Genomic DNA, 68673 nt, shown 5'->3' with positions numbered 1-68673 from the left:
ACTGACCTCCTTCGGTGCTGCTCTTGAAAGGGATTGGCCGGAGACTGAAACAGTTGATCTTTAATGCTCCAAAAATACATTCCCTTTCAAAGCCTCTCAAGTGGAGGAGCAGCCAGGCTGCCAAACTCCAGCCCCACTCCCATCTCCTCGTGGCTCAGCTCCGGGGTGTTGGTTGAGGTTCACCCAAGGGTGTAGAGGAGGGTAAGGCTGAAAGGTGCTGGGGCCATGGGATGAGGGGGGCAGGAGAGCAGCAAGCTCTGTCTCCAGCCCTCCTCCTGCCTGCTCCATCCCTGTTGTGCTGCCCTGGCTCTGTCCAGTCTCTCTCTTGCTCCCTTCCCTGCCAAACTCCGGTCCCCCACTGGGAGCCTCGAGCCAACCTGGGGCCCCTTTGGTTCCCACCCAGAAGCCAGGGATCATTTCGGTGCTGATTCAAGCTCAAGCACATCACTGCACTGCACAACATCACCCTCCTCCTGCCGTTAGATGACCTCTGCTTCCCTTTGCCTGAGCGTGGGCTCAGCCTGGGGTTGCTTTCTGCTGTGTTTCACGTTGTGGTGCTCTGGTTCTTCACCCCGTTAGCAGGTTTCCTCCACCACTGCACATTTCAGACTGTTCTCTGTATCCAGAGCTCCTTTCGCAGCTCCTGACTTGCATTCACCACTGTGCATCTGGGAAGAACCAGGGCCTGGGCCATGCTCTTTCCTGAGACCCACAGCACAACATTGCATGTTTAGAACAGGGTTTGATCCTTCCTCCTCTGGTATCACCATCCTTCACACCTGCAACTGCCCAGGGGCTCACACCAGCCCTTATGGAAAGCAGCAAACCCGTTTCTCTTTCCAGTACACACAGAGAGGGACAATCCCAAGGTGCCAGCATCCTTCACACTCTGATTTGGCTCTCAGTTAAGCTCAACCCTTTTTGCTACAGCACTTCGGAGAGATGTATCTGACTCCAATCCCTCTGCTTGCAAAGAGTCTGTTTCCTTCAGAACCCAAAGAAGGTGCTGGGCTGCATGTGGGTCCTGTTCCATGCAGCCTGGATGCACAGTGTGCATGGAAAAGGCAGAAGCAACAGTTAAATATATCTAAGAGCTGAAGGCTGGGAAGTGTGGTTTGGGGTTGAGTCAGGCAAGTGCTAGTTTCGAGGCTTAAATACAGTAAGGCAGGGTTTGCCCTCCCTTGTGTGGAGCTGCCACTGCAGAGAGCACGGTCCAGCCCTTTCTGGGTGAGTCAACCCCAGCTCCGTGCCCCTCGGCTGCAGAGGGATAAAAGCTGGGCTTCTGTTTGCTCCTGCTTGGATGCTCCCTTTGGGTTTTACCTCCGGTGTTCTGGATCTGCTCCCACACGCGGCAGTCCCTGGAGCTGAGCTGCAGTGGGGACAGCAGCAGATCCAGCCCTTGCTTCCCATTCCAAAATAACAACAGGGAAAAGGAGGAGGGCCCTGGCAAAACAGTCACAAAACGCTCTGAAGTGAATCAGAGCCGCTTTGCACCGTATTTGTATTTGTATCAAGTTCCTGGTCACAGGGAGGGATGAGGCTGTCCATGGACTGGTTTCTGTTGGGAGCTGTTCAAAGGCAGTTAATAGCATTTAGCACCCCAAGACACCCCGTGAGCAGCAGGGCTGACACCCGCTTCCTGTGGGCCTGGGAGCTGCTGGGAGCACGCATGCGGTGGGCAGCATCTTCCTGCTGCGATGCCCACCTCCAACCTCTCCTCCCACCCTTCCCAATGGGAAAATCATCATAGAATCTTTTGGGTTGGAAAGGACCTGAAGATCATCCAGTTCCACCCCCCCTGCCATGGGCAGGGACACCTCACACTAAACCATGGCACCCAAGGCTCTGTCCAACCTGGTCTTGAACACTGCCAGGGATGGAGCATTCACAACCTCCCTGGGCAACCCATTCCAGTGCCTCAGCACCCTCACAGGAAAGGATTTCCTCCTTAGATCCAACCTAAAATAGCCCATTTAAGAGCAAGACGGTTTAAATGGCACTTGTGTGGTGATGGGTGTCCATCGTGAGCACTTCGTGGTACTCCCCCTGCTCTCCCCTGTGCTTCTCCTGGCTGATGGCACCTGCAGCTGCAACCCTGGTGCTTCCCAGCCCTGGGAAGAGCTCGGCCGCCGTTCCCAGCCCTTGGCTCCCGCAGGATTTCCTCTCTGGGCAGAGCCGGGGTCAGCAGGGAGCGGTCCCGCAGCCCCCAGCCCTCGCCCTGCTGCAGGAAGCGCTCTGGGAGCACGGGCTGGGGTGGGGAAGGGTTGGAGGAGGAAAACGGGGAGTCCCGGGGGGAGCTGCCAGATAAAGCCGGGCTGGGAATGCCGGGCGGATGCAGCTCGGACCTGCGGCTCGCTCACTTCCCTCGGGCCGCCCGGCCGGAGCCGCCAGGGGAGCCCAGGGAGGGAGCTCCAGCACCTGAGCAGGGGCCCTTGGCTCCGGCTGCGCCTGGCAAACAGCGGAAAATCCCACATGGAGCCGGCCGTTGGGAAGAGGTTTCCTCTTCCTCTGGTGAGGCAGAGCAGGGGCAGAGCCCAGCATCACCCCGTGGCCAAGGGCAGCGGGGTACCAGGGGGATATGGGTTCAGGGGGTGCAGTGTGCCCAGGGCACCCGCAGGGATGGATCCAGCCTCCCCTCTGCTCACCTTCATAGAATCATAGAACAGTTCGGGTTGGAAAGGACCTTAAGATCATCCAGTTCCAACCCCTGCCATGGGCAGGGACACCTCACACTAAACCATGGCACCCAAGGCTCTGTCCAACCTGGTCTTGAACACTGCCAGGGATGGAGCATTCACAACCTCCCTGGGCAACCCATTCCAGTGCCTCAGCACCCTCACAGGAAAGAATTTCCTCCTTAGATCCAATCTAAACTTCCCCTGTTTCAGTTTGAACCCGTTACCCCTTGTCCTGTCACTACAGTCCCTAATGAAGAGTCCCTCCCCAGCATCCCTATAGGCCCCCTTCAGATACTGGAAGGCTGCTCTGAGGTCTCCACGCAGCTTCTCTTCTCCAGGCTGAACAGCCCCAACTTCCTCAGCTTGTCTGCATACAGGAGGTGCTCCAGTCCCTGCTCATCCTCGTGGCCTCCTCTGGACTTGTTCCAACAGTTCCATGTCCTTTCTATGTTGAGGACACCAGAACTGCACACAATGCTCCAGGTGAGGTCTCACAAGAGCAGAGCAGAGGGGCAGGATCACCTCCATGACCTGCTGGTCACGCTCCTCTGGATGCAGCCCAGGACACGGTTGCTTTCTGGGCTGCGAGCGCACACTGAAGCCTGCTCATGTTCATTTTCTCATCCACCAACACCCCCAAGTCCTTCATCCCTTGTGTGTGCTGGTGCTGGAGCCCTCTCACCCGGCCATCGTGTGCGACCTGATTTCAGCCATCAGGAAACAGCCACTGCATGAGCCCCGAAGGCCACCCCGGCAGAGCTGTGCCATTTGGGAATGCTCCCAAGCAGAGGCAGAAACGTGGCTTTTCCCAAAGCCTGGAAAACCCCTGTTCTCTGGGGAGTGCCCCGGAGATGCAGGCAAAGAAGACAAATGCCTTCTTTATTTCCTTTCCCCCTGGATTTAGTCATTCCGACCCCCTCCAGAAACGTCCGTGCTGCCTTCCCAGCTCTTTCCTAAACCAAACCCGCTGCTTTCATTATTCCTCTGGGAATTTGTCCCCTGTAACCCGTTATCTGCTCCCTGCAATGCCGCACTGACCCTGAGCTTCAATTCCTGCCCTTGACTGTGGGACCCCGCACTGGTTCGGGCAGCCCCGTGGCACCTCCCTCTGCACTCCTCAACCAGATCCCGCTCCAGCCTTGATATTCCATAAGAAAACAGCACCAGAGCTGCCAGTGTCACCTCCCATGAGCCTTCATCTCCAGCCTCCGAGGGGGTTTTGGGGCGATGGGAATGACGATACCCCAGGAGATGATGCTGCAGGTTACGCAGCCCCATGGATAGGATGGGAGTGCCCTGGCCCTGCATCCCCCTGAGCATCCCATGGGCAGTGCTGGGACCCTTGGGGTACCTCGTGGGGTACAAGCACACCCCGAACCTGCTCCGTTCCCCTGCCCAGGCTGGGGTTAGCGAGCAGGCAGCACAGGGAGGTTTGGGTTTAATCTGCAGGGGGATCTTCACACCTCCCTTTGCTCTTCCCCTCGCTCCGTGGCGGGGGCAGTGCCCATCTGCTGGTGTGATCTTCCTCCCTCCCTCTTCCTCGTCCACCCAGAGCCCCCTCTGCTCCTCCTCTGCCCACCCTCCCCTCTGCATTTACTGCTGGTGCCGCAGGGCTGCGGCTCAGTGGGATGAGGGAGGATGGAGGGATGCTGCGCCGGTGCCAGCGGGGATTTGACTCTCCCAACCTCCAGCAAGGGCAGTGTGAGAGGAGGAGAGCGGCTCACACGCATGAGCAAGCCCTGCTGCTGGGGCTGGAGGTGTCTCTCCTAAGCACAGGGTGAAGGCCGCGGACACGTTGCCTCCTCTCTCGGCGCGGGGTTAGAGGGGGTATGGCCTGCATCCGTGCAGATGCGAGCTTGTTTATTCTTACCAGATAGTTTGATGGCTTTATCTGATCACAGGTTTTCCTGAGGAAGGAAGGGTGAGTCTGACTCACTGCGAAATGGGGGCCCTGCAGCTCTGGGTATGAGCAGAGCCCCGGGGCGAGCCGTGCTCCTGGCGCTGGCTGCTCTCCAGCTTTCACTCCACCACATTGCCACGGTCACTCCTAGCTGTCAGTCGCTGGTAGATTAATAGGTGTAAGCACTGCTGGGGAGGGAGGATGCTGTGGTTGGAGGGGGCAAAAGAAGCACCCAGGACCCAAACCATGTCTTGAGTCCATATTGTGTGAGGAGGGGAGCTGCAGCATCGTGCCCCCGATGCAGAAAACACCGTTACGAGCAAGCTGAAATCCAGCAGTGATTGATAAACCCAAGAGGGACAGGTCCATGCCCTCCTAGAAGCAGACCCACATCATTAAACTCCCTTGTTCTAATGCCTTCCATGAGGGGCTGCAGGAGCCAGGGGGCAGAGGGATGCTCAGGGTACCGGTACCCGGCTCAATGGGAGATGGGAAGAGCTCCGTGAAGGCAGGGAGCTGGGCTGGGGGCTGCTCCTGACCCACCGCACATCCCCATCCTTCCCGGCTGCCTCTGTCTGAGGAAACACATGAATTTCCCATCAGGTGCCCCCAAAGCCCTCGCATTCCCCATCCTGTGAAGCTTTGGAAGCTCTCTGAGCCCAGCCGGGCTGCAGAGAGGGGAGCAGAGCAGGAGACACCGAGCTGCTGAAGGCACACAGAGCCCGGCCCCTGGGGTCTGGATTTAATAGGACAGAGCAGGGGCTGTTCCCTGCGTGTTTTATTTCTGGGAATCAGGGCAGTGAAGTTCCCTCAGCTCACTGAAACAGTCCCATCGCCTCTGCTGCGCTGCACCTTGAGAAATGGGGCAGTGCCCAACGCGGGGGGGACGCTCACCCCATAGGGGACGGCCGGACCCTCATCCCAACGCCCCAAACCCCCAGCCTGGAGGTGACCCAGTGCGTCCCAAGAGCACGGGTGCTGCTGCCGTGGGCAGCCGCTGCCTGCAGCTGCCGGCTCTGCCCGCAGTGGGGAGCGGCCGTGAGAAAGGGCCCACGGGAACCCCATTGAAAATCCCCCGAGCACGGAGCGGGCACCGGGCACCCCCTGCTCCCCCTTCCCAGAACAGCCCCGCCGGGAGCCGGAACCCAGCACCCATGGCGGAGGGGGGGGGTTTGCTTCTCACACCGAACCCAACCCGCAGGCGCCGGCGGGGGACCCCGAAACAGGAAGCAGAAGTGGGGCTCTGCGTGGTTTCTTTGCTGTGTCTTTCTTTAACCTGGATTCCAAAGCCGTTCCCCACTGGCAGGTCCCGGGCAGGGAGGCAGCTCGGATGCTCCCACTCAGCAGCGCTGGCACCGCCGAAGCATCCCCGCGGTGGTACCCAGAGGGGTGGGATGCTGAGGTGAGGATCAGACCGCACAGGAACTGCGTTTGGCATCGCAGGAATGGGGCAGGAGAGGCGCTGGGCTGGGTTATCAGTGCTGCGTTTGGTAGTTACGGGTCGAGGCGGCGGTCCCAGGGCTGCCGGTGGGTGAGTCAGCGATGGAGCTGGTTCCTCTCCCCACCCTCCGGCCCCAACACAGCATCTCCCTCCCCACTTCCTTCCCTTGCCCAGCATTAGCCGGGTTTATCCTCAAGCTTTACTGCTTCCCGATCGTTTCTCCCACGGGCATTCCCCGCTGGGTGCTGGCAGGGAGGTGTCAGAGCCCTGCTCCTGCCGGCTCCCACTGCGGGAAGTGCCCACGGAGCAGGGAACTGGGGAGGCGCTTCCCGAAAATCCCATGGCCGGGAGCATTCCCGGTGCCCTTTGCTGGGGCAGGAAATCCTCCCTGGGGCTCCCAAAGCCCAAGGGTTCCCTGGAGCATCGCAGGGGCTCCAGGCTCTGCCCTGCCCCGGTCCATCAGCGCAGAGCAGGGATGGGGGATGCAGGCTCCGGTTGGGAGCATCACCCGGGAGATGCTGCACATCCACCCCGCCTTTACTTGCTCTGAATCCAGGGCAGCTCCGGGCTCGGGTGGTCCATGGGGATGGTGTGTGGGAATGGGGCTGTATGGAGCCCATCAAGCACCTTCACATGGCTGTCACCAACGAAAGGCTCCGGCCTCCCTTCCTGCAGCTCCGGCTTCCAAACCCACCCTGACCTGACCTCATCCGCTCTGGATCCTTCATGGCTCAGGGTCCTGTGCAGCTCCAGGACACCCAGGGCTTGGCTTGTGGGGTGGTGGGTGCTGGGCAGACAGTGGGGTGCTACAGGGACATGGTGGGCTCCCAGGCGCTGGTGGGCTCTGCTCTTCCCTGTGCTCTTCCACATCCTGGATCCGCACCCGGATTCATCCCACAGAGCCCCTCAGGGTCCTGTCCCACCCAGGAGACACATGGCCATGAGCTTGGCCTTGCCACTTCCCAAAGATCCCTCTCTGCACCCGGCAGCTCAAACCGGTGCCTTTGGTGGGATGAGGATGCTGCCGCCCTGCTCCATCCCCTCTTAGAGCTCAGCCACCTCCATCCCCCAAACCTCTCCAGTGTGGCACATCCAGGGCTGGGCACTGCTGGGTTGGGGACACACAGGGGGATTGTTTCCAGCCCCATCAGTTCCCCACACACACACATTTTGCTGGTGCCAGATTCCATGAAACACAATCCCAAAGTGTAAGGTAAAGGCTGCTGGGGACAGAAAGTGGCTCTCAGGGAGGGGGTGAGCCACAGGGCAGAGCATCCGTGGTCTCAATCCCTGGATCCGCAGGGTGGGATGGGCAGGGCAGGGGCCAGGCGGTGTTTCCACCTCATTCCCTGCAGCTCCCTTTGGGTCCGACTCCATCTCGGTTTCGGTGCAGGTGGAATATCCCCATTTGGCACCATGGAATATCCCCATTTGGATGCCCAGCGTGCGGCACACGGCACCGGGCTGCTTACCCTTTCCTGAGGAAAGGGAGCATCTGAGTCTGAAAAGGCTACGGAGAAATTAATTCCATTAATAAAAGGAGCCCTGATAGAGGATGGAAATGATTTCCAGAAAGGGGGAATTTTCCAAGTGGAATAAACCTGGAGCAGTTTCCTCTCATCTTGCCATGCTGGTGGATGCTGTGAGCAGCCATTCCTTATCTCCACACTGACATTTGTGTTCGTGAGAGCCAGGCAGGGCTCAGGTCCCTCCCCATGGCCCCTGATGTGGGGGTTTTGCCCCATAACAGCTTCTCCATCGCAAGGAGAGCGTTGCTGTCCTGCAGGATGCGTGTTTGCTCCTGGAAGGGTGCAGACCTGGAAGCATTTTGTGCCTACACATAAGGGATTTCTCCTTCTCTGCTCCAAGCCTGGGTTGCATCCATCCCTGCTGCCTCCACAGGGAGTCAAGAGGCTTTACCCAGAGCTCCATGCTCTCCAGCAGCATCTCAGGCGCTGGGCAGTGAAATCAATACCAGAAATGATGCTCAGCTCCTATATGGAGCTTTACATCCTCAAAGCCCTTTACTGAGGCGTTAGCAGCGGGGAATCGGATCCCCATCACACAGGTCTTGTGGATGTGGATCTTGGGGGTGATGGAGTGGAACGCATTGCAATAAGGAATTGCTGCTGCCCGTGGCCCCGCATGCAGGAGGGCCCCGAGGAGCCGGCGGGAGCAGATGGAGGAGGGAGGGATGCGATGGAAACGGTGCCCAGGGCAGGCTGGCAGCATCCTGGCAGCATCCTGGCCACTTCCCTCCTTGCAGCAGCCAGGGCTGGGGAGCTGAACCCCCCATGGGTCACCTTGTCCCCCATATCCCAGGGGTAGGACCCGCATTGCAGCTCCCACCCTGGCCTTGGCCCCATGCCCGTGGCTGGGTGGGGAACCACAGCTCCTATTTGTGGTTGTCTCCCTGGGAGGTGCTCCAGGAGGGAGGACGGGAACACCCTGACCTGGCCCCTGCCGTCCCCGAGGTCCCGTCTCTGGGATGGGTCGAACACACCCGTGCCCAGGGGACGGCGGTGATGGGAATGGGGAGGGATGTCCTGCACCTCTCCCCTTCCCCATCCCTCCTCCCCGTGGTTGGTACCCTCCCTGGCCCTGTCCCTCTGGTGGCGGTGAGGCCCCGGGAGGCTCCTTGGTGTGGGGGGCACGGAGGGATGCAGGGACACAGAGGGATGCGAGGGCAGGAAGGGATGTGGGAGCATAGAGAGATGCGGGGGCATGGAGGGATGCAGGGACACAGAGGGATGCGGAGGCTCATCCAGGGTTACCTTGGCAACAGTGCTTGAGCCACACGTCCCTGTCACCACCGAGGGACCGAGCCATGGCGGGGGCCAAGCGCTGCTCGCGGGGTCGGGGGTGACAGCAGCGGGTTGGGAATCGTGTTCCCCCCATCCCGCTCCATGGCCAGGGCCGGGCAGGGGGGAGCAGGGGGAGCACCCCCGAGCCTCCCGGGCCCGGATCCCTCCCGGCAGGACCCGGTGCTCCCGCAAAGCCGGAGCTTTAAATAAATAAGGAGCTGCCGGCACCTCCCGGCTCCGCTGGCAGCGCCACGCTGGGAGCTCCGGATGCGCTGGGAACGGGGACAGAGGCGGCTGCAGCTCAGCACGGGGTTGGGGGGGGGTCCCTGAGGGGGTCCTTGGCAGGGTCAGCATCTGCCAACCCCCTCCTCAAAGCCTCCTCTCTTGGAGCAGCAGAGCCTCGCCCTGAGAACGTGGTTTTAACGCTGAAGGGTGGCCAGGGGAGAAGCCCTCAGTGCCTGCCCTGAGGCGCTGGGATGGATGTGGAGGTGCAGGCAGGGTGCAGGGATGCAGGCAGGGTGCAGGGATGCAGGCAGGGTGCAGGGATGCAGGCAGGGTGCAGGGACTCAGGTAGGATGTAAGGATGGGGGCAAGATGTAGGGATGCAGGTAGGATTTAGGGATGCAGGCAGGGTGCAGGGACTCAGGTAGGATGTAAGGATGGGGGCAAGATGTAGGGATGCAGGTAGGATTTAGGGGTGCAGGCAGGGTGCAGGGATGCAGGAAGGATGTAAGGATGGGGGCAAGATGTAGGGATGCAGGTAGGATTTAGGGATACAGTCAGGTTGCAGGGTTGCAGACAGTGTGCAGGGATGCAGGTAAGATTTAGGGATGCAGTCAGGGTGCAGGGATGCGGACAGGGTACAGGGATGCAGGTAAGATTTAGGGATGCAGGCGGGGTGCGAGGATGGATGCAGGGGTACAGACAGGGTGTGGGGCTGCAGGCAGAGCTCAGGCAGGGCAGTGGGATGTGACCCATCTTTTTTCCCCTGATGGAAGGTGCTGCATTGACAACTGTTTTACACGGTGCAGTGCTCCAGAAGCTGGGGAAGGGAGGGGGTCAGGCAGGGGCACAGGCAGGGTTCAGGCAGAGGCCAGGCGAGCCATGAACAGCACAGGCAGGGAGGAAAGGGACCAGCGAGCCAAGGAGCCTCAAGGGCAGCCACAGGCCTCAATTAGCCAAGGAGCAATGGCAGGATCCTGCTTTAAATAGAGCCTCCGCAGGGGCAGGCAGGGAACCGTGCCCATGGGCAGCTCGGTCCGGCACCCTTTGACTGCCTGCACCCAGCACCCTGCACCCAATCAGGGTGTCAAGGGGGATGCTGGGGCTGATGTGGCTGGGTTGGGGGGAGCAGGGCAGGACTCAGCTCCAAAAGCAGCTGAGAGGAAGGAAGAAGCAGCTAAAATAAGCAGGTGGGTGGACAGGGAGGAAATAATAGTGCTGCTGATAACAGATGGGCTGGGGATGGGGGGAAAGAACCAAAATGTCCCCAGGAAATAGGAACTGGACCCTGGGAAGCAGAGGGAGGTCGTGGGGGCACAGGGAGGGCATCCAAGGGAGGAGGAATTGGGGGGAACTGGGGTCCCAGGGGTGGATGTGAGGGGAGGGAAGGGCAGGATGGGAAACGCCAGCCGGGAGCAGGATCAGCTCCAGACCCCATCCCGCTTTAGGCAGGGGGACAGCAGGAGATGGGGGGCACCATAAGCATCCTTGAAGGATGAGTGGGAGCCCGTGGTTGAGCCCCCCAGGAGTGAAACGCTGGGGAGAGGTGAGCACAGAGAGCCCGTGATGGGAATGGTCCCACTCGGTCATGGCGGGGGACAGGGACCAAAACCAGCACTCAAAGAGCAGTTTGGGCTGGACCTGAGGGAGACAGGGCAGGGGGTGGTGGGATGCAAAATGCTTTATCATGAGGGCTCTTCCTTCCCTGCCTGCTGCCTGCCAGCACCCCAGGGTCTCCCCCAGCACCCCAGGGTCTCCCACAGCACCCCAGGGTCTCCCACAGCATCCCAGGGTCTCCCGCAGCACCCCAGGGTCTCCCGCAGCATCCCAGGGTCTCCCCCAGCACCCCAGGGTCTCCCCCAGCACCCCAGGGTGTCCCCCAGCATCCCAGGGTCTCCCGCAGCACCCCAGGGTCTCTCTCAGCACCCCAAGGTCTCTCTCAGCACCCCAGGGTCTCCCCCAGCACCCCAGGGTCTCCCCCAGCACCCCAGGGTCTGCCCCAGCACCCCAGGGTCTCCCCCAGCACCCCAAGGTCTCCCCCAGCACCCCAAGGTCTCTCTCAGCACCCCAGGGTCTCTCCCAGCACCCCAAGATCTCCCCCAGCACCCCAAGGTCTCTCTCAGCATCCCTCCCACCTCCCTCTGCATCCCTAAGGTGGGGAGGATGCTGCCCTCTGCACCCATGCGCGGGCAGGCGGTGAGGATGAGCACCAGGGGACGCGGGGCTGTGGCCAGGGCAAACCCCGGTGCGTGTGCAGCGGGCTCGGGGTGGGGGGGTCCCGGCCATGGGGCCGCTGCCGGGGAGTTTCCCCGTTACCCACGCACCGGTTGCGTTCGGCTGTTTCCTGCCCTGGGCGCTCTCCCCCCCCCCCCCTCCCCGTTTCCTCCCGGTCCCCCCCGGGGCTTTCCGGAACGCGAACCTCGGGCAGTGTTGAACGGAGGGGAAAGGTCCGCTCGGGCACCCCCCGGGGGGTGATGGAGGGAGAGGGGAGGATGCTCAGGGACCCCTTCACCCTCTCCCGTGGCCCTTTGCAGCAGCCCGGTTGGTCCCAGCGCCCTTTTACTGGTGTCGCCCATCCCAGGTGATGCGGATGGGGCACCCCATATGCAGGGAGGGGATGGAGGGGGGTGATGGAGGTGTCACCCATCACCCTCCTGGAATGGGGGGGGGGACACCCATGGAGCTGGGGACGCCGGAGGGTCCCCTGGGGTCAGGGCTGCGCCAGTTGCTGTTTTTAACCCCTCTTAAGTGCCTTAGGGAGGCTGCGAGTGGGATCAGCCGCTTAATGCCCGGCGGGGGCAGAGCGGGGCTGGGGAGAGGATGGAGCTGATGGTAACTGGGGTGCACGGAGAGTGACCCCCTCCCTTGAGGCACTGGCACCCAGCAGCCATCCCCATGAGCATCGTTCTGGCTCTAACAGCCTGAGCCCCGGCCTTCCCTGCGGCTCCAGAAGGGGATTTATTCCTCACAAGGCTCTTTCAGCCTGCCCCTGCAGCCCCCAAGCCTCCCCTTGTCCCAAAGGAACACTGCACAAAGCCCAGGGCCAGCGGAAATGCGGGAAGAAAAGCGGGGGGGGGGAAGGAGCCGTTTTCCAAGCGCTGGGTGGGAGGAGAGCAGAAAACAGGAGGTGGAGGTGAAAATGTCAAAGCCGGGGCTGTGCCGAGGACACGGTGCTCAGCGGGGGCATTTGGTCCTTGCTCCCCATCACCAAGACCACCTTTGTCTCCGGTCCCCAACAGGAGGCGATGGCAGCAGCCACATCCCTGCTCGGCACCCACCATGGCACAGCCATCGCCGGGCACTGGGGCTCAGGTTGGATTCCCGTTGTCCCGGGGGTCTCCCAAGCAGGGTAAGGGGGATCCCAGCTCAGTCCCGGGGTCAAACAGCCCCGACCAAGACGAGAGGGATGGGAGTTTATGGGGTACAACACGGGGCACAACCCCCGGGGCTGTCCGGGACGGGGAGGGGGGCCCAGCATCGCCCCAGTTTGGGGTTTCCAGTGCTGGGAGTGGGGCAGCCCCAGTGCATTGCTCCCGGCTGGGCTGACCCGTGCCTGCCGCCAGCCGGGACTGATCCGGCCCGCAGGGGAAACCCCGATGTGCGCCCTGGGACAGCCGGGAGCATCCCTGGGGACATCACAGAACCACAGCGTGGTTTGGGGTGAAGGGACCTTAAAGCTCCTCCAGCTCCAACCCCTGCCACGGGCAGGGACCCCTTCCACTGGGGCAGCTTGCTCCAAGCCCCTGTGTCCAACGTGGCCTTGGACACTGCCAGGGATGCTCCCACCTCTCCAGCCTGTCCAGACCCCTGTGGATCCCATCCCTTCCCTCCCCCGTGTCGGCTCCACTGCACCGCTTGCCCTGTGAAGGAGGATAACGGAGCTTTGGGGTCCATCCCCACCGTGGGGCTGGCTGGGATCACCCGGGATGGGCCTGATCCTGCAGCCAAGGGGCCAGATGGCTCCGAGGAGCCCTGAGCTCCCCTTAATGCCCCTAATTGTCCCATAGAGAGGGAGCGGGCGGCGGGGCCCAGCTGGGGTCCGCTGGCTATTTTTAATCCCAGGAAGCTATTTTGGAGCTATTTTCCCTGCCCGCGGCTAATCCTGCCTTGCTTTTCAACCTTACCCGGCTATTTGGGTGATGGGCAGCTCCCTGCCTGGGGCAGTCTGCGTCCGCAAGGATGCCAGGCACAAGGAATCGGGTGGGATAGGGTGGTCCTGGACGCTGGCACTGGGTAATGGGAATAGAGCCCATGTAGGGACACAAAGCTGATGGTCCCCACCATGGGAGCCAGGAAAGCCATCAAAGGGTGGGGATGACAGAGGTGACGGGGCCACATGTCCCCTGGGTGTTATGGGGTCCGCGGGGTCCTGGGAGCGCTGGTGAACTGGGACTGAACTGGGACTGAACTGGGACTGGATTGAGATTGAATTGGGGCTAACTGGGACTGAACTGGGACTGAATTGGGACTGAACTGGGACTGAACTGGGACTGAATTGGGACTGAATTGAGACTGAATTGAGACTGAATCTAGACTAAATTGGGGCTAACTGGGACTGAACTGCGACTGAATTGGGACTGAACTGGGACTGAATTGAGATTGAATTGGGACTGAACTGGGACTGAATTGAGATTGAATTGGGGCTAACTGGGACTGAACTGGGACTGAATTGGGACTGAACTGGGAATGAATTGGGACTGAATTGGGACTGAACTGGGAATGAATTGGGACTGAACTGGGAATGAATTGGGACTGAATTGAGACTGAATTGAGACTGAATCTAGACTAAATTGGGGCTAACTGGGACTGAACTGCGACTGAATTGGGACTGAACTGGGACTGAATTGGGACTGAACTGGGACTGAATTGGGGCTGAATTGAGACTGAATCGAGACTAAATTGGAGCTAACTGGGACTGAACTGGGCCTGAATTGCGACTGAACTGAGACTGAATTGAGTCTAAATTGGGGCTAATTGGGACTGAACTGGGACTGAACTGAGACTGAACTGAGACTAAATTGGGGCTAATGGGACTGAACTGGGACTGAATTGAGATTGAATTGGGGCTAACTGGGACTGAACTGGAACTGAATTGGGACTGAATTGGGACTGAACTGGACTGAACTGTACTGAACTGAGATTGAATTGGGGCTAAATGGGACTGAACTGGGACTGAATTGGGACTGAACTGGGACTGAATTGGGACTGAATTGGGACTGAACTGGACTGAACTGTACTGAACTGAGATTGAATTGGGGCTAACAGGGACTGAATTGGGACTGAATTGGGACTGAACTGGGACTGAATTGAGATTGAATTGGGGCTAACTGGGACTGAACTGGGACTGAATTGGGACTGAATTGAGATTGAATTGGGGCTAACTGGGACTGAACTGGGACTGAATTGGGACTGAGCTGGGACTGAACTGGGACTGAACTGGACTGAACTGAGATTGAATTGGGGCTAAATGGGACTGAACTGGGACTGAATTGGGACCGAACTGGACTGAATTGGGACTGAACTGGACTGAACTGAGATTGAATTGGGGCTAACTGGGACTGAACTGGGACTGAATTGGGACTGAACTGGGACTGAATTGGGACTGAACTGGACTGAACTGAGATTGAATTGGGGCTGAACTGGGACTGAATTGGGACTGAATCAAGACTAAATTGGGGCTAACTGGGACTGGACTGGGACTGAATTGGGACTGAACTGGGACTGAATTGAGTCTAAATTGGGGCTAACTGGGACTGAACTGGGACTGAACTGAGACTGAACTGAGACTAAATTGGGGCTAATGGGACTGAACTGGGACTGAATTGAGATTGAATTGGGGCTAACTGGGACTGAACTGGAACTGAATTGGGACTGAATTGGGACTGAACTGGACTGAACTGTACTGAACTGAGATTGAATTGGGGCTAAATGGGACTGAACTGGGACTGAATTGGGACTGAACTGGGACTGAATTGGGACTGAACTGGGACTGAATTGAGATTGAATTGGGGCTAACTGGGACTGAACTGGGACTGAATTGGGACTGAACTGGGACTGAATTGTGATTGAATTGGGGCTAACTGGAACTGAATTGGGACTGAATTGGGACTGAAGTGGACTGAACTGAGATTGAATTGGGGCTGAACTGGGACTGAATTGGGACTGAATCAAGACTAAATTGGGGCTAACTGGGACTGGACTGGGACTGAATTGCGGCTGAACTGGGACTGAATTGAGTCTAAATTGGGGCTAACTGGGGCTGAGCTGGGACTGAACTGGGACTGAATTGGGACTGAATCGAGACTAAATTGGGGCTAATTGGGACTGAACTGAGACTGAACTGAGACTAAATTGGGGCTAATGGGACTGAACTGGGACTGAATTGAGATTGAATTGGGGCTAATGGGACTGAACTGGGACTGAATTGGGACTGAACTGGGACTGAATCGAGGCTAAACTGGAGCTAACTGGGCCTGAACTGGGAGCAGGCGCTGGGCACATCCCACCCCGCAGGCCGGGGGCCGCCGGGCTCAGCGCCGGGGGGAGCGGGCGCACATCTGGCCGCAGAGGGGCGGCAGGAAGCGCCGCGCTGGTCCCGGGGGGGGGGCACGCCGCTGCCAGATGTTGTGCAGCTGTGTCCGGCTCTTCCTCCCCCCCCCCCATGCCCCGCATCCTCCGGGAAGCTCCCCCCTGCGCTTCCTCAATGGGGAGAGCGGGGGGAGCCCCCCCCAACCCCCCCAGTTTCCTGAGCCGCCGGGTTCAGCCCTTCCATCGCAGCTCCATCTGCCCCCCCCCGCGGCCCCTCGCTCCCTTTCTTCTGCTGCCAGGTCCCGGCCCCCGGGGTCTGCCCCCTTTTGCTGCCTCCTGATCCCGGGTCACATCCTGCGCTCCTGCCCTGGCTGCCGAGAGGACGGGAGGGAGGAGGAAGCATCGAGCATCATTCGGTGCTTGTCTTCCCTCTTCTCTCCAAGCATTCGGCATCTTCCCGCAGCGCAGGATGGATCCTGCCCAGCGCCCACCCGGTCCCAGCACCACGGGGCAGGGAAAAGCCGGGAATGCCATAGGGAGGGCGGCCCGGGGGAAGATGCTCCTCGCTGGCAGCTGAGTGCAGGACGCAGATAGGATTCAGGGATTAGAGCAGCTTAGGGAGCAGGGTTTTTCCAAGCGGCAGATGGTGCTGGACGGAGCCCAGGGTGAGGTTAGCAGGGTGGGAAGCAGGTCCCCGAGCAGCCCTGGGCAGGGCAAGGGAAAATGAGGCAGGAGCAGGGAGGAGGAGGGTTCCTGCCCCTCCTGTTTCCGGGCAGGAGCACGAGGGAGGGATGGAGGCCGGATCCGTCCCCAGCTCCCAGGCTCGCTGGGTGCCAGCACGGACATCACACGCTGGGGCCCCAGAGGCGGTCACAGCCGCGGGGACAGCAGCAGCTCTTGGGCCCTTTATCCCTTGGGAAGCATCCGTTGTGTCCCAGCCGGGCGGGGAGCTCAGGGCCATGGGATGGGATGCGGCTCCCTCCCAAATCCCACGATGGGATTTGGTCCTTCAGCCCCGCACGTCCCCTGTCCCCAAGCACACACACGTGTCCCCGTGTCATCCTGTGCGTGCAGGGGAACCCCCAGGACCACAGCCTTCCCTTCACATCCCCATGGGATCCCCCTGGGATGGGCCTGGCCATGGGGATGGAGCCCCTGGGAGGCAGGGAGCTGCTGTGGGGCTGGAGTGGGGCTCCCTGGGCTCTGCTGTGGTGAGGAGCAGCTTTGTCCCAGGGGGAATTCCTGGCGCTGAGGGTGGAAACAAGCAGCGTAAGAGGCTCAAGAGGTGATGAGGAGGGGATGGAGGGAAGCCCCATGGCCGGGGAGGCTGGTGGCTGGCACCTATGGTGTGTAAAGGGAACCCCGGGAGCTGCTTCCCAGCTGGGAGCATCCAAATGAGCCGGGATAATGAGGCAGAAAACAAGGGACCCGTTTCCAGGGGAGGGATGCAATGAGGGGCTCTGAAATTGGCCCCAGAGGAAGCAGGAGGAGGCTGGTCGGTCTGGGGAAGAGCCCGCCCTGCCCCTTCCCTGGCTGGGATCAATCCCATGGCTCCCAAAGGGATTTGGAGTGGGAGACGAGTGTGTACGTGGGGAAGCCCAGCTGCTGGCTGGGAGTTCACCAGGGAAAGGCAGGACCGAGGCGGGAAGCCAATGGGGATCCCCAGGATGCAGAACCCCTGCTCCATCCCTGTATCCACACCAAGCCCCCCGCATCCGCAGGGACACAGCAACACGGGGATGTTGGGTTGGTCCAGGCACGGAGCCCGCATCCCACAGAGGATGCTCCAGATCCAGCCCGTGGTGCCACGGGTGACATCTGTGCCCTGCAGCCCCACAGCTGCACCCACGGCCCCTCGGCTCAGCCCCATTGAAGAGTCCCTGGACCGGCTCCAACGGCTCAGAAAGAGGAACCGTGTGTGTGTGTGTGTGTTTGTAACCCCCCGGTGCCCCCAGTGCGGGCTCGGGGCTGGTTTGGGCTGGGGGAAAAGCAGAAGCGAGCGCTGATGTCCTGCAGCACGCAGGGGATGGTGGGGGACGGGAAAGGGGAACAGCAACACTGGGGAAAGAGGATCCATCCCACCTGAAACAGAACGGGGGGCTTGGGGCACACGGGGGGGGGGGCAGGCAGCCTCTGGAGCGATGCTCATGGGGGTCCCCGCAACGATCCCAGCTCCCTGCTGCTGCCTTTGTGTCCTGAGAGCATGGCGTGGGGCGAGCTGCGCAGGCTGCTTAATGCTGCTTCTGGCTCTTCAGTGGGGGATTTGCCACCAGTGCCCAGGGTTGGGATTGATACCAAGTGCAGCCTGGGTCTGCTGGGGAGCCACGGATGGATGGAGGGAGGGAGGGTGGGAAGGATGGAGGGAGGGAGGAAGGGAGAGAGAGAGGGAGAAAGGGATGGATGGAGGGAGGGTGGGAAGGATGGAGGGAGGGATGGAGGGAGAGAGGGAGAAAGGGATGGATGGAGGGAGGAAGGGGAGGATGGAGGGAGGGATGGAGGGAGAGAGGGATGGATGGAGGGAGGGAGGGAGGGATAGAGGAAGTGATGGATGGAGGGAGGGAGGGAGGGAGAGAGGGAGAGAGGGAGAAAGGGATGGATGGAGGGAGGGAGGGAGGGAGGGATAGAGGAAGTGATGGAGGGAGGGAGGGATCGAGGGAGCGTGGGATGGAGGGAGGGAGGGAGGGATGGAGGGAGAGAGAGAGGGAGAAAGGGATGGATGGAGGGAGGGAGGGAGGGAGAGAGAGAGGGAGAAAGGGATGGATGGAGGGAGGGAGGGAGGGAGGGATAGAGGAAGTGATGGATGGAGGGAGGGATGGAGGGAGGGTGGGATGGAGGGAGGGAGGGAGGGATGGAGGGATAGAGGAAGTGATGGATGGAGGGAGGGATGGAGGGAGGGTGGGATGGATGGAGGGAGGGAGGGAGGGAGGGAGGAGGGACGGGAGGAAGATGGAGGAGGGAGGGATGGAGGGAGGGTGGGATGGATGGAGGGAGGGAGGGAGGGATGGAGGGATAGAGGAAGTGATGGATGGAGGGAGGGAGGGAGGGTGGGACGGATGGAGGGAGGGTGGGAGGGATGGAGGGAGGGTGGGATGGAGGGAGGGAGGGAGGAGGGAGGGATAGAGGAAGTGATGGATGGAGGGAGGGATGGAGGGAGGGTGGGATGGATGGAGGGAGGGAGGGAGGGATGGAGGGATAGAGGAAGTGATGGATGGATGGACAGATGGAGGGGGAGGGAGGGATGGACGGAGGGAGAGATGGATGCTTTAGTGGAAGGTGTCCCTACCCGTGGCAGGGGGTTGGAACTGGATGAGCTTTAAGGTCCCTTCAACCCAAACCAATGTGGAACTCTATGGAGCCCACCCAGCCATGCTTCCCCCCACTGCACCCCTGGGCAATGCTGTGCCCCCCATGTCACCCAGGCCACGGGATGGTTCATGCCTGGGGCTCAGCAGTGCTGCTCTGGGCTGAAGCTGCCCAAAGGCCATCGCCACTGCATCTGGGAGCAGAGAGAGCCCCACCGGCCGCTCCTCCCGCTGCTCCATCGGCACCTTGGACCTGGGACTTGCCCTTGGCACAACGTGAGAGGGCTCCATCAGCCTCCATCAGCCACTGGCGTCACTGGCCGGAGCCAGCACGGCTCCGCTGGGCCCTTTCCAGGCGCAGGGAGAGCAGAGCCCAGGCGGCTTCATGGAGCAGGGAATCTAGGTCAGGGCTTGCTGTGAAAGGGGGCACAGAGCCCAGACTGTGTCGGGTTCCAAGCGGAGCCACGGAGCAGCGGCGCCTGCCCGAGCCTGGTGACCGGGAATCATCCCTGTTCATCCGCATCCCGGTGAGGACACCCATGGGTGCTGCTTCCCACCTGCACCGCCGCTCAGGCACCTCCTTGTTTGGGGTTTATGGCTCTGGCTCTGACAGGGCTGGAAAAGAACGGGTTGTGTGGGAACAGGAGCTTTCCAGAGCCACGGAGCGACGCTGGGCACAGGGAGATGCTCTTGCCTCCCAGATGAGACATTCCCCACCTGGCAAAGCTGGACCCTTCCCTCCCCGCTGCTTCCGCAGGGCTTGATCAGGGAATGGAACCAGGATCGGGGCTGGATTAGGAATGGAAACGAACCAAAGCCCCAGTGAAGTGAAAAGCCCAACGGCAGCAAACGGGGAGCCAGGGGAAGCTGTGGCTCTGCAGTGGTGAATTCTGCCCCCAGCTGAGTGCCCAGGAGCAGCCTCGAACAGAAGCAACAACAAAGAGGATTTTCCTTCCCCATCCCCAAACACAGGAATTCTGCTTCCCAGGGCTTGGGATGGGGAACAACGGAGTTTGCAGCACGATGCCTTTAATGCAGAGCCAGCGCTGGAGCGGTGGGTTTGGAGGGTGATGGAGGCCCAGCCCCATCCCTGCCTGCCCGGCCAGGCTGGCCTTGGCAATGGGGCTTCCCACTGCAGCTCCCTGCCTGCCGCAGCATTCCCGGCTCCTTCCTTCCTGCTGCAGGGCCGGGTTTGCGGGAACCGGGCTCTGGTGAGCTTGGAAAAACTCCACTCGGGTTTCCCCTGAGCTCCGCTTCCAAAGGAGCCGTGTGGGGGGCTCCAAACACCGCAATACCCCCAGGAAGGGCATTCCCATGGGTGCTGCCGGGCTGCGCTGTTGGGAAGGGCTCCCGAAAGCTCCTTCCCACTCCCCATGCGCTTCCCCTCTCACACCTCAGCCCCAGGCTCGCTCCTAGGGGAAAGGTGTCCGGACCCGGTGGAACCGGGTGAGCTTTAAGGTCCCTTCCGCACAACCCCGTCCATGATCCCATGGATGGGTGCAGGGGAAAGGCTCGGGAACCGACGGGAGCCGGGAGGAGGCTCCAGCCCCGCCGGGTTTCGGGTGACGGAGCTGGTGCGAGCGGAGCCGCAGCCCCGGACCCGGGCTCTGTCTCCAGCCCCGAGGCAGCAGCAGCGGGCACCGGGCACCGAGCCTGGGCCGCACTCGGCAAGTACCGGGCAATGCTCCGAGTGCTGCCGGGTCTACACGGGAGCCACAAACGGGGCCGCGGCCCAGGCGCCCGCCTCATTACCGGTGTTAGTTAATTACCGGTGTTAATTAACGGGTTAATTACCGGTGTTGTTAATTAACGGGTTAATTACCGTTGTTAATTACCGGTATTGTTAATTAACGGGTTAATTACCGTTGTTAATTACCGGTGTCGTTAATTAACGGGTTAATTACCGGTGTTAATTACCGGTGTCGTTAATTAACGGTTAATTACCGGTGTTGTTAAATAACGGGTTAATTACCGGTGTTAATTACCGATGTCGTTAATTACCGGGTTAATTACCGGTGTCGTTAATTAACGGGTTAATTACCGGTGTTAATTACCGGTGTTGTTAATTAACGGGTTAATTACCGGTGTCGTTAATTAACGGGTTAATTACCGGTGTTACTTACCGGTGTCGTTAATTACCGGGTTAATTACCGGTGTCGTTAACTTACGGGTTAATTACCGGTGTTAATTACCGGTGTCGTTAATTAACGGGTTAATTACCGGTGTTAATTACCGGTGTTGTTAATTAACGGGTTAATTACCGGTGTCGTTAATTAACGGGTTAATTACCGGTGTTACTTACCGGTGTCGTTAATTACCGGGTTAATTACCGGTGTCGTTAACTTACGGGTTAATTACCGGTGTTAATTACCGGTGTCGTTAATTACCGGGTTAATTACCGGTGTCGTTAATTAACGGGTTAATTACCGGTGTTAATTACCGGTGTTGTTAATTACCGGTGTTAATTACCGGTGTCGTTAATTAACGGGTTAATTACCGGTGTTACTTACCGGTGTCGTTAATTACCGGGTTAATTACCGGTGTCGCCTCTTCTTCGTACCGGAGCCTACGGAGGGCGCTGGCGGCTCGTCTGCCCTCCCCGGGCCGGTCGCGGTCCTTCCGCCTTCCCCCGGGCTCGTTTCCCCCCCCCTCCCTGCGCCGGTCCCTCCCCTCCGGGTTTGTCCCGGCGCGCTCTCGCGTGGGCCGTGCGGGTGTTCCGCTGCCCGGTGCGGGGCGGAGGAGCTGTTGTGGTGCGCGGTGCTGCTGCTGGATGCTGGCGGAGGAAACCCCGCCGGAGCTTTCTCTTCCTCTTTTCTTTCCCTCCCTCCCTTCGCCTTCCCCGCCGGGCTGCTCAGGTTTGCATCGCTGCTTGCTGGCTGCTTACTCCGTGTGCCCTCTGCTCCTTGTCTGTGGCAGATATCAACCTTAACTCTCCCAACAAAGGTCTGCTGGCCGATACCATGACGGACGTCCCCGTGGATAGCGGCGCCTCGGCTAGAGCCGCTGCTCCCGAGGGGCTCAGCCTGGCTGAAGAGGAGGAGCTGAGGTCTGAGCTCGCCAAGGTAACTCCTGTTCGGGAGCGGGGGCCGTGGTGCTGCCCTGCTGGGAAGGAGCAAACCCGAGCCCCAGGAGCGCGGTTCCGGGGTTAAACGCTTCAGTGCTGGCACCTCTGCGCCTCTCGGCTGATTGTTAAAGAGCACAAAGCTGGCCGAGACTTCAAAGGGGGCCGTGGCTTGTGTGTGCTGCTTCCCAGGATGGCTGAATTTAGAGCTCTGAGGAAATAAGTGGCTTTGGATGCCGTGAGCTTCACGTAGGCTTTGAGCTCTGTTTGAAGGCAGAAAACCCTTGGGGCAGGTGCTATGCAAAAAAGAAACTTGTTTTTCCTTAGGAAGCCAAAACAGTGGAGCCCTTGCTATGGCCTCTTTTTCTACCTTTTTCTCTTAAATATCTATTACATGCATAGGTAACTCTTTGTGGTGCCTGGGTGCTTTTGAAGAGCTGAGTTTGTAATGTAACAGCCTAAATCTCAGCCGCCTTTGGGGGCTTAAAGGGCGGTTTATGATCTCCATCTGAAGTGTAGCTGCAATTGTTCTGTAGCACCCGAGAAGCTCCTGGTGGGGCTTTGACTTGCAAGTTTTGGCAAGGGGGAACTTGGCAGCTCTGAGGGCTCATACGCACCTGTTAAGGTAGGAATGAAACCTCTCTACCTGGCAGCAGCTCTGGAATACTGTGAAGACAGAAGGGAGATCTCTGAGGAAAAGCTCTTTGCTGCAATGACATGAGAGGCAAAGAGTCATAAACCAGAAACCTTCATTAATAAGGTTTGGCAGCAGGTTTTTATCTGCTGTTGAAATGACAACACCACTAGGAATGAGTTCAGGTAATCTGGGTGCCAGTGCAGGGGCTTCCATGGATGCTTTCCCAGTTGAAGGCTGCGCTGTCAGACCTCCTGCTCCACCACCATTCGTGTTCAGTCGAGTTGTGCTGCGTGTACATGATGTTCCTCCCGGTTCCTTAAACTCGGCTTTGAGGGAGGTAGAAAGTTGGCTCGGGTTTGAGAGTTTTATTAAGCTGTGCTTTAAAACCAACCTCTCCTTTTCCTGAAGGTTGAAGAAGAGATCGGCACTCTGAGGCAGGTTCTGGCTGCTAAGGAGAGGCACTGTGGAGAGCTAAAGAGGAAGCTGGGTTTGACTCCCCTGGATGGGCTCAAGCAAAACCTGTCTAAAAGCTGGCACGATGTCCAAGTCTCCAATGCGTAAGTGTTGCTGTGATGCTTGTGTGTTTAAAAGTGACTCTCTCCTAATGATTTCCCAGCAGCACATTTCCAGGGCTCTCCCGAGCAACTGGAGGCTTTTGTTCTGGAGCAAAAGGCACTTAAGAGCAATAAGTCTTTAAAGAAAGTGTCTTTATGTCAGTGTGAACAGAACTCTCCTATCTGTGGTTGGGTTAAACTGCTGCTGGATGCCCTTTCCCATGATGTTAGAGATCCAGCTCACCACTGGACAGTCCTGTTTGCCCATTTTCTGCCCGTTGTTTGAGGTGTCTTCAGCTGCTCCCCTGTTCTGAACCCAGGCTCAAAGAGAAGCACAAGGAGTTTCAAAGCTCCAGTGCTCAGCTCTTTCCTGAGTCATACAGCTTGAATTCAAAAGCCTGCACTTCCTAGGGAAAAAAAACCCTGTAATATCAGTGTGTTACACAGTCATCTCTGCCTAAAGAAGATGTGAAATGAGACTGACCCCAAGCAGGCAGTAAGGGCACAATTACTGCAGTGCTTGACAGTGCTGAAAGAACCCTGCTGTGACCCTGCTGTTGTGCCTGAGTGTCAGGGACTCACAGTGCCCATGGAGATGCTGTTCAGTCTGAAAGGCCTTGTGTAACTTAACTGGAATGGGAGTTACTGACAGTGTGGAACTTGTAGCTACTGACAGTGCTGCTGCCCAGCAGATCACTGAGCTGTTCCTCTCGCTGTTTATTCTCTCCCTTTCCCTCATTTTCCCTCCTACATCCCTACGTTTCTGTTGGTCCTTTGTAACTGAGATCTGTGTCTTTGTCTTAAAGAAATGAATATTCAAGTCATATTCATTAACACTTTCTGTTTCTAGTTATGTGAAAACATCTGAGAAACTTGGAGAGTGGAATGACAAAGTGACACAGTCTGACTTGTGAGTGCCTCGGGCTCCTCAGCAACTCCCCCCTCGCTGCTGCCACTTGTCACAGGCCTCAGGGGTTCAGTGGGAGCTGGGGGCTTGTGAGGCAGGGCTGTTCCTAGCAGCATGCCTGGCTTCTGGCTGTAAGCATCCCTCCCTTGCAGAGGAGATGAGTCAATGTTACTGCTGTCATCCCTCTCATGGGCTTGCTATTGCAGAAGAAAAATTCCAATCAGTTACCAGACCACATCATATAAAAACAAAAGGAGGGGATAGAAATCAACCCCAGTTTCCCTTTAGGTGGTTACTGACTGCTGCTATGTGTCTTACTAGTGAACCTCATCTTTAGCGTGAAATGATTTCTCATCATTCTGGTAGGAATCGGTGTGGTTATTGCCTTTCTGTACAGTCACCTGGGGGAGATGGTGCCTGAAGGCATTTACCTGTAGCTGGAATTAGGGGCTGTGCAAATGCAAATCCATCTGTTCACTTTGGAAAGCCACCACGCAATGGCTCTTCTGTACTGATGCAGGTGGACCTCTGCTGATGTCAACACCAGAAAGCCATGAGTTTTAGTCTGTGTATGTACAAGCAGGTGAAGAACATCTGGCTACTTCTGTTTAAATATGTCAGACCTCTGTTCATGTTAGACATGAATCATTCTGATTCCTCCTGCAAGGGAGCCCTTGGATGCTTTCTGCATTCTTTCCCTTCTATGTCTTGTGCCGAAGGAGATGAAGGAACACATGGATCGGGAGTATCCCATCATTAGGCAAGATGGCAGTGATCTAACTGGGGAGAGTTACACTTGTGGGTGATGTGAGCTGCCTGTGATAAGTCACTCTGAGCTCTTCTGAGTGTTGCCTGAGCTGGTAGCAGGCACTTTCTGTAGTACTCGAGTTAGTTCTGTACCTCCAGTGATAATTCTGGCACATACTGGTTTGGATGTGGGGAAACATGATGTCTAAAGATTATGAAACGAAGTTTAGCTGTTTGTCCGGGTCACTCTGTATCAGTAAACTGCAGCTTTGGGTGCAGCAGACAGATTTCTTTGGCCTTGTGCTCCGTTTGCTGCTCTGTGCTTGTAATACATAACTGCCCACAGCATGCAGGGAGGGAGCAGGGGACTGGAGCACCTCCCGTATGGAGCCAGGCTGAGGAAGTTGGGGCTGTTCAGCCTGGAGAAGAGAAGCTGCGTGGAGACCTCAGAGCAGCTTCCAGTACCTGAAGGGGGGCTATAGGGATGCTGGGGAGGGACTCTTCATTAGGGACTGCAGTGACAGGACAAGGGGTAACGGGTTAAAACTGAAACAGGGGAAGTTTAGATTGGATCTAAGGAGGAAATTCTTTCCTGTGAGGGTGCTGAGGCACTGGAATGGGTTGCCCAGGGAGGTTGTGAATGCTCCATCCCTGGCAGTGTTCAAGGCCAGGTTGGACAGAGCCTTGGGTACCATGGTTTAGTGTGAGGTGTCCCTGCCCATGGCAGGGGGGTTGGAACTGGATGATCTTAAGTTCCTTTCCAACCTGAACTATTCTGTGATTCTATGATGCGGAGTCTTTCAATTCCTGACACCTCTGAGCTGCAGGCTTCATTTCTCTGCTGTGTTTGGATGTGCTTAAATAAGAAAGAAACTGGGGCTTCGGTGTCTCCCTGCCTCAGACAGCAGCTCTTTTCCTTCTGGCTGTAGCACAGAAGGGGGGAAGCTATTGCTGGAGAAGTAAAGCTTGTGATAATGTGAGTGTAAAGAGACGGTCATGATGTGGCAAGTGTCAGAAGCAGCATCTGTAGTGACCTTGGCTCTGTGTCTAACCCCCCTTGTGTTTGTAGATATCTTTCAGCCAGCAGCACACTGGAGGACTGGAATGAAAAATTAACTCAATCAGAAGCGTGAGTGTCTTAACCTTGAGTGTTAACAACTGCTTTCATGACAGTCTGCTGCCCCTAACAGCTCTGTGCCCCTGCTCCCAGGCCTCTGCTTTGACTAGACCTGTGTAAACATCCATCTCTTCTAGCTTTTGCTTTTTTTAACCCAATAAATGCCTCTTCAGGGAGAGGGAGCTTTTCCTCAGGTCAGTGCTTGAATGATGTCATTGTGGCCCATGTAGGTAGGGAAACCACTGGGTAGCTGAGACCTGTGTGTCACACCTCCTATCCTCAGCTGATGAGCTATGGAATAGCCAGACTGACCTCTTGTTGTTACCCTCTGTGTGCTTTGCAGGGAGCAGCTTTTCCTTTAGCTGTGCTACCTGATGAGAGCAAATAAGAGCTGTAGTGTCCAAAGCAGCTGTTCTGTCATGTTGGGGCCCCAGATGGACTTGAGCAGCTTAAACCTCACAGCAGTTCCACTCCATTTGTTGGCTGTGAAGGTTTCTTGGCTGAGGAGGTCTCTTAGCTGTGCTTTTAGTAAATGCCTGGGATTAAATCCTCATCTGGACTAAATTATGGGACTTGGCCTTTGTCCTTCTCACTGCATCTTTCCACAGTACGTGGCACAGTCCTCTGCAGTGGGAGCAGGTAGAGGCTGTTGTTTGCTGAACTGATTTAAACCATGGGAGGTAGGTCTGAGGCAAGTCAAGAGTGTATGAAATTCAGCCCTTTGAGCTGGTCTGTCCTCGCCACTGTGTGTGAATAGGAGCTTTTCTTCCTAAGACAGCTGAAAGATGAGCAGAGATAAAAAGTAGGGGTATCAGAATAGAGCTTTCAGGTATGCAGGTCTACTTCCAGAGTTCCCTGTGTGCTTCCTACATGAAGAAGGTGTAAATTGTCACTGTTTCACTTGCTAACTAGAATGACCTTGGGTTTTGTGCTTGCTGACAGTGAGTCTGGCTCCAGCAGTGTTTAGTCAGAGTTCCTGCCTGGGTGTGCCTGTTAGAGTGGAAACCTCCTGGTTCTGTTTCCTTGTAGTTAATAGGTGCCAGAATGTGGAGGAAACGTGCTTTTGTAGAGCACTTTGAGGCCTCAATAGCTGTGGCACACCAGTTTTCCTGCTTGCTTTGGCACTAGACAGAGTGACAATTCATGCTAGCAAGGTAGGTGCTGGTTAAAATGGAGAGGGGAGGGGGATTGAAGGAAGGTTCCAGAAAACAGAGTTTCTCCTTCCTTTAGCTAAAGCTCAGTAAATGTGCAGAGTTCAAGAAGTCCAGGGATGAGGTTTTACTCTTATGGCTTAGAGGGTTTTTTATGCAAATGCCTCCTCTTTCCTGTTTTGGGGCTTCTCTGCATTAGAAGTGACTGACCTGGGACTGGGTCTGACTGATGACCTGTCACTGCTTTGGTGCACTGCTGCATTTCCTGGTCCATTGCCATTCCTGGCCACAGGCTTGTCCTCTGACACAAATCAGCCCAGGCTGCCCCCCAGCTCCAGTTTCATCATAGCCAGGACACAAGAGGACTGAAGGGGTTTGTGTACCTGGCCAGAGAACACAAATGGTGTTGGCTGGAGAAGGGCAAGTGAGAGGAAACTGGTACTAATGCATAAAGGAGGGTGCAGGTCTGCCTTCTTCCCATCAGGGTTTATGAAATGTGTCAGTACCACAGGATGAGCATCAACAGGGAGAGATCAGCTCTGTGGCTTCTGCTGAGCCACTTGCCTGTTAGTAAAGCAAGGTGTTAAGCATGTATTACTCCCAGATCTGGATTATTGTGCTTTGTTCTGATGCTGGGGGAAGGAAGGGAGCGAGTGTGAATTTAAAGCCATGGCAAACCCATCCCTGTCACTTGCAGGAGAGTTGTTGTGACTTCTAGGTCAGGGCTGGGTGCAGTTAAGTTGCATTAAAGCCTTGTATAATCGGCTCCCTGTTGTCACAGGCACGGTCCCACACGTGTGTCTGGTGGCAGTTCTGGGTTACAGAGCTTCTCAGCTGCATTCCCCTGGCTCTGCCTCCTGCGTTGCAGGGATGGAGGTGTGGTGGGGAGTTGTGGATGCAGCACTAGGCTGCTGGGCCCATCCGCCTGCTGCTCTCTTGTGTTCTTCCAAGTCTGTATTCCAGCTGGATCATTTCCTTGATCTACATTTCCGTGTCAGCACAAGCAGCAGTGCTGGCATCATAAAGGAGCAGCACTTGAGTGTGAGATCTTCCCTTATCTTAAGAACACTGCTGTCAAAGGTGGAAAATACAGTTGGGAAATCTTTGCTCTTTATCTGCTGAAGCCAGGCATAATACCTGGAAGTGTGCAGTGTATGCATGGCCTGCTGGTGTCCTCTGAGTCTGTAAGCCCTGCCCTCATTGCTGCTCTGGTGCTCAGTGCTCATCTCGGAGTGGAGCGCCAAGCAGGGGTAGCATCAATGCTCCAGTAAGCATGAGGTCTTCAGTGTTTGTTGTGCAGCTGTAGATCAAATCCCATGACAGGGCTCAGCTGGGGAGGAGCCTGAGTGCTAAGGGCAGGGATTGAGACTGAGATCCTCCTCTTCCAAAGCAGCTTTAGTCCTGGGGTTCAAACGCAGTGCAATAGGAAGACCTGTGTAAGAGCAAGCAGCGTTGGTGCTGACCAGTTCACCTCTAAGTTAACCGGAGGTAACTACTTGCACAAGATTGTGCTGTGGAGAAGCACTATTGAGGCCTTGCTGTTGGGGCACACTCGGGTAATTCTGGAGGCCCTGATTCAAGAATTGCTCTGAAAACTGTGTAGGTTTCAGGAGCAGGAAGAAGGAAGGTGAAGCTGATGCGGTTTTGCCCTGTTCTGTATAAGTCTTATGTACATTCTTGATTCAGAAACGCTTGGCTGTGGTCTTAAACATCAGACCCCCACAAACAAACATGTTGTGACTGGTATTGTTTGAACCCAGTTCAGCTTCTCTTGCCTGTGCTTCTGTCTGGAGAGAATAAGGTGCAGCTAAATGAGCTCTTATCACAGTGCTTTTAGCCTTGGGAGCTCAGGCATGGGAGAGAACATCAGGGTGTTTATGGTACCCTTCTCCTAAACATCCCAGCCAGGCAAAGAAAATAATCTCAAGATGAAAGATTTGGAATGAGAAAACTTGGCTTCAGTTGTTGAACTCCTGAAAAACAAGACTTGGGTTAGAAAATAACTTGAGGAATGCCATTAATGTAGCTGTCAGTCACTAACTGGGGAATAGCTTAGAGAGACGAGTTCCTGAAAGTGGCTCCACGACTCTTAGCTCCTGAGATCAGTCCCACCTGAAGGACACAAAGGTTCTCAAGTGTCTTCTCCAGCTCTGCTACAAACTCAGGTGTAACCAGCTGACAAATACAGGCTGTCAGATCTCTTATGTACTGTGGTTAATGGTAACTGATGGGAAGCTTCTCTACCGATTTATTTCTAACCTGCACTTGTAGAGAGAATGCTGATTCCTGCATTTCTTTACAGCAATCCTGCCTCTTTCCTCTGTAAGCTAATGCTACAAGTGTACCTTCTTCAAGCCTGCAAGGGTGTTATGGAATAGCTTCCTAGACTTATTTTCTCAAGGTGACCAAAAGGCAGTAGTAGAGCAACTGGGATATGATGCCATGGTATTAGGATTTCCACGTGGAAGATTGGGTTTGGGGTTTTCTTTGCGAATGCTCATCAGATTTAAGAACATCAGGTCAAAATGGTGAAGTGAGTGTATCTTAGATTGGATCTAAGGAGGAAATTCCTTCCTGTGAGGGTGGTGAGGCACTGGAATGGGTTGCCCAGGGAGGTTGTGAATGCTCCATCCCTGGCAGTGTTCAAGGCCAGGTTGGACAAGGCCTTGGGTGAGATGGTTTTAGTGTGAGGTGTCCCTGGCCATGACAGGGGGGTTGGAACTGGATGATTTTAAGGTCCTTTCCAACCTGAACTGTTCTATGATTCTATATAGAGAGGTTAATCCTGCACTCTTTAAGACATCCCCAAGACTGGAAGAGGCTCTCTCAGCGCAGTCAGGGCTGCTCACTAACCCAGCTTCTCCCCTTTCATATGGGCTCCTTTTTCAAAACGGGGGGATGCTTCTTGCTCCCAAATCCTCCTCGCTGGTTCAATATATGATTTACTTTTGCTTCTATTTAGCTACAAGAAGACCCAGGAAACCCTGTCCCAGGCAGGCCAGAAGACTTCAGCAGCCCTGTCCAACGTCGGCTCCGTTATCAGCAGGAAGCTTGGCGACATGAGGTAGGATTTCTGTGCTGGCCTCTGGTGCTTTGATCTTGGTTTCAAACAGTAACGAGACTTTAGACAATAACAGGGCTTTTCACCATGTTTTCTGCTTAGTTGGCAGCACGTTGCTGCTGAGGGACTACCTTCTGCTGTGTGGCCCTGTATCACATAGTTCAGAACACATTAAGTGCTTATTAAAGGCTCGTTGATGGGATAAAACCTGTTCTAAGGCATTTGAGTTTGATTTTGCTTCGGAGAACTGACTGTTTTTAGCAGCCTTCCCCCTTTGACTGTCAAATGGTTTCACTGCAGCTTTTACATCATATGGAAGAAACAAGTATTAGAGCTGACCTTTAACAGTGGTCCTGGATTATGGAGTGTTACTGTTTAGGATTAGAAAAGGTTCATCTCTCCTGTGCTTTGTTGTGCTTTAAAATGAGGCAAAGTCTTCCTTTGATGCAGTTTCAAGCCCCCTGTGTTTCTGCAGAGAAGGGCAGTGTGCCTTCCAGGCACAGTTCTGTCATGTGTATTGGAAGATATAAACTGATGCAGAAAATCTCGACAACATGAAGAGCTTAATCCAGGGCTGCATCCAAAGGAGCGTGACCAGCAGGGCAAAGGAGGTGATCCTGCCCCTCTACTCTGCTCTTGTGAGACCTCACCTGGAGCATTGTGTGCAGTTCTGGTGTCCTCAGCATAAAAAGGACATGGAACTGTTGGAACAAGTCCAGAGGAGGCCACGAGGATGCTCAGGGGCTGGAGCACCTCCTGTATGGAGACAGGCTGAGGAAGTTGGGGCTGTTCAGCCTGGAGAAGAGAAGCTGCGTGGAGACCTCAGAGCAGCTTCCAGTGTCTGAAGGGGGCCTATAGGGATGCTGGGGAGGGACTGTTCATTAGGGACTGCAGTGACAGGACAAGGGGTAACGGGTTCAAACTGAAACAGGGGAAGTTTAGATTGGATCTAAGGAGGAAATTCTTTCCTGTGAGGGTGCTGAGGCACTGGAATGGGTTGCCCAGGGAGGTTGTGAATGCTCCATCCCTGGCAGTGTTCAAGGCCAGGTTGGACAGAGCCTTGGGTACCATGGTTTAGTGTGAGGTGTCCCTGCCCATGGCAGGGGGGTTGGAACTGGATGATCTTCAGGTCCTTTCCAACCCAAACTGTTCTATGATTCTAACTTCTTTGTTGTGGTTGGTGGTCTCTGGATTCCCTAAGCACATCACCGCTGAGGTAACTGCAAGTTTAAACCTCTTTAGTTGGAGCACAGAGGCTGGTTGCTGGGGCTGCTGGCTGAGGTTCTTACTCTTGAGTTTCTCAGCGGGACAACGTTGAAGGTTAAATGAGTGATTTACCTGCTCTTCAGACATTGAAGTGCTTGATGGCAACATCCAGAACACCTTTCTTGGGATTAAGAGCTAATTCTGAGTACACAACATGTCTAGGTTACAAAGGGATATTCCTTAGAGCTCGTATTTAATGTGGTGTACCAGCCCTTGCACTGAATGGGTAGCTGTTGTTCTTTGTAGGGAATTTCCCATTCCACTGTGGCTGGGAGTATCCAAGTGGTAAGAACTTGCTGGCCTCTGATCACACAGTGCTGATTTATTGTAGCTCTGTCCTCAGTGAGTTATTTACTGTGTTCCTGCAGGGTGTTCTTGGTGTTTTCAGTAGCTCACTTCTCTGAATCTGGCAGAGGCCAAGCTGGCTTCCTGCCCTTCCCACCATGCAAGGCTGAACTTTTCCTTCCTGGAAACTACCTCGTCTCCTGGAAGGGGGGGATTTACATGTAATCACAGTAGATTACTGATACTGGAGCAAGATGAGGTGGTAACCCATTTTGCTATACCAATAAGTGAAGTCATTTTGTGCCTGATCTCTGTGGTCTGGTCAGGCTGCTGTGGGATGAGCACTGTGCTTTTTGGACCAGATGGGGAACTCCTGACCCAGCGTTGCCATCAGAAGAAGCCATTTCCAACAGGCTTGGACCTGCCTCTTGTCTTCTGACTGGGACAACCCAGGTCACCACACAGCTCCGGGAATGTTTGTGCCATCCCAGGGGCAGGCAGTGGAGGGAGGGGATGCACAGCTGAGTGAGGAGGGCTCCTGGTGGCCTGACATGGTCACGGTGACAACTGCCTGTGTCATCAGCAGCCCTACAGACAAGGCAGGCCTTGGGAGCAGTGGTGTCGCTCAGCATTTAATCACCACTTTAAACATCTGCATTCCTTTTTATAGCTGATACCTTAGGTGATGTGTTGGGAAACAAAGGCAGCTTCTGCCTTATCACCTGGGGATCCCTGCCAAACTTATCTCAGCTTTGTATATGTGTGGGAACACAGTAATGAGGCTTTGTTCCTTTCAGTTTCTCTGTGTGCCTATGAACAGGCTTCTGTCCCCTGTGCTGCACTCATGCCTTGATACTCCTGGTTCTGAGTAAGGTTTAACTCTGAGCACAAGTTGCTGCAGGCGTTAGCCCACTTTCTACCCTTACCAGGTGAAACTCTGGTGTTCTGAGGTGTGCTCGGAGCTGATGAGGAGTGAAGTCTGTTGTGTGGTGATCACTTCTCTGACCGAGCGGAGATGGTCTCTGTGCGCAGAGAATCTCTGTTCCAGTCCTCATAACCTACACTGCAACCTCTGTTACTGTACTTTGTTTTCTTCTTGCACTACAAATTCACTTGTAAAGCAGCTTTATTTTCCATCACTGGAAGTGTGGAGATAACAGAAGGGATTTCCTTGTTTAGTCAGCCTTCACCGGTTGATAAATGCAAGGAAGGCGTAGTCATAATTCCATTAATCCTTGGAGCAAAATGCTGTTACATACAAGTAATGTGTCCCTGGGTTAAACCTGCAGGGTTGCTGTGTTCTGGTCAAAATGATTTTAAGTGCTGTAGGTGTGGATTGCAAGGAGACACCGTGAAGTTAATGTGTAACTGCATTAGTGCTGCTGCTCTATTAGATTGTCTGGAGGGGAGAAAAAGGAGCTTCATTAGTGGGTGGGATATTATCAAATCTTGGCCAATTCAGCTTTTTCTGCTATCTCCACTTACAGTTAAGAAGTAAATTGGCTTCTGGACATTCTGTCCCTGCACTTTACTGAGCCCAGTAAACTGCACAATGGGAAGTGTTTTGTTTTTGTGGAGAGCAGCTTGTTTGTGGGTTTGCTTCCACTGATACACTTTGTGTTGCCTGAAGGCTGCTGCTGTGTGTTATACTGCAAGCAAATTCATTAGGAAATGGTCGCTCAGCCCCAAATCCCTGAATGTGTGTCCACTTTGAATCCTTATGGAAGAAGAAGGGTTACTGCCAAGATACTGAACAAACCAAGCGGTGCTTGTGGTATTGCATACAGAGCAGCATGGTGCATGGATAAGTGTTATCTGTGTTCTCCTTTAAGCAAAGAAAGTGGAAAGTTAACTTATTTCACATCCAAAGACAGCATTTCAGGGAGTCTGCCTTGCCAAAGAGCAGACTTGGGTGCCTGGGGAGATGGGACCACAGAGCCGAACATCTTTGCTCTGCCTATCAGGAAAAAGCTCTTGTGCTCCTTGCCAAGTACTTCAGATCCAGCTTGCTATGACTGCTTTCTGCTGCAGAGACAAATTACATTCAAGTGGAATCAAACACTGCTCCTGGTAGGAAAAGCTGCTTTAGAGCATCCTGCTGATTGTACTAGGAGCAGTGGGAAACCTTGGTGTGTTATTTTGGACTACAGAGCTGCTACTGCACTGCAAAATCACACATGGAGATCTGGTAACCTGGTGGGGAATAGTTTGCCTTGTCACCCAAGAGTGGGCAACCAGGTTATGGAGTCAATATGACACTTTTTACCCTTCTTATCTTCATTACACTGCAACGTGTTTGTTCTCTGAGCTGTCACTTTGACATCTCCAGGCTTGGCAAGGTAACATGCAGGTATCCGATGCAGGTATCCAATGCCTGTTCCAGTTACACAAGTTCTTGACCAGAAGGTCCCTAGCAATGCTGTCTTTGTGTGAGAGCCCATGGGGGAAACGGGGGCAGGAGATGTGTTTATTCCTTGGTAAACCCTTCCATTTAGGCAAACGTGCTCTGAAAAGCATAAAACCAATGAGAGCAATGCCATGGGGTAGGGGCAGTGTTGGCGTTTGTACCCTCAGCCCTTCCCCTCCCCAGCACCGCAGCTCTCGAGCTGCTGTAGGTGCTGGTGGTGTTCTCTGGGAAACAACTTGGCTTGGCTTGAGTGACTGAAAAGCAGCTGGTGTTTTGCCTGTTCCTGTGATGTGTTTGGAGAGGCTTCCTCCTGGGCAGCTGACCCTGCTGTCCTGTGGTCCTGTGACCGTGCCCTTGCAATGGAGTGTTTCTCTCTGCGCAAGTGTCTTGACTGTTGCTTCCTTTTCCCTCTGCTGCCGGTGGCTTCTCGCAGGGCTCACCCCTTCTCCAATTCCTTTAGGTAAGATTCTCTTCCAGGCTCGGAAAAGAGCATTTGGTTCTGTGCCAGGCCCTCGCAGGCGTTAAAGGGGACGCTGATGGTTTAAGCCTTGCCTGTGCTTGTGGCACAGATTGAGAAACCTACCACAAACCAGTGCTCTGTAATTGACTTTTGTATCACTGGTGCAGTTGGCAGTTAAATACTCGTGCTTGCTGCCCTGTGTCTGGAAAACTAAGCTCTGGGTTGGGAAGAAAGGGCTGGATTTTACCACCTGGGTTGTCCACAGCAGCCTGTGTGTGGACACAAGGTGCTTCAGAGCCTGCTTTTGGGCCGTGTCAGTCTAAATCTGTCATTTAACTTTTCCCTCCTTCCTCTAATGCTTCCGAGTAGCAGTTACTCCATTCGCCACTCCATCAGTATGCCAGCCATGAGGTAACGTAGCAGCTCCTGTGTTTCCAGAGTGGGATTGGTGGGAGAGTGCAGCTGAGTCTGTTGTTATTGGGGTTTCGGTCTGGTTTTACAGCTGGTTTCCTTTTAAAGCAAACCCCACTTGGTTATGGGGTAACCCCATCCTGCAGGTTGAGTAACTCCGGGTGGGTTTTTCCCCAGTCTCTTCTCTATGGCTGTTGGCACCTTGCACTAAGTGCAGTGGTGTCACTGGACCAAAGTCTAGTTGGAATTCCCAGCTTCCAGAGGTCCCTGAAGGGCAGGGATTAGTCCTCCCCTCACAACACGTGCCATGGTCTTTGCTGGTACCAAGATGAATCCAAACTCAACCTCAGCCTCCAGCCTGGAAGCTCAGCGCCCCTCTCAGTGTGCCCTTGGGGTGCTTTAGGAGGTGGTCTCCTTGCAGGACAAACACGAGCCAGGGCTGGATGAGGCCCACAGAACCCCTCTCTCTGTTCATCCTCATTGCAGAGGGATGGGGGTTATTTTATGGGTGCAAATACAAAGCGGTTCTTTGGAACAAAAATAACTGAGATGGGGCTCCTGCAGCCTGGCCTGCGGAGAGCAGCTCTGGATGAGTAATTGCCTGATCCCAGTGCTCCCTACTGAGCACTGCCCTGGAACTGGTCACAAACAAAGCAATCTGTTGGGTTGTCAAACCACTGACCTGGTTTTCTGTGCTTGAGATATGAAATCTTCTGATTAATTTATTACGTTGAGTATTATGGGCTTTTCCTGATGCAAACAGTCTCTCCTGTAGTAATAAAAGTGCCCATAGGTACAGGCGCATGGCCCTTCCCCTTCCTGCCCATGGGATGGAATATGGGAAACTGCAGTCTGTGTTTTAACCCCTTTCCAGCTTTTCCTTTCCATTATTTAAGACAGTTTGCTTTTAGTTAGAAACCTGTAAAACCAAGAGCTGGTTCTCAACATACCATGCATCCGTTCTCTACTTGTTTCCTTTGATGTTTTAACTTGAGCAGTGGCATAAATGTTCTCCTTTGGAGTCTGTATGTGGTGTTCTTGTGTGGTGTGCCTGAGGCTTGTGCCCAAGGCTGACTGGAGCTGGGGGGATGCTCTGGATGGAGCTGGGGGTGCTCTGTGTGCTCTTGTCCCCCCATGGCAATGGCCAGAGCCATTCACACAGTGTGATTTGATGAACAAGTGACTTGTTCTGATTTATTCTTTTTTTCCCCATCTCCTCTCTTCAAGGAATTCTGCAACCTTCAAGTCATTTGAAGATAGAGTTGGGACCATAAAGGTAACCATCTGCTTTGTCTTGCAAACCCGGAGTGTGAAGCCTTGTGCAGAAACTTTAATTTCTGCAATGTTTTCCTTCTATTCAGGCAAATGGCCTCTCAGATATGTGAAGTCTTTGCTCAAGAAGGTGACCTTGGCCGGGGGGGAAGTGACTTGATGTTCTCAGTGCTCCTTTCTCCTTGTGCTGACTCTCTCCTCTCCTTTCAGTCCAGAATGGTGGGCAGCAGGGAAAACAGCACCGATGGCCTCCACTCCCCCTCGGGAGCTGGGGACCAACCTCCACAAGACAACGCTCCCTTCTAGACCCGTGATGTGGCTTTGCACGGCCGTGCACGACTCCGAGCCACCTCCTCCTTCCCAACCCTTCCCAACAACCACAACCCACGCGCCTCCGCCAAGGGGCCGAGCGCCGGTTCGGAGAGCTCCATCATCATCCATTCATGGACACTGCTGCTGGATCCAGGTCAAATAAAGAGAACGCCAAGTTTTGTACACAGATAATATTTTACACTAAGGTTTGTAGGTGAAATGCATCCCCCTCTGTCCTTTTGGGAGAGCGGGGACGGCGCAGTTTCCGTAGAGCAGCTCAGAAATGCCGCTTGGCTTAGTTCAAACCAGTTTTCCCCATGTCTGATGTCACTTGCAGCGTGAGGAGGGCAGTTATTGGAGAAGCCAAGCGCATGGGGAGCTTAGCTTCAGCTTCTGGTTGTGTCCTGTGTGCGGGGCACGTCACACAGCTCCTCAGAGCTCCCAGGCTTCTCCCGTTACTGCTCGCTCGGCTCTCATTGGAGTCGTGTGATAAATGGGGTCAACAGTTGGGTTCTTTTCTGGGCTCCCATAAGGGAAACTTCCCTCAGCAGCTGCCTCGTTGTTACACTAATGCTTGAGCTTTAACGAAACTCAAACCCTTTATTTTTAAATGCAACAAAACTTTAAAGAAATAAAGCTTAAAAGGAAAAAAAAACACAAACCCAACTCCATGAGAAGCTTTGGCATCGTGTTAGGGACCTGCTCCCTTGGCCTCAGACTGCCTTGCAAGCCTTACATCACCACCTGCTTTACTTGTTCACGGTTTTATTTCTGTAGAGAAGACTGCAAGGGGAATAAAGCTGGATGTTGAGCGCTGGAGTTTCGCATCCTACGCTAGCAGCATGCTTAGCAGCCAGTTCTTGTGTTAAGCTCTGTGGTGCACTCCGTTTTGCTGAGTGTGTGAAACTTGCTTCTCCCTTCTCAGCCGATGCCTTTGCTCTTGGAAGAGGAATTGCTGGAGGCTGCTGGTTACCAAGGCTCTCTCTAGCCCTGTGGATGCTGTTGGAGGACTCTGCTCTCTGAGGGCTCCTCCTGGTACCTCCCACCACGACGGGATGGGTTTTTCAGTTGAAAGCCCCAGCTCTCATCTCAGTTTCCAGCACTGGCAGACAGTGATGGAGCTCAACCAGTGCTGGGATTTCTTTGCTTTGTTTGCATCCAGCTTCCTTGCTCAGGAGCTGAAAAATACCCGAGTTTTCTTCTAGAGGCCTGATCTCATTGTAGGCAAGGTGCCTCCGTGTAGAAATACCTAGAGTGAGCAATTCTGTGCCTTAGAGGCGAAGTGGGACTTACTCAGGTCTTTAGGCTTGTTGATGTACATATCTGCGTAGCAGTAGTGGTTTATCACCCCGGGGGAGACTGAACCCCCTCTGACCCTTTGCGAGAAGCAAGTTTTGACCCTTAACCTGCTGTTTAATCTGTTTCCCCCACCCTCTGCAGCCCCGGGGACGCAGGATGGAAGCCTGGGAGGTGGATGTGCTGGTGGGAGGTGGATTCAGCGCTGGTGGAACCGGGCCTGCTGGATTTGGGTGTTGAACTGTTTCTAGATGAAGCCTGAGGAAACTTGTCAATAAAGCATTCCTTTGGGAGAAAAGGGGGTGAATGTGCCTGTCTTGTTCTGGCTGACAGTGCTGTGCGTTAGGAGTGCGTCAGGCAAATAACTGCTGGCAGCAGCTTGAGGTGAGAAGGAGCTCAAATATTCCATCCTCCAGCTTGTCTCTTGGCTCTGGATGCTTTCTAGGGAAGGGATGCGCTAAATGCAGTCTGATGTTGATGCTGGATGCCAGCTGCTTCCCGATCCATACCTGTGCTCAGCCCCGGGCTGGGCAGCTCCAAGCCCCTATCACCACTGCTGCCTTTCCTGCTTCCCCACGGCACTTCCCTGTGCTCGGAGCCTGGGACCGGGCTCGCAGCAGTAACCTTGGCAGCTGGGGCTCGGGTTGATGCTGTGATGCCTCAGGGAATCGGTTTCCTGGAAGCTCTGGCAGTCGCTCCTGCTTTAAGCAGCAGGATGCAGGGGAGTGGTGAATGTATGGAGCTGTTTGGGGTTGGGAGCTGCTGTTAAATACACAGGGGCAGGGAAAGAGGCCAGCAGAGCTCTGTGGCTGCTCCATGTGCTGTGTTCAGAGTAAGGATGATGCCTGGTTTGATGAGTGAGTAAGGATGCCTCACTGCATCCTTGTGGGTGCAAGCAGCCAGTGCTGGCCTATGGGTGCTGGGGTGGGCTCAGCATCTCTTCTTGGGTGCAGGCTCTGTGCTGGGGATCCGCAGATGGTGTTTTGGAGGGGAACAGGTACCGAGTGTCCTCCAGAGCTGGGGATGGGGCCTCAGCAGCCAAGGGAGCAGGGAGATGATGGATGATGAACGGCGATGATGCTGTTGGTAAATGGAATTCATCATCATTTGTTTCTTCAGACCATGAGTCAGAGGCAGGGCCGGGAAAGGCCATTGGAGCTGTTTGGAGGGGGTCTCGCTCCCGGGGTGAGCTGCGGTGCCTGGGCAGCGTTCCCACACCAGCACCGGGGTCAGTGGCTCCAGGACACGCTGCATAGGGGGAAATGGGGTTTTCAGCCATGGTGGGAAACGGCAGCGTTCCCCAGGGAGCCCGCAGGAGTGCCAGGAAACGTATCTGGGAAAATCAGACTCGGGAGCCTAAAGCCCTGTTTTGCTCTAATTAAAAGTGCTTGTTTGTCCGTTGCAAGGAGCTGTGTATGAATGAACACGGAGCACCGTGCCCCTGGGGTACACAAGAGCCCCGAGCAGCACCCGCGAGCAAGTGCAGTGATGGGGGTGCTGCTCAAATCTGGTTTAACCCCCAGGGTCGATGCACAGGAGCGCGGGGTGCTGACCACCCGGACACCCTCTGGAAAGGCAGCAAACACCCTGGGCTGCAGCCCAAAGGTGATGTGATGTGCTGGTCCTGTGCCCCAACCTGCTGCAGGACACCCCCCCCCGACCCTCTGCAGCCCCCCAAACCCTCTGCAGCTCTCTCCATCCCTTCTGCAGCCCCTCTGCAGTCCCTCCATCACCTCTTCATCCTCCCAGCATCCCCCCATCACCTCTGCATCACCCGCAGCCCCACTGCAGCCCCCAGGACCCTCTTCCAACAGCCCCCCTGCATTCCCATCCCTTCTGCAGCCCCTCTGCAGTCCCTCCATCACCTCTTCATCCTCCCAGCATCCCCCCATCACCTCTGCATCACCCCCAGCCCCACTGCAGCCCCCAGGACCCTCTTCCCACAGCTCCCCTGCATCCCCATCCCTTCTGCCGCCCCTCTGCAGTGCCCCCATCACCTCTGCAGTTCCTCTGCATCCCCCTATCACCTCTGCATCACCCCCAACCCCATTGCAGCCCCCAGGACCCTCCTCCCACAGCTTCCCTGCATCCCCATCCCTTCTGCAGCCCTCTGCAGTACCCCCATCACCTCTGCATCCTCCCAGCATCCCCCCATCACCTCTGCATCACCCCCAGCCCCACTGCAGCCCCCAGGACCCTCTTCCCACACCCCCCCTGCATCCCCATCCCTTCTGCAGCCCCTCTGCAGTGCCCCCATCACCTCTGCATCCTCCCAGCATCCCCCCATCACCTCTGCATCACCCCCAGCCCCACTGCAGCCCCCAGGACCCCCTTCCCACAGCCCCCCTGCATCCCCATCCCTTCCGCAGGCTCCACAGCCCCTGCTCAGCCCCGGCGGCAGCGCCGGAAGCACAGCGAGCAGAGCGCGTTGCTATCGCTCCCTGGTGGTCTAGTGGTTAGGATTCGGCGCTCTCACCGCCGCGGCCCGGGTTCGATTCCCGGTCAGGGAAGCTCCGCTTTTTGCCGCTCTCCCCCCAGCCCCCCCGCACGCTCCCGCACCCGCCACGCCACGGAGGGGAGGGGGGCCTGCGTGCCGCTGTGCGCATGCGCGCTGCGCCGGCTCCGCCCCCTCCCTCCGCGCCGTGCGCGTCGCCGGGTCCCGCTCCGGTGTGAGGCGGCGGCGGCGGCGGCTCGGGCTGAGGGAAGCGGCGCCGCCAGCGGGGCCCAGCCCGAGGAGCCGCCCCCAGCCCGGGGCTGCCCGGCTCCCCCCACCCCTTCCCGCGGGGCCGCAGGTGAGCGCGGCGGGGGATGCGGGGCTGCGGCTGGGCCGCGGCGGGCCCGGCCCGCGGGCGGAGGCCAAGATGGAGCTGGTGTGAGGGGAGCGGGGGGAGCCGCCGGGCCTGAAGCGGGTGTGGGGACCCCGGCTCTGCCCCACCGCCGCAGCGCGGCCTCATCCTGAGGGGAAAGCCCCCACTAAAGGCCTGTAAAGGTGAATGCTGCGGGGGGGAAGCCGAGACGGGGGTGGCACGGAAGGGAACCGCGGTGATTTTCCTTTCCTTTCCCTTCCCTCACGTTGTTCGGCTTGGTTTTGTCGTTTAAAACCGGCCCGGTGGTTGTGTGCCTGAGGAATGACGTGTCGGGGGGTCAGTCCAGCCTTTTCCATGGGGAACTCGTGCTGTTCGCTCATAACAGTGTCTCCTGGCGCCGGAATTAAGGATTCGGGTCAGGTAATTCGGTGACACCGATAACACCTTTGCTTTGATGCTTTATCAATACCTTACCGCACCGTTGTTGGCTTGATCACACCGACGGAGCCGTTTCTCCCTTGCAGGGAAGGTGAAAGCCATCCGTGCTGTATAACACAGGGGAAATCAGATGGTTTCATCTCTTTGAGGCTTGTTTTTATGAGGGTATTCGTTTCCATGCACTGTGAGGCGTTGCTGTAGGGCTGCGATGCTGAATAGTCCCTGTCCTGCAGTAAAGCTTCAAGAAATAAAGGTATAAATAGGGTAAATGGTGTTAACACGGGTGGGGATTGATGTTCTCCTGCCTGCTGGCTTATCGTAAGGAAATGACCGTGTTATTTGTGTGTTTCAATGCTGTATTAGCGTGCTGCTATCGAAGCAGGAGCTTGCAGGCCTCATTCACCCAGTGGCTGGCTGGGGTGTTTCACCCGTTTCATGGTAAATGAAGCTATCAAGAGTATGCCCATCCGAAAGGGTTTCCTTTTGGGATGCATCAGGCTAGGGCCTGTTTCACTTCTCGTAGAGCATCAGGCAGGAATTTAGTGGCATTTAGTCTTTTGAGCAGGGTTTCTGTAGGGGCATTGTCCAGTCCTGAGGCATCTGTTGGTTCCGGGCTGCTTGGAATCAGTGCATGCAGTTTTGTTTGTGATGGAACAGGAGAGGATCCTGATGAATGGATGCCGAAATCATTTGCATTAATGAATTGCCTCTCGTAATTCAAGTACACTGTGCTCTGGGAGGGAGAATAGGGGGGGAGCGAAAGCTGGACTGGAAGAGAAACTCACTTTAATATCTAGAATGTAGGATGAAAACCAGTTTGGTTTCATTGGGGTTTTCTCATGGTGCTCTAAGGGCTTTGGAGAGATGGCCTGATGCTGGTTGTGCAGAACCCGCTTTGAGGGTGTGAGATCCTCAGTCAGCTTGGTGTAAGTGTTAATAAATGCCTCTTTCCTTCGCTCCTTTATATCATCTCAGTGATTGTCCGTGGCATTTAAATGAAAGGGGAGATGCTGCAGTGTGGTCGTTCTCCTCCTCGTTTTTTGATGCATTGTACTGCTAAATTGCAGGTTTGCAGTGCTGGGGAAACCAGAGGTTTCCCACCTTCCCAGGCTGGCCGTGTGCTATATTTAACCTGTTATCAGTCAGTGCCTGAAAACAAAGTCCTGTCTTTGTAGTATGTTTTATCTCCTTGTTCCTTGCATCCATGTTGATTATTCCCAAGAAGTACAAACACTCCTTCCTTAAATGCCAGCAGTCCTGGTCAGCTGGTGCCTCCTTTTGCAGGTGAGTTGTGTGGGTTGTGGCACCATCACCAGCCTGACTTCAGTGATGAACCAGCTCAAGATGGTTGGAGCCTTCCAGAGGCTGTTCTGCAGTAGATGAGCAGAGCAAGGTTTGAAATGCAGTGGTGATGTGGTATGAAGTACACTTACAATGGCGTGGAAGCATCTGTTGAGTCAGTGGCACAGTTAGGATCATCATATTCTGCAAGAAAATGGAACCCAGTGGTCTGAGCACTGATTTTGAGCCTTCTGGCCTCATCTGCAGGGGATGTTAGGGAGCTGGTGGTTGTCAGCAATGGTGCTGTTAATCGTCGTATTTCTTTTTGTCACCTTCAAGAAGGATTTTTGGCTGGGTTGAAGCATTCTGATGGTGAATACTAAGGGAAGCACACCTGCCTTAAGAAACCATGGTTTAGGTTAAATGTAAAAGTTGCTGCTATAACTGTGTGGTTTTTAACTTCTTAATTCAGTTGCCAGAATATCCTCTCTGGGGGAATGGCACAATGGAAGACAGGGAGTTGGCCCTGCAAGTGAGTCCACTGAATGGCATGACATACAATAAGAGTGGTGTAACTGGCCTGTGACAATCGTGTATTTCCCTCTTTTGATGGGTTTATCATAGAATCCCAGCCTGGTTTGGGTTAGAAAGGACCTTAAAGCTCATCCAGTTCCAACCCCTTGCCATGGGCACAGCACAAACCAGAGATCCAGGCAGCACTTCCTGCTTCCCTGCCTGCCTTTGGGGATTCCTCTTCTCTTTGAGAATATATATTTCTGTATCTGTCAAGGTTCTTACTGCTTGTCCTGGGAACGCTGACTTACACATCCTACTTCTGCTTTTGTCGCGTGTGACAGCCCTTGCTTGGCTTCAGCAGTGTCTTGCTGAGGTTGTGTTAGGTGGCAGCAGGATTCTGGGATGGTTGTGGCTTTGACAGAGCAATCTGTAGGAAAAGTGAAGGTATAATCCTTACAGGCTGATGATATTTGCAGTGTGGATGGGAGAAGCCCAAAGCTTGCTGGTGCCAGTACAGAGCCGGTTAGGAAAAGCAGAACCTTGCATAGGTTTTCTGTTTGCTTTTCCCCTTTTACATCTTTAAGTTTTTGGCTATATTTCAGCTGAAAATAATCTTTTCCCTTCCATCTGTCATTACATATTTTATGTCTTAGCAGGAGTCTCTGTTACTCTGATGGTCAGATCTTGGCAGTTTCCTTTTTGCTCAGAAACAGGGTGTAACTTTGAGTCATGCTTCCAGTGCGTGGTGTGTAATGGCAGTCTTGGCCTGGACTGGGTCACTCAGGAAGGAGTTTTCCTTATGAATCTGCTTCTTATGGCATCAGGATTTAGGAACACTTACTGGTAAAAGCATAATTAGGTTTAAAGCTGCTTCTGGGGAGGAGGGGGACTTGGGAGCCAGACTCTGGATGTTTCTGTGGGCAGTTATTAATCACAGTGTCTGCAGTAAGTTTGTGTATGGCAGTGCAGGAACTTCATCTTACCAAGAGGGGGTTGCATCAAGCAAGAGATTTATCTCGCTTGATATTATGCAGCTCTGGGGGAAACAACACAAGAGGGATGTGGAGCTGTTGGAGCAAGTCCAGAGGAGGTCACAAAGATGCTCCAAGGGCTGGATCACCTCTGTGGAGACAGAGCGAGCTGAGGAGGAGGGAAGGGGCCATGAAATTGCTTGGTGCCTCCATTGTGATCTGTGACCTGTTTCTCGGAAGCTGTAACCAGATGTATTTGCTGTGCTAAATTGAGTTAAAGCATGGGATTCAGTTACTGTGCAGAGCAGTGCATTGATTTACGTTCCAGGTTCATTCTGAGTTGCTGTTCTTTGTGAACTTCAGGGACGTTTTCCACTCGATCACAAAGGAGCTCTGTCTCCTGCTTCTCCACATGTGTACAATTCTGATGTGTGTCTTGAGGAGCTCTTGTGGGCTGAGTGATGAAAGAAAACAGGGTATGAACCATGTCTTCTGTTTAGAAGCTTTCTTCTATCATTGTTGGGTTTGTTTGACACCTCGCAGGTCCCTCATTCTTCTGAAGGCCCCAGGGTTAATCCTGGGAAAGAAGGTTCTTGCTTTGAGTGAACTGTTTTCCTCACAGAGCAAAATAACTGCATGTTGCACAGAAATATTTTGCCTGGATGGTAATGAGTGAAAATATTTGTCTTCCTTAATAACTCTCTCACTCTTTCTTTTCCTGCAGAGTTCCCAACTTCCACACTTACTCACTTCATTCTTCTTGCACTTGGCACAATGGTGGCTCTTCACAATTAACTGAGGAAGACCAGACTTAATCCAAGGTGTTTGGAAGATGTGTGCTTACAATCTCCCAATGTACCTCACTGCTTCACTGAATAGCAGGGACAGCAGTCAGTGTGACTTTCTTTTGTATTATTTGTCCTGAAGTGGACTATGTGTTGGATGAAATATCTTGGGTGATGAAACCCAGCATCTTCCCTGGCTTTCCTCCCTCTTATGCACAAGTCCTTACCTTGGTTTCTTGCATCTTGTCTGTCATGGTTGAAGTCCTGAGACCAGGATGTTGTCTTAAACCCACTTCTCTTCCAGCGACTTGTTCTGTTGACATCTGCCATGTAAACCCCAGTTAGTCCCTCTTGCATGTTAAGAATGATCTATGATGGCTTTCACACTTCCTTCCATGCTGTTTTGAGGCTGCTTAAATGTGTAGATGTATAAAATGTTATTTAAAAATAACCCTAAATGAGGAAGGATGCTCTTTTGCAACTGATTATGTTCCTGTTAAGGATCTTGAGGAGCACCTACTCTTGGTTTGGGGAATATGTGTAAGAGTAACAGCAGTCTTAACATTGCATTAACTGTCATATACAGGCAGACCGAAGAGACCTGTCATGCTCTGGTGTTAGTTTAGATCAGAGGGAGGAATAAAAGCATCATAATCACAAAACCTGTAGGGCTTTCCGGCTTTGTTCTCAGTTATTTAGGTGGAAAAAAGACTAAATGTGATAATTCTGTGCTTTACACTGCAACTGCCAGGCATGTGCATTGGGAACGGCAGTGCTTAAATTATGCATCAGTGTAATAGTGGCTTTTTTGTTCCAAGTCCTCTGAAGCGTGAATCTGGTGTGAAAACTCACCTTATAAAATCTATATGCATTTAATGTTCTGTTTCTTAGCCCAAATACAATGTTAGAAAACTCAGTTCAGTTTGAACTGGAATTCAAGCTGTGTCTTTTTCTGCGTAATCACCAGTGAGTGAGTGGCAAACCCAGTAGAACGAAACCATGCTCACTTGCTTCATTATTTCTAAATTATGGGCTGGTTTTTGTTAAGCAGCCTCAAAATGCTGTTTCCAGGCTGAATGGTGGCACTCAGGACTCTTCATCACACAGTTTGCAGATGAAATGCGTGCAGAGTAAGATAATGGTGGAAGTAAATAGCAGTAGGGGTTCTGTAGGAGTAATAGAAATAGGAAGTAGATCTTTTTCGTTGGTGAAGCCACACTGTATAGGAAATCCCAAGGAGTTTATCTCCTGGATGAAAATGTCTAAGTTAAAACCGGTTTTAACCCAGCCCTGTGATTTGTTTGGATATTCCCAGCTAAATGAGCTGGGTGGAGACAACGTGCAAGGCCTGAGGTCCTGAGCCACCTCCCAGTCCAGACTGACTCGAACCTGTGAGTTGTGTACTGGTTAATGCATTATAAGAACATAGTTACATGAGCAGAGCATTCACAGGGACTTCCTTCAGGGCTGTGAAGACTTTTGGATCAGGGGATAAGTGCGTCATCTACCCCAAGGTGCTGTTTGCTGTGTGTTTGCCTCTGGCATGGGCTCTTGTTTTACTTGACCTAGGAAGGAGCACAAACATTTGCAATGAAGCCATGTCCCTCCAGCCCAGCCTTCAAGAGAAAAGGAATTTTGTTGTGCTTTCCTGCCAAAGCAACAAGTAAAGGTTTGAGTGGCACAAACTGTGCTGCTCACTGCAGATTTTATTGTGAAAATCTCAACTCTTTCTGCTTCTAAATATCCATGTGCTGGGGATTTGGATAGGGCAGGTACGTAACTCATCTCCTCATGCTTCTTAAACCATTTTCTTTATGGTTTATGTATGTTCTTTATGGAATTTAAGAAGGAAAGGTGTTCCTTATGGAACATCTGACACTATCCAGTGAGGAGGAATCTGGGATGATGATGACTGAACAATGTCCACAGTTACATATATGTATTTTTTGTTTCTATCAGTTTTATCAAGGACAAGGCCAAGGGGAATGGCTTTAACCTGCCAGAGGGGAGACTGAGATGAGCTCTGAGGCAGAAGCTCTTCCCTGTGAGGGTGCTGAGGCGCTGGCACAGGGTGCCCAGAGAAGCTGTGGCTGCCCCATCCCTGGCAGTGTTCAAGGCCAGGTTGGGCACAGGGGTTTGGAGCAAGCTGCTCCAGTGGAAGGGGTCCCTGCCCGTGGCAGGGGTTGGAGTTGGATGAGCTTTAAGGTCCCTTCCAACACAAAGGATTCTGTGATACGAATCTTTGCTCTTCAGTCCTACCTGAAAAGACCTGGTTTCACCATGGTCTCTTTATGATCTAATAAAGAAGCCTTTGAATGTGTTCTGTTTTTCACAGGAGGAAATTAAAATGTTCCCTGGCAGTTTCTGTGAGGAAGTGAAATGATGAAATAGTGAAGTCTCCTCCCCACGCTCCACAGAAACTGGGGAGATGCAGTTGAGCAATGAGGAGAGTGCAGAGCTAAAACGAACGGAAAGGTTTCCCCCTCCTCACAGTTTAATGTGAAGGATTTGTAGGTATGTTTAACTTTGAAACTTTGCAAAAGAAGAAATCTTTGGCAGTAAAGTGTTCCCAACGTAACTGAGAGGCTACAGGTGCTGCTTGAGGAATTATGCATCGTCTTAGCCTGGGAGGACCTGATCAGATACATGAGGAAAAAGTAAGACAGGGGAAAAAGTTCCTTTTCTTCCTGTGTTATTGATAAATAAGGTGAATTTTTAGACTAAAATCTTGCAGATGACTAAAAACTGATTCCCCTATGAAACAGAGAGAAAGGCTTTGACATCACAGGGACACTTACATAGGATGCTGGTGGTATAAAGACACCTCAGCTTTTCTTTCTCTGGCTTTATGGGTGGTCGTGTTTAGAAACTTGGCTTTATAAATTCTGATTTAGAAGTTCTGCTTATTTTGCTCTTTTTATTGACAACTTTTAAGAGGAACATTTGTGTGCTTGGTGGGGGGAGAGCTATCTCTTACAGACCTGGATGGCTGAGATGAATAACCTGAAAGCAGTGAAGTTTCTCCCAGGGAAACACCAGACTGGATCATTTTAGATCATCCCATCTGCTGAACCTTTGGTCCTGTAAGACAAATCAACATTTTTTTTTCTCTTATTGATGCTTAAAAGCCTTTATTTATCTCATTTACAGGTGGGACATAATGGTGTAGGTCCCAGTTCAGTGTGAATAAACTCATCTGTTTGTTCCAGGACTACTTCTGTGTTTTAAACACTTTTACTACATTGGTACAGTCATTAGCAATATGATTCTTGAGATGGATGCAGTTAATTCAACCCACCTCGCACAGATGGAGCTGTACCTCTGCATGATGCTTTTGGAGAAGTTTAAGATGTTTCTTCTCTGCAAGAAATAAATGGCATCAGTATCACTCCACCCACTGTAGTGGGGTTATGATTTGTTCTGTCGGACTTGGATGCTATGAGTAGTTACAGTGACTCAAGCACTTCACAGGTTTATATATAGAGTGAATGAAGTGAAAGAATGGGGCAGGGAAACAGAGCTACTGTTTTCTCATGCATTTTAAGGGCTGAGTAAGCAGATGCTGGGTTTTTATAGTCATGTGCAGTTGATGACATTTGTCCTCTGCCATATAAACTGCTGTAATGCCATAAAGAATAATTTACTTTTGCTGAAGGATTAAACAGGAGCAATGAAATCCAGAGTAGGGAATGCACTAAAACCCTAGGGTTTTACAAAAGAATTCCTTTCCTTGAGGGGAGAGGATAGAAAATATGAATCTAATACTTTACATTTTTAACCCCTAACATGGGAAACCTTCTTTGGTAGGTTTGAACCCTCCTCTTGTGTAGGGTACAAGGTCACGAGTCTTTATAACAGGTTGGTCAATCAGACTTAACTGGCTACGTTTTAATCTGCTAAGCCTATTAGAAATACAACACTTGTAGCGCTGTAGTTAAGTTTGCCCCAACTTTCAGTGCAGCCTCTTTCAGTCGTTAGTGATGGATATTCCAGCAGTTTAGGCTTGAATTCAACAGAGAAGTTGTGTTGTCCCAGATTTCAGTTCTTTAAAGGCTCTGTGAAAAACCCCAAACCCTCCCATTGAAGAGAACTTAATGAAGGTTTTAGCAATCTCTCACTGTTGCAGGCCTACCTCCTGTTCCCAAGGCAAAGTAGTTTGGCCATGGTAAGGTTCTTTTCTCTTGGGAGAAGGCTCTATGCGTTTGAATGAATTCCCTGGATATGAGGTTAGCTTTACATCAGGGTTTGTATGTGACACCAGAATGTCGTTATGGACGTGAAGTTTCTCATGGGACCTTTAGCAAAAGGCTCCAAACTGAATAGCAAAATTTAGCAGGAAGGCTTTTGTGCTGGGATGTAAAAATGCAAGCAACACCAGAACACTCACTTTTGGATGCATGAATGAATATTAAACAGTAGTAGTGCTTCCATTAATAGGTAAAAAATTACTATTTCAAGGCAACTGAGGGAGTGTTCACAAAGAGCTCTTTAAAACAGTGCTGTTCTTGAGTGCATTTATAGCCAGTTTGTTTTACCTTTGGCCTTTTCACATAGCTTTGTTTGTGATGGAATTGTTTCTTGAAGTGCTATAACAGAAGTGATGTAGCTCACGTGCATGGTGGAGATGGGTTATAAATCCGGGTATCTCAGGATACATTTAGAGATACCTCTCTCTGTTAGCAGCACAGGGAGCAGGGTGATGACCATCCTGTTAATAGAACTGTTAAATACAAATGGTTCTGCATCTGTCAGAGGAGGTTGGGGCAGGCAGAAGAAACAGAGGCTTTCTATCAAGAAGAACAGATGTCAGAGTTGTGTAAGGAAAAGATTGTATTGCTGAGAGCAAGAAGAGGTGGTGAGCACCACTTATGGGGCAGTGTATGGGGAAAAAAGACAATATTAGATAAATCAGATTCAGATCTGGAAAGCTGGAAGAGCTGGTTTGGATATGAGCAAAAAGAACAGGGAAACTTCCTAAGTGTGCTTTGTGTTCCAAAACTTACCACAGTTTAATATGTTGCTGAATTCAGTTTGCGTTCGTGTAGCTTTGCTTTCCTCATCTTCACCATTCTTTAAGCTTTTCTTCCGATTTCCATACTTATATATGTATTTTCTGCCTCCTAAACGTTTATTCTCTTCTGTGGACTTCTTTCCTTTGAGTTTTTGTGTGTTTTGAAATGGGTAATGCTCATTAATCTTGATGTTTAAATGCTTCCATTTCCTTTCATTGCATCGGCCCTTTCATTTTCTCTCCTTTTATTTACATTGTGAATATCATGGAGTAAGGAGGGGAAGATACTTCCAAGTAGTTCTGAGCAGGGTATTATGTGGAGTTCTGGGTCAGTGGATCTCGCCTGCTGAATTATGAGATTGGATGGATAGATCAAAACATTCCCAAGTCACTAGCATGGAATCACTGGTTGCAGCAGGAGCTGCGGAAAGGCACGTGGAGGATGCGGTGAGGAAGAGATGATGTGAAACACCTCACATGGGTTTCTCTTGCCCTTTGATTTTTGTAAGAAGTACTTTCCTTTGGGGTTTATTTTGGGCTTGTTTGGGTATTTCCAGCTGTCCATCAGGCTTTCTGCTCTTAGTGGAACTTTGTATTGGTGTAGCTGAGAAAGTGGAGGAAATACTGCTGCTCCATCCGTAGTGAGTTAAAAATACCTCAGTGTATATTCTGGGTTCTGTCCCTGGCTTGGCATTAAGTGTGTATGCTGTAAGACAACAACTTTTCTTCTGATGGAGTGAGTGTGATGAGGCCTGGGCTGGAATCGTGCACTGGAGCTACTTGAAGCCTCTACCCACACATCACTGTATTTTCATTTGCTTCATTATGTGCCAAATGCTGCCTTTAGCTGGGGAGCTCATTTTGAGAAAGGCAAGCAGGTAAAATCAAATCTCCAAAGTGTATTTGGAGTTTGCTTTCTTCTGTTCCACTCACAGATTCCAGCTGTGTGCATCCCTAAGCTGGGTGTGCTGTAGCTGCTTTCCAGCTTGATTGTCAGCATTTCAGAAGCTTAGGTTGCTGTCTGAAACAGTTAGTGGTAAGTTTAAAGGTGATCTTCACCCATGTATGAAGGCAGAGCTTACTTAGGGGGAAAAAATATACTATCTGCTACATAGTGATGGACAGAGAAGATCTGCAGCAACCAGAGGCAGAACTGGTAGTCTAGTCCCTCTGAATAAGCCTGTTCCAGTCCCAAGAGCCATGTTTCTGGTTGCTGATCCTATAAACCATCTGCAGCTTTCTAAGGATTGCTTTGAAATGATCCTGTGCTTCAGGACGAGGGGATGTGGGTAGGATGAACCTGTGGTTTTCTCAATGGAAACTTGTCCTGGCAAAATGAGTTGGTGTTGCTCTACATTTCAAGCCCATGAACCGATGTTGAGGCAGATAGAGTGGCATTAGGAACGGCATAGTGGCCTTCAGCTGCTCCACACGTCTCCCTCAGCTTGGTGGCAGTGCTGTTAATACCTTGTGCTGTGCAGGCAATGCTGATTTCTATGGACATCTCGAAGAATGAGGTTTATTTGTCATGAAGGCACCAGGGCGCCCCTGACCCGCTGTGTTACTGAGCTAAAGCTGTGTCTAACAATGTTAGAGATGATCAGGACTTGAAACCCACGCTGCTCGTGCTCTAAGTACAGGTATGTCACAAATGCATCAGTAGAAAAAGTCCAACAGTTAAAGAGGTAATGGCTGTTGGGGGTTCTGAGTGACTGATGGCTTTATTGTAGTTAAGTAGGTGTCTGTCACATGGGAAAAGGGGCTGAAGCTGCAGATAAAAGTATGGAGTCCTCGGATCTATACTTTAAACTATTTCTAACTGACTTTGACAGGTAATCAATTCCAAAGACAAGCATTTACACTGTGGAGACTGAAGAGTTAGTTACCAATGGCTTTGCTTTTGTTTTGTCTGCAGGAGCATCAGTTTTAGAGCTGTGTGGAGGCTGTTACCACCTACATTAAAGTATTCAAGCCAGACACTAGGTAAGTCCTGTACTTTTTGATCTCTTGTAGCTACTCGTTGAAATGCAGAGTAAGACTGAGGAGACGAAGTGCAGGGTTTCCTGTAGGAATCTCTAATACCTCACGAAGCCATGCTTAAAACACCTCATTCTTCTTGATAATCCAGTCTTGAATGTGCCTTTCTCCTCTGCCCTTTGAAAATGTTGGTTTTTCACCCTCCTAAAACAGCAGTTTATGAGGCTGACTGAATGAATCCGGGACAGATGGACAGGATGCAGAGGCCATTGGTGCTATTTCATTGTTGTGATAAATCCGTATTTCCTAAAGTGCTTTCTGGCTTGGTGTTTTCATTGAGACTTTCCCTAGTGAACACTGGGGAGATGTGGTAGGATTCTTTTGGGAAATCAGTCTTTCTAAGGTTCATTTTACCACTGATGTATTTTAAAGGTTAATGCTGGCTCCCATAGATAACCTGTAGGGTTTCATCTGAGTCTTTTCAGCAAGGTGGTACCCATAATACTGACCTGGTCATGCTGAAACAGTTGCTTTTTCTGGCAAAGCTGACTAAGGGAGGATATTCTGGTACGCAGAGGGTTAAAAACTGTGCTGTTTAATCCAGGGGATTACCTTTCTTCAGAGAGAAACCTCTTCAGGGCATCCTGCTTGGGGAGAATGTGCAGCAGATGGCTTGTTGCTGCTGAATGCAACACTTTGTAAAGGCACAGGGCGATTTTCAGTGCTGTGAATTAGAACCACTTGTAAAAGCAGGAGGATAGATAATACCCTGGTTTGTGAGGTCCTCTGAACCTAAATGACTTGCACCTTTATTGTCTGGTTCACATTTGGAAAGGCAAAGGTTGCGTTCCATACTCCTCCCTTAAATCACAAGCTTCCCAGATGAATTCCTGTTACCACCTTGTCCTCTCCTCTCCTAAGGCCAAGGTGTCCATTTCATACCAGTCTTGAAAGATAAATGCAAGCACCCCTTGCACTGAGCTCCAGATACCCTGAGCTGTTCATACCAAAGTGATTAAAGATTGCAGTGGTGCCTTTGTTGTTGACAGGCAGCCTGCAGGTAATAGACACTGCCTGGCTCAAGTTGAATTCATTTCTATTAAACAAATTGACCCTCATTTAACAGTGGAGTTTGATTATTAAGCAGAACGTGGTGTATACCTGTGATCCGCAGCATCTGTGCGCATTGGATTCATGTTCATAGAGTCATAGAGTGGTTTTGAAAGCTCATCCAGCTCCAACTCCTGCCATGGGCAGGGACCCCTTCCACTAGAGCAGCTTGCTCCAAGCCCCATCCAACCTGGCCTTGAACGCTGCCAGGGATGGAGAATTTACCACTTCTTTGGCCAAACTGTGCCATTGCCTCAGCACCCTCACGGTAAAGAACTTCTTCCTTATATCTAACCTTATATCTGGTCTTGAGCACTGCCAGGGATGGAGCTGCAGACTTTTAAACAGCACAGATGTTCAAAATGCTCTTGATGCTCCAGTTTGAAGCAATACCTTCTTTGGAAGAAGTAAGTTAACATGTAGAATCCCAACCAGGATGCTTTTCCCCCTCCCGACTTCAGATTAATCCCACAGGTCCCTGGCAAAGTGCCGATAGACACACTCTGGATGCTGCCAATGGGTTACTGGTGGAATGGAGCTGCAAGGGAATTCCCCAGGAGGGCTGGAAGGCAGCAGTGTGGTGGGAGAGCAGGAGAGGCAGGGCAGCAGTCGGAGCAGGCCGGTGGGATTAGCCAGATTACCAGAGGGACGTCAGGATCGTCAGCCTTTGACCTCCCTTGGGCTGGAGGGGGCTGGGAGCCCATGCATGGGAACAGGAGGCTTGTTCCCGGTGTATTCCCAGATGTGGGATTTCTTTCCTGAAACATTTTTTTGCCTTTCACTGGCTCGGATGGTGCCCAAATAAATGAGTTGGTTGTGTTGTGTCTTGCAGCCCTCAGTAATTTCCCTCTTGTACAGAAAGATGCTGGGAGCTGAACAGGATCCTTGACAAGATTTTCTCTCCCTACCCACACATTCACTTTCCAGAATTGGGGTCTATTGTGAATTCTTGGCCTAAACATTAGAGTTTAGACCTATTTATAGCTTCCTTTTTAGGTAGCTTTTAATTCAGTTTACCAGGGCTGCCAGAGACTTCTGGAAGGAAATTAGATGAGAGTTTGCAGACCCAGTGTTGAGCTAATGTCAAGTTGAAGAGACCAGACGTGGAGGAGTAATTAACAGCAGGCTACAGGATGAAAAGGAAGTTGCAATGTCTCTATCCACATCCTTGCCATGTGGTGACACTTGCACTTGCACGATGGTACCATGAGTTGGAGGATGCAGGACTGTGGCTTTGTGAAGCATATCTGCACTGTGAGGTCACTCCAGGAGCCCTGCAGAACAAGATGGGGTATCCAGGAGTATTTCTTTCGGGTAGCTTTTAGAAGTTGACATTCTTAACTTTGTTATATAAAGTAAAGGGTTAAATTGGAAAAGTCCAGGGCTTTAAATATCTTTTTCAAAGGCTACATAATCTGGTGTAGGCTAACTGTAATGACATAATCCCAAAATAGCCGGTAGCCTCCTCTTCGATGCTCATCCTTGCAGCAGTTCTGCAGCTAAGGAACAGCAAGTGCTAATCCCCTCAGGATGTTAGAGGACATAACCATGCCTGCCCATGGCATGGCATGGGGGAGGCCTCTGGGGTCCTTCATAGTTGAATTTGGAGCAGGAGGTTAATCCATGCTCAGGAAGTGTGAGTTGAACTAGGATACATGTTAAACTTCAAGTTATGAGGCAGGAGGTCTCTCGAAGTGGGCAGGCATCCCTCTTTTGTAGTGGGATGCATAGGCCCAGTCAAATAGCCCTGACTAAAAGTTTCTGCTTGACCTGGTGGCAGGGAGGTTTGGTTTGATTTTCTTTTAATGCGAGAGAATTACCTGCAACTGAAAATGCAAACAAAATCACCCCATAGCAAACGTGGTGCAAAAAGGCAGCCTCATCGTAATAGCATCCTCTCTGTTGTTGTTTCTACATGTATTATCACAAATAAATTATCTTAATAGCAAGACTAAGAAAGAAGGTGAAGTAGCTTTAGGGATGTGTTACGCAGTACCCATCTGTAGCTATACTCAGCTGTGGATTTGGGGCTCTTGGAAAGAAGAGTTGAGTGCGTGCATCAGTGATTGCAGGGTACCTGGTGTTGGGCTGAAAATGTAATAGTTGTTTTCACTGATAATTCACTGAGTAACTTTTCAACTTCCGCGTAACGTTAAGAACCTTTTCCAAGCACATTTAAACCTTATAAAAGACGAATTTTCACACCCAAACTCTGTTTTTAGGGCTGATTTGATTCCTGAGGGCGGTGGTGTTCTTTGTTTAAGCATTTCTTAATCTTTGCTCTTTGGCAGGGACCAATTCTCTCTTCAGGGTAGCTCGAGATGGCAGACCAGCGGCAACGCTCGCTCTCTACCTCTGGAGAATCACTATACCACGTGCTGGGCTTGGACAAGAATGCCACTTCAGATGATATCAAGAAGTCATACAGGTAAAGCTGTGAGTTCTATAGCACAAATAGCTTTAAGTGTTCAACTGATGGCCTGTTCATGTCTAGGCTGGAGTTGGTTTATTTACACCTTTTGCAAGAAAACCATGGAAGAAACCCAGGTGAAAACATGGTTTCCTCTTGCAGAAATCAGAGTGAAACATGCCTAGGATTTGTAGAAGTGGTTAATGTTAAATTGTCACATCTTATCTCTAATAAGTGAAGTTCTCAGGCAGGCAGTATCATTCTGAAAGGTCTGTAGATGAAGTTGAACAGAGTTTTAAGACAGTGTGATCAGAGTTTAAGTCTTCATGTTATGTGCCTAGCTTACAGGGACTAAAGATGTGCAGTGCTGCCCTTTAGTCCATTACTTCCAACTCTGGCGCAGTGAGGTATAGATTAAAGATGTGAATAAGGATGAAAACTATCAGCAATGGGTATCAGCAGTGGCTTTTCTTCTAAAAATCCATTCAAATTTTCTTATTCTATGGGGAGGTACTACTTTAAAAGAGGATTTTGTCTTTATTTCTTTTCTTAGACACATGAAGTGGCTTGATCTTGACCAAACAAAACCAAACCAAAGTCCTGCAACATCTCCCTTTCCACATTCTCCCAAAACCTGCTTGGATGCAATTGCTTCCCTGCCTTAGGCATGAGCTGTGGTCTTGTGGGCTGTTTGACAAGTGGCAATGTAGTTAACATTACACTAGGGGTCAGCAGTAATCTGTACATGAGGATGTTCCTTTTCAGAGTGGTTTTCTTTTAGTCTTTAACATTCACCAAAACTTTTTCCCTTTCAAAGTTTTGTTTTAATCCTTATGGCAGCCACATGGTGAAGTCTGTGAAGAAACTGGGTCTTCAGAAACGGGCTCTGTCTTCCTAAACTGGAAGTTTGAATCAGTAATGGTCAAGCCTTAGCAACAGGAGAATTATTTTACCTTCCTGAGGGCAAAACTGCAAGTTTTCCCTTTAGGGGAGCAACCCAACTGCATCCTATGGTGAAACAAAGCTGGTTCATACCCATCTGAGCCTTCATCCAGTCTTGTTTCCTCCACTGCTTCATGACAAAAGGACTGACCACCCCTTGTTTTCACTCCACTCGAACATCCCTTGCTGGGCTGTGGGGTTTGTGTTCATGTCTTATCTATTGCAGCCTGATAGTAGCAAAGCCCTGTCCAGATTTATCTAACTTCCCCCTGCTGATAAAACCTGTGAGTGTTGAAGTCCTCACTGAGGCTATGCCAGGGCATTATTTACCCTGAGCAGCATCATTTACAGGCTGAGTGTTTCAAGTGTGCGCTCAGCTTATTGTTGGATGCTGTGATACCTTTCACACACATCCACATGTGTGCTTGCACACAGCCTTACTTCATGTTTGTCTGAACATCTCCCCACTGCAAAGCTGTGTAAAGCTCTGCAGGTTCTGCTGTGCTCCTCAGATATGGGACTTCAAGGGGGGGTTCTTTTTTTTTGTGGAGAACTGTTAGCATACAATTCAATGTCGTTTTCTACTTGGGAGCACACTTTTCTGTTGGTAAGGGGGTGTTTGCTCAGTTATATCTCCTGATTTCTATAAGTAGTCTGAGGCATTTCAGAACGAGCAAATTTATCAGTGTTGAATCTGATTCTTTTGTGCTAAATTTGGACACCTCTGGGGACTGTAAAGGGCTGTCAGTTGTAAGGGATCTGTCATGGTTAGGGGAGGGACCTTGTGATTTCCTGATAGCTTTAAACTCTGGAGCCGTTTCTATTCTAGCAAGCCTTGAACTGCAAAGTACTTTGTTCCTGCACAGGAATTGGTAAATTAACCACAAGCAATTGTCTTCTATTTTTGTGTCCAGGCACTGCAGATCACCTGTGGCAGCTTGCTTTTATTTAGCCTTTTGTACTATATCTTAGACTTATGCTCTCTTTTTGCTGTTGGCTTGGTCTTTGCTTTAGCAAGAGCAAAACTTACTGGTGGAAATTGCTGGAGCTGAGGGGTGAACCCCCCCCCCCAAAAGGACTCCTTTTCTTCAATGTCTCTTTATTCCATTGGATTTCTGAGGGCTGAATCCAACAGTCTGAAGTCAGTCCTGTGAACTAAGCTGGACACTGCTGCAGCCTTTTGTTGTTATCTAAGGAAGAATCCTCACAGATGAAGAAAACCAACTGGCACTTGAAAGTCTGCCCTGAGTGACAGGCTGTGGAACGAAATAAATAAATATCAGACCCCAGGACCCCAAATCCCAGTTTTTCATCTATAAAAAGAAATCTCTTTCTGTTTTCTGCAGGAAACTGGCGTTGAAATATCATCCTGATAAAAACCCTGATAACCCCGAGGCAGCAGAGAAGTTTAAAGAGATCAATAACGCACACGCCATCCTGACGGATGCCACCAAGCGGAACATCTATGATAAGTATGGGTCTCTGGGTCTCTATGTAGCAGAGCAGTTTGGTGAAGAAAATGTGAACACATACTTCGTGCTGTCCAGCTGGTGGGCAAAGGTAAGTGAGAGTGCAAAGGAAGTTGTTCTGGGTTGGCATTTAAAACTCTCATGCAGGAGGGTCTGTCAGAAGGGTGCTTACAGGCTTACTCAGGGGGTTCTGTGAACATATACCACTTCAGCTCCTCTCTGATTTGAGAGGCTGCAGGTTATTTGCTCACTTGCCCATCCCTCAGCAGCAGGAGTAGCACCAATATACCAAAACTATGCTTTAAGCTCAAGTTTCCTCATAAATGCACACAAAAATCTCTTTGAAAGCATTGTGTGCCTGGAGTAGATGTTACAGTTGTTGTAGAGATGCCTTCTAGGAGTCTTCTGCCAGTACTTGGCATTTCATTTGCTGGCTTCATTTCCTACCTCTTGCCAGCATTGTCTCCAGCTCGAGTCTGCTGCAGTAAGTTGCATCATCGTGCTGGTTTGCTATCTTTAAAGTGTTTTTTCGGTAGCATCTCACCTCCGTGTCCCACATTGAGTTACAGGGAGCTCTGCAGCTTTGCCTGCAGCCTTGGGCAGGTTGAAGACCCTGTGTAGGTACATCATGGCTTGTGCGTCAACTACCGAGTGTAAATCTTGCCCAGGGTCACTTATGCAAGCTACAATCTGTCCTAAGCTGTTGTACCTCTGGATTTTAATACAGATACACTTCTTAGCCCTATATCTTCTTCCAGATATAGCAGAATAGGCCATTTAAACCTAAATTATAGGAATTCAAGTAAGCCAGATGAGCAGTGTTCACCTTGGTGTAAAATGTTGAGAGCTGTGGCCAGTTTTGCACTTACTTTTGTATATATATATATTGTTGATGGAGTATAAAACTCTGGCTACGAAGTTCTGTCTCTACATGACTGAATTTGGTCTCTGGTTTCCATGTGAGTCTCACAGGCTTGGTGGTTGCAATGTTCTAGGCACAGGTTATGGATGTTTCTCTGTCTCCTGTCCTCTGCAGGCCTTGTTCGTGTTCTGCGGCCTCATCACAGGCTGCTATTGCTGTTGCTGTCTGTGCTGCTGCTGTAATTGTTGCTGCGGGAAGTGTAAACCTAAACCTCCTGAAGGTGAAGAGCAGGAATACTACGTCTCTCCAGAGGACTTGGAGGCACAGTTGCAGTCAGATGAAAGGGGTAGGTGAAACCGCTGCGAGACGTCAAACGGCCATTGGTGCTTATTGCACTGCTTGAGGAGCAGTGGTTGCTCAGTAGAGATCAGCACAGGCCTTGGATTGCAGGTGATTGTAGATGTAGGTTTTCTCCCCCTCTGCTCAGCTCTGGCGTGACTCCCCTCCCTAACAGAGGGGAGACTGAGATGAGCTCTGAGGCAGAAGCTCTTCCCTGTGAGGGTGCTGAGGTGCTGGCACAGGGTGCCCAGAGAAGCTGTGGCTGCCCCATCCCTGGCAGTGTTCAAGGCCAGGTTGGACACAGGGGCTTGGAGCAAGCTGCTCCAGTGGAAGGGGTCCCTGCCTGTGACAGGGGTCAGAGCTGGATGAGCTTTGAGGTCCCTTCCAACCCAAACCATTTTATGATGATCAGGGAGTACTCGTGGCACAAGAGTTACGTGCATAACCCTAACACCAGAGACAGAGGTGCTGAAAACTCAAAGGTCTTCACTGACGTGGTGGGGTCAGCTCCAGAGCAGGAGGTGACCAGCATTCCGCCACCTTCTCATGTTGCAAGAGTCACATCCCAGCCAGACTGGTGTGACTGTAAAAAGGGGCTTTTACCCCAAAGGATGAGGGTGGTGTCAAGGCAGCATTAACTGCGTCAGGAGTGAAGGAAGTGAGACTGCTACCCTGGTAATAGAGCTGATGTAGCTTATGAAGAGATAATGCTATTTCTGTCAAATTAAACTGATCATTAAAGCAATCGTGGAGTCTTGTGTATGCTCTGGTCATGTTTCTAAGGGGCATAGCTGAAGGGTGGGTGAAAATCAGCTGCTCTTACATGAACAGGGACATATAATAAGTTGTTTCACATGTAGACTCGAGTTGAATGGTATCCAAATTACCATCATGGTCCTAAAGGAGTGTAAAATTGTGTTATCAGCGTGTTGCAGGGAGATGTATCTTTCACTTACCAAAGCATAGTGATGCTGTTTTCATCCCCTTGGTGTGCTTAAACCTTTTGCCTTCACTTTGCAGAGGCCTCAGACGCACCTATTGTGATACAGCCAGCATCAGCCACAGAGACAACCCAGCTCACAGCTGACTCTCACCCCAGCTACCACACCGATGGATTTAATTAAGTTAAGGAAACCCTGTAATTAGAATGGATTAAAAAAAAAAGAAAATATATATATATATATATACATGGCCAACTCAACACTAGAATCATGAACATTAGAAGTAGAGAATGGGGAGGGGGAATAATTCTGCCACAGTAAGAAGGCAGCTTTCCAACCTGCCGACAAGATTTTGTAATCCCTTCAGCCTTTTGTCACCTTTCAGTGTCGTATCTGGATGACACGTGGAGTGCTGTAGCATGCAGTATTTAAAGCAGTTTAGCTACGGTCTTACTGGTTTCCTTTCTTTCTTTCTTTTTTCCTTTTTCCCCAGTTTTTTTTTTTATAGCATGTATGGAGTTACGTTAAATGTCTGTGGTGTAATGTATTGAGTTGTCACGATATAAGTGTGATGGAGACATTCTGCATTTTAAGCAGTGGTACTGGCCTGAAAGTGAGATTTAAGCAGAAGCCACCGCTCTTCTGTACAGCTGCGCTGTCGAAGACCTCTCAAAGCTCATGGTTTTCATTTGAGTGCAACAAGCCAATTCTTTTATTCCTCCTTCCATTCCTGCGTTGTTCCCTAAGCACGTTTACAAAGCCAAGCACCAAAACTTGCCAGTCCTGCAGAGCTGGAGCTCACTCTAATGCTGGTTCTCAGCTTAAATAAACCTACCTTGAAACATGAAAAGGGGAGAGTTTCCAGTCTGTGGCCCATACACTGATGAGCAGCTCTGTACGTGCGAGGCGGCCTCCAGTGACGGTGTACCCCCAAACTCCAGTTTGCCACAACCCCAACTGGGATCGGGCTCCTGGAGTGGCGGCGGTGGGACTTGCACCTCAAGCACAAGTCAGTTCTGCTTTGAGTTCAGTCTTTTGTTGGAATGCTGAAGACCAAATAGTGCAGCTTCTTCTGGAGTGCATGAGAATCTTAAAGCCAACTGGTGAACTGGTTTGCACTGAGTGAGATGCAGACAGTAGGTAACAGCTTAAATGTTTTAAAACATGGGGGGGGGGTTAGTGATTTGTCCTAAGAATTGGAGATTTTAAGCCAAATGGGACATTATGTGTCATTTTAAAGCTTTTATAACAACACCAGCCCTTTAATTTTCTCATGAGCACCTTGGTGGATCACTGAAATGGGTTTTTAAGCGCAAAACCACTTTGTGTTTGTATTGTATGATTTGCACATTGTCTCGTGTCTCCATTTGTTTACACAGTGTTCTTCTGTTCCTCAGAACAGCTATGGGGAAACCATTGAAAGGTTCCCTCTACCAGATGATGCTTGAATACTGCTCTAGAAACTGTGGGGTGTTGCGATTGAACCGCTAAGAGGGCGTTTGAGGCAGCTCCTGAATGGCTGGTCTGTTTCTGTTGTTCATAATCCTGCTTTGGATGAGGCAGAGTTGGGGTCTGGAACAGCTCCCAGAGAGCCTCCACTTGGCACGTGGAGTGGTTGATCCCAGCCTCTTCATTTCCATCTTCATGGGTTTATATCACAGTGTGTCTCCTGTCCTTTGTATCCTTCATCTCCCCTTCTCATTTTTCACCTCTGTTGAGAGTAGGAAAACCACCAGACAAGGAAGGGGATGTATTTTCACACCCTCTTTGCATGTTCTGAAGATGATGGAGCATGTAAAACCTGCCATGAGACCATGTTAAACACGGCTGGGTAGAAGAAAATGTTCTTCACAAGATGCTGAGTGAGGGATGCTTGCAGAATCAGGCTTTGCTGTAGCTGTTGGTACAAGCATATGTTTGTTGCCTGCACGTGAGCTTGTTGCATGCTTTTGATACCACATCAGGTCCCAGTGTTCAGAAGGAAATGTTACTTGGAAGATGCTTTCTCTGTCTGGAAAACTCCTTTAGAAAGGACAGTTGTGGCTGATGTGGTTTGAGGTCCTTATTTAATTCAAGTCTTTGTTTGACCCCTTGGAATGAAAAGTGATGTTGAGGCTTCAAAAACCTGGTGTCCCTTTGGCTGTCCTTGTTGATTCTGCCTGAGCCTGTTCTTGCTGTTGACTTGCACGCTGGAATATGCTTGAATATCTGCAGGCTTTGTCCCCTGAACACTCACTGGTTAAAATTGCCTTTATCTGTGCAAACTATGTGCTTGGTTAAAAAGAGATGAAGTGTTTGGGGGGGTTTTGCCTTTGTAAATGAGCACAGTTGCTCAGAGTGACTCGGTAGAGGCTGTTTTCCTGCCTGCTGTAGTTTGTTATGCCCCGTGGCCCCACAAAAGCCCCTTGTTCCCATTGTTGCTCCGCTGTGGTGCAGCCCCTGGTGCTGGGGGCTGGTTGTTGGTGTTCATTTGGAGTAATCCTGTTGTTTCTTAGCCCCTCTGAGCCACTTGCACTGTTCTGGAGAGGCTGGTGGGAGGTACAGTGGGACATCAGGACCGAAACACAGGCAGCAGATGAGGATTAGAGGCAACGTGTGTTTTGTACTGCTCTGGGAGGGATAAATCCAGGATAAATGCATTGGTTTAGTTCTTGGCTTAGCACAGCATGAGTCTGAGAGGCAGCTTTCCTGTCAGTTGTGTCTGTGGGTGAATGGTAAATGAGTCTGAGTGCTGATACATGCCAGAGTGATGGGAGACGCTCCAAGAGAAACTACTCTGAGATTCCAGTTACAGGGAATGATGGTTCTCAATGAATATTCATGGGGTTGAAACAGTTTTAAGTTTGCCCATGTTCATCTGTAATCTCTGAATTTAAGATTATTGTGTAGTAATGTAGTTCTTGAGTGATGCTAGAAAGCTCTTTAAAACAAAAATGATGTGTGAATGGGGTAATGCCCACTCTTCTGCTCTTGTAGGTGAGGTACAAGAGCATCCCGGGCTCTAACCTCAGCTGCACTTCAGAATGGCCAAGGTGAACCCTAGTAAATGCAAGGTTGTGATGGGAATGATGGTCGAAAGCCTGGTGCAGGAGCTCACCTGCAGTTCAGAGCTGGAGCAGATGGAGCATCCCCAGAGCTGCAGCATCCCGTGACCTAGCTTGCCTGCAGAATGTGTCCTCCCACCCGAACCTGAGCTCTGCTGATCTCTGCTCAGTGTTGCCACAACTAAACCTTGGGCTTTGATGCCTGGGTTGGGGTCTTTTTTGTTTCTCCAGGGTTGGATCGTGTGTTTTATATCGTGTTTTACGAGTCACCTGAGACCTGCGCTGCCGTAGCTCAGCCGCCTCCATCCAGCTCATGGAACCTCTTCAGCCCCAGTTTCCCAGTGCTTGTAGGAGTGAGCCTGATCTGGCGAGCTTCTGCTGGCTGGTGTTAAGGACCACTGATGTTATTCCCCAGCTGTGTTGTGTGAAGAGCCATCCATAGCTTAGGGTGAGCAGGAAAAGGGCCTGCCTCACTGCAGGGTGCTCAGGTGCCGCCCCTCCTGCTTCAGGAGGTGATGCTGGACCTGCTGTGCCATCCTCATCCTCACGTGTCCGCTTCACTTGAAGTGAATGAAGGGGCATTGCAGCCCTTAAACGCCAGTTTTGTTTAGTTAGTCATGTCTGTAGGAGATTCGGATGTATTTATCTGTATATAAATCCATGCCAAGCTCAGTGGCGTCCGTAGGGTGTAGATTCCACGCAGAGATGTGTTAGAGCCACGTCACCTTTTGAGTCTTCTTTTTAGTGGTCATATTTCTTTAAACTGCTTTAGATATTAGTGCTTCAAATGTGATGCTCTTTGAGGCTGGGGGAGCAGAGCCTGAGGACGAAGGCTCAGGGGACCCCCAAGTCCTGCAGCAATAGAGTCTTCAACCCCCTTTGTGTCATCTAAATGCTGTAGGAGCCGAATGGAGCAGCTATTCCTGTCCCATCCGTAAAGGGGTTGTGTTGGAGGGACCCCAGTGAGCTTTGGGGGGTTGTAGCAGAGCGTTTCTATGCACATTCTTCTTTAGGAGAGGCTTTTCTCAGCTACTCTGTGCCCTGTGTTTGCCACTGCCCTTTGGATATTCCTGGATAATCCCTTGGAAATGGATTTGTGCTGCAGGTTTATTTGTACCCCGTGCAGGTTGGATGTTGCTGTCACATTCAACCAGGAGACTCCTGCCTGGGTTTTTGGAGCCCCAACCTCATGTTCTGAATCCTGGATGCTGCTTAAACATGTGTTAATCTTAGAGCACTGAAATGTAACCCCCCCAGAGCAAGTGTTCAGCCTGAGGTCAGTTTGAACTTAACGTGCTTCATCATCTGATGCTGCTTCTCTGTCTTATAGTGGAAATCATCTAGTTTCTAACATATCATCACTCCAACAGCTGCTTCAAATAGCTTGAAAGGGACATTAACTGATAGCTAACACGGCGTCAGGATGCTGATCAGTGTTCAAGTGCTGCTCCATGAGGATGAAGTGTTACCTGGGACTCGGCAAGAGGGAAATTCCCCTCTCCTTCCAAGAAGATGCTTCCTTTAGGAGAAGAAGCCACGCAAGGGAAGTGCTCTGTGACCTGTGCACAAGCCAAACCCGGAAGACAAAGCCTTCATTGGGAAATCAAATGCCAGTGTTCCATGCATGGTGTTAAAAGGGTCGATACTGGGAGTTTCTGGTAGTTATATATATATATATATGTATATGTGTAGAGGAAGCTCTTCTATGAAATGGCCATTTGTCCTTGAGTGCTGTCGTGTTCTCTGCTCCCTTCTCTGCCAGTCTGTAGCGTTTGCTTCTCACCCCCTTCCAAACGGGAACGATCTACTTGAACTCTGTGAGCTGCCCCTCTGCTCCAGCTTCCCTTGGGATGGGAGCCCAGCAGAGGGCAGGGACCAGCTCTGGAATGACTTGGATTTGTGTTGAGGATGCGCTTGATGTGCTCCCGGCTGGAGGTGGGCTAGAACATGGTGACTTGGGGGTTTTGCCTCCTAGTTTGCACCGTGTTGTACTCTCCAACAGAGTACCAAGCTCCAGAGCAAGGTCCCAACCTGTGCTGGGGGCTTTGGGTCGAACATCGTGTGTGTATGTATGTATATATGCCCAGATGTATATAGTAACACAGTGGGTGCACTTGGTGCTTGCTGCTGGTTTCCTTTGGTGGTAAATCCATGGATTCCAGCTCTGAGCCGTGCTGTGAGCTCCTGGTGGGACAAGGGGAAGCTTTGTCTGTGCAGAATGGTGCTTTCTGCTCTCAGCTGCAGGATGAAACCAGGCGAGATCTGTTGGGTTAAACCAGTGAAGGAAGCAGCGGAGGGATCCTCTTGTGTAGAGGGGTAGCGCAGGGGGAGAGCTGTGGTTTGGAAAGGGGATGCAGTTGTCTGTTCCCTCCTTACTGAATGGAGGTGGTGCTGAGCAGCGTGGTGTGTTTGCACTGCCTGGTCCAGCCGCTCTTGCAGGTTGGGGTCAGGAGGACCTGGAGTTACTACAAGTTGTAAAGGTGAAGTTAGGCAGAGATCTGTGTGTAAAGGCACCAGGTCGCTCATTGCAGTGGGTTGAGCCGCATCCTTGGGCCTCCCATTTCGGGGCTGGTGGATGAAACAAGGGGGGATTCTGCATCCTGGCAGAAACAGGGGAATGTCTGGGGGCGATTCCTTTATTGCTGCCACGTTTGAAGCTCTCTGTGTGTCCGTCACGGATGGAGCCTCCCATCACCATCATCCTCCCATCACCATCATCCTCCCATCACCATCACCCCCCCCACCCTTCCCACCATCACCTTGGTGTGGATGCTGATGTCTGGTCCGTGCCATCACGGGACGTTTGTGTTCATCCTGCATGTGACAAGGCCCTGCAGTCCCTCGCTCCTCATGGTCCGGTTGGGTTGGCCTCTGCAGGATGCCGAGGACACGCTCTGCGGTTGCTCTTCACCTCTGGGATGGGGGGAGCCCGTCTCTAACCGAGAGAAAAGCCTGTAGAAATAACCCCCCCCACCCCACAATCGAAGTTATAAATGCATCTGACAAAGCAATTATAATATAGACATATATATATTTTGTTATGTTACTAAAGGACCATACTTTGACTTGTATGTAAGTAGCTGTGGCTGTCTGAACCTCTGTGGGTTGTAACACTCGATACTACTGAGCTCCTGTACATCCCCGCCGGGAGGAGAGGAGGAGGAGGAGGAGGAGGAGGTGTTTTCTGTTCTAGCATGGTAATTCGTGTCTCGTATGTCCGAATAGAACTCAAATAAAGATTGCTAAGTTATCTGAAACCACTGTTGTAAAATAAATGTTTTCAAGGCAGAAACGAGCAGCGGCCTTTTTCTTCCCTGGGGCAGGGAGGAGGGATGCAGAGGGATCCCCTGGTTCCTGTGGTCCAAGGATGCTCCTTGGCTCTGTGCGTGCTGAGGATGTGAAGTCCCCCTGGTTGGGCCTGCATCTCCTTCCTTCTGCCCCTGCTTGCACCCTCCATGGCAGTTCTGGAGCATCAGTGGTCAAAGGGCTTTATAGGATGCTGGGCAATGGCAGGGATTGGGGTGTCAATATGAGTTGTAGGGGTGAGGGATGGTTGGAGGGTGCTGGGGAAGGGGTTGGTTGCAGTCTGGGCTGTGAAACACCTCTTGGGAAGCAGCTCCTGCTGTTGGAGGCTCCTTCTGGTGCTGCTGAGGGAGAGGTGGGAACAAAGAGGATGCTGAGAGGTTTGTATCTGACTGAGGCAGCGTAAATCAGAGTGCATGGGGACGAACTGCATGGGGCCACCAGCGGCTTCTATTGCCCTCCATGGCTGGAATCATTCCTCCTGCAGAGGCTCATTCACGTTGGATGGAGATCCCGGTGGAAGGAGGTGAGCACAGAACTCCCCTCATCCCATGCCCTGCTATGGGTTACCCAACGCTTTCCCTCCTTCCCACAATGGGCTGTGCCTCGGAGCCTTCCCAAGGAGGCCAGGACCCCTCTGGGGGCTGATGCACGCTTGGGAAAGGTCTGACACTGATGCTCTGGTTTCATAGAACCCCGGCCTGGTTTGAGTTGAAGGGACCTTAAAGCTCCTCCAGCTCCAACCCCTGCCAGGGCAGGGACCCCTTCCACTGGAGCAGCTTGCTCCGACCTGGTTCCATTGCCCCCTGTTCCCCACCGTGGCACTTGGAGGCACAGACTCCCTGCGGCGCCGGGGAGCGGCGGCTCTCGGGGTCACCCACAGCAGCACTGGAGGAGGAGAAGCCCCAGCCGGGTCTCAGGGTGCAGGTCCCAGCCTGGGGCCTGGATTGAGCCCGTTTGTAGAAGCTGGGGGGGGGGGGCAGAGGGAAACATCCCCTATGGCCCCCATGGATGGACCCCAACGCCCGCCTGTCCCGCACCCGAGTCCCTTTCTCCTCCTTCATCCTCCTCCTCCTGACCGGGTCCCAGGCTTCCCAGTGAGGGTTAAAGGTGCTCCCGAGCTGCTCAGGCTGGGGCCATTGCCTCTGCTTTAACAAACCCCTGCTCCCTGTCTGCAGCTCCGCAGCTCCCGCACCGACCTCCTCTTCCTCACCACGGGAGGATGCAGCTTCCCACCACCAACCAGCCCGCAAGCGAGGAGCAGCTTTGTCCTGTGCAGCCATCAAGCTGCAGAGATCAAACTGGGGCTGAGAGCACCAGGGCTTCTCTTTGGGGTGTTTCAGCACCGGAGCTGCTGCTTAGTGCAGCCCTGAAGGGAGGATGAGGAGGATGAGGGACCTTCTGGTCCCTGTGGGATGCTGCTGTGCGGCTGTATGGGTGACGGTGATCACTCGTGGGTGATGGTGACGGGCTCATGGTGACGCTGCTCCCTCACAGGCTGTGCTGGGACACAACCACCACTGCGGCATCCCAACCAGCTCCAGACCTGTCCCAAGCCCCTTTTACTGCATGCGCTGCCCCATCCTGGTGCTGGGAGCTGCTTGTGCCACCTCGCTTCTCGCTGTGCGGTTGATGGTGGGTTTCCACCTGCATGTACACGTGTGTCTGTGTGTCCCCATGGCTGCAGACCATGGGTTTCCACCTGCATGTACACGTGTGTCTGTGTGTCCCCATGGCTGCAGACCATGGGTTTCCACCTGCATGTACACGTGTGTCTGTGTGTCCCCATGGCTGCAGACCATGGGTTTCCACCTGCATGTACACGTGTGTCTGTGTGTCCCCATGGCTGCAGACCATGGGTTTCCACCTGCATGTACACGTGTGTCTGTGTGTCCCCATGGCTGCAGACGGAGAGCCCCGGGCTGCAGCGCTCAGAGCGCTTTGCGCTGTCACTTCTCACCCAGGGATGCATCTGGGATCGCTCCGCTTCGTGTCCATGAGTGACGGGAGGCACCGAGCCGCGCCCCTTGGTGACCGGATGGATGCTCGGTACCCGACCTCCGTGTCAGAGCATTCCCAAGCCCCGCCGCTCCTGCCAAGGGGGCGGGATGCAGCGGGCTCCGCATCAGGGACCCCTGCCTGGAAAGGGGAAGCGCCGAGCACAGGGGCAGCGGGGCAGGTGCGAGGGCGACTTTAATGCACAACAGCGCGAACAACGCACGGGGCGCAGCGACGGGACCCGGCATCAGCGGCACCGGCGGCATCATCGGCACCAGCGGCATCAGGGGCATCAGCGGCACCGGCGGCATCAGCGGCACCAGCGGCATCATCGGCACCAGCGGTGCCAGTGGCACCAGCAGCATCAGCGGCATCAGCGGTACCAGCGGCACCAGCGGCACCAGCGGCACCAGCGGTACCAGCGGTACCAGTGGCACCAGCAGCATCAGCGGCATCAGTGGTACCAGCGGCACCGGCGGCATCAGCGGTACCAGCCCCTTCCCCGCTCCTCCGGGGCCGGTCCCCGCTCACTTCCCGATGCTCTGCAGCAGGAGCTTGTTGCTGAGCGCCTTCTGCGCCAGCCTCTCCTCTCGGGACATGGCCAGGAACTGGCGCAGGAGGTGGAAGGTGAGGTCCAGCGAGCTGGGTTT

General features: G+C 52.3%; 3 protein-coding genes and 1 non-coding gene across 17 annotated transcripts in view; 3 read left to right on the top strand and 1 right to left on the bottom strand.

Annotated features, from left to right (window-relative positions):
- Nucleotides 1-21753: 21753 nt before the first annotated feature.
- TPD52L2 (TPD52 like 2) lies at nucleotides 21754-36598 on the top strand. Of its 14 annotated transcripts, XM_057400970.1 has the most exons (11): nucleotides 21754-21937; nucleotides 22982-23130; nucleotides 23978-24037; nucleotides 25851-25910; nucleotides 30012-30113; nucleotides 31623-31661; nucleotides 34502-34528; nucleotides 34898-34939; nucleotides 36167-36215; nucleotides 36301-36341; nucleotides 36422-36559. In XM_057400970.1, exons 1-10 carry the CDS (start codon nucleotides 21836-21838, stop codon nucleotides 36322-36324), a joined length of 654 nt encoding a protein of 217 aa, XP_057256953.1. In that variant the 5' UTR covers nucleotides 21754-21835; the 3' UTR covers nucleotides 36325-36341; nucleotides 36422-36559. The 14 variants fall into 14 exon arrangements, with proteins under 14 accessions (XP_057256953.1, XP_057256957.1, XP_057256956.1 ...); XM_057400974.1 differs by lacking the exon at nucleotides 34898-34939 and having other exon boundaries at nucleotides 21756-21937; XM_057400973.1 differs by lacking the exon at nucleotides 31623-31661 and having other exon boundaries at nucleotides 21757-21937.
- A 3659-nt stretch (nucleotides 36599-40257) lies between these two features.
- Nucleotides 40258-40329, top strand: TRNAE-CUC (transfer RNA glutamic acid (anticodon CUC)). Its single transcript has one exon. It is a non-coding gene; the product is annotated as a tRNA-Glu (tRNA).
- Nucleotides 40330-51543: 11214 nt separating this feature from the next.
- Nucleotides 51544-60528, top strand: DNAJC5 (DnaJ heat shock protein family (Hsp40) member C5). The gene is made up of 5 exons (XM_057400964.1): nucleotides 51544-51611; nucleotides 55007-55143; nucleotides 57414-57627; nucleotides 58573-58744; nucleotides 59758-60528. The coding sequence occupies exons 2-5, from the start codon at nucleotides 55037-55039 to the stop codon at nucleotides 59859-59861; spliced, it is 597 nt and encodes a 198-aa protein (XP_057256947.1). The 5' UTR covers nucleotides 51544-51611; nucleotides 55007-55036; the 3' UTR covers nucleotides 59862-60528.
- An 8008-nt stretch (nucleotides 60529-68536) lies between these two features.
- LOC130594723 (corticoliberin-like) overlaps nucleotides 68537-68673 on the bottom strand; it is a 1530-nt gene continuing 1393 nt past the window's right edge. The window contains exon 2 of the mRNA XM_057400811.1: nucleotides 68537-68673. This exon is cut by the window's right edge and continues 270 nt beyond it. Within this exon, the coding sequence (XP_057256794.1) occupies nucleotides 68551-68673 (123 nt within the window). The 3' untranslated portion in view covers nucleotides 68537-68550.

Source organism: Pezoporus wallicus, unplaced genomic scaffold (assembly GCF_028554395.1).
Source record: "Pezoporus wallicus isolate ANWC-B61680 ecotype Strahan unplaced genomic scaffold, APGP_CSIRO_Pwel_v1 contig_11133, whole genome shotgun sequence".
Lineage (NCBI taxonomy): Eukaryota > Metazoa > Chordata > Aves > Psittaciformes > Psittacidae > Pezoporus > Pezoporus wallicus.
Note: the sequence above shows the minus strand (reverse complement) of the source record. Positions and strands in the feature narration are given on the sequence as shown.

What these genes read in the sequence shown, in the direction of transcription:
- TPD52L2 (XM_057400965.1), top strand. Translation starts at nt 21,836, where the DNA reads ATGACGGACGTCCCCGTGGATAGCGGCGCCTCGGCTAGAGCCGCTGCT. An exon ending in GATGTCCAAGTCTCCAATGC is followed by an intron (nt 23,131 to 23,977) that starts GTAAGTGTTGCT and finishes TTCTGTTTCTAG; the next exon opens with TTATGTGAAAACATCTGAGA. An exon ending in AGGAAGCTTGGCGACATGAG is followed by an intron (nt 30,114 to 34,501) that starts GTAGGATTTCTG and finishes GGCTTCTCGCAG; the next exon opens with GGCTCACCCCTTCTCCAATT.
- DNAJC5 (XM_057400964.1), top strand. Translation starts at nt 55,037, where the DNA reads ATGGCAGACCAGCGGCAACGCTCGCTCTCTACCTCTGGAGAATCACTA. An exon ending in TGTCCAGCTGGTGGGCAAAG is followed by an intron (nt 57,628 to 58,572) that starts GTAAGTGAGAGT and finishes TGTCCTCTGCAG; the next exon opens with GCCTTGTTCGTGTTCTGCGG. An exon ending in GTTGCAGTCAGATGAAAGGG is followed by an intron (nt 58,745 to 59,757) that starts GTAGGTGAAACC and finishes TTCACTTTGCAG; the next exon opens with AGGCCTCAGACGCACCTATT.